The 70073-nt window shown below is 51.9% G+C and overlaps 2 protein-coding genes across 4 annotated transcripts; one reads left to right on the forward strand and one right to left on the reverse strand.

Annotated features, from left to right (window-relative positions):
* Positions 1 to 1219: 1219 nt before the first annotated feature.
* On the forward strand, positions 1220 to 18224 carry IGFBP5 (insulin like growth factor binding protein 5). 2 transcript variants are annotated; one of them, XM_057746015.1, is made up of 4 exons: positions 1220 to 2361; positions 16205 to 16434; positions 16680 to 16850; positions 17872 to 18224. In XM_057746015.1, exons 1-4 carry the CDS (start codon positions 2028 to 2030, stop codon positions 18001 to 18003), a joined length of 867 nt encoding a protein of 288 aa, XP_057601998.1. In that variant the 5' UTR covers positions 1220 to 2027; the 3' UTR covers positions 18004 to 18224. The 2 variants fall into 2 exon arrangements, with proteins under 2 accessions (XP_057601998.1, XP_057601999.1); XM_057746016.1 differs by having other exon boundaries at positions 1222 to 2361; positions 16731 to 16850.
* Positions 18225 to 28769: 10545 nt separating this feature from the next.
* Positions 28770 to 54084, reverse strand: IGFBP2 (insulin like growth factor binding protein 2). Of its 2 annotated transcripts, none has more exons than XM_057746817.1 (4): positions 53533 to 54084; positions 32036 to 32265; positions 31134 to 31274; positions 28770 to 29272 (listed from the first exon to the last, which is right to left on the reverse strand). In XM_057746817.1, exons 1-4 carry the CDS (start codon positions 53969 to 53971, stop codon positions 29108 to 29110), a joined length of 975 nt encoding a protein of 324 aa, XP_057602800.1. In that variant the 5' UTR covers positions 53972 to 54084; the 3' UTR covers positions 28770 to 29107. The 2 variants fall into 2 exon arrangements, with proteins under 2 accessions (XP_057602800.1, XP_057602801.1); XM_057746818.1 differs by lacking the exon at positions 53533 to 54084 and adding an exon at positions 52976 to 53069.
* Between the last annotated feature and the right edge of the window lie 15989 nt (positions 54085 to 70073).

Below are 70073 nucleotides of genomic sequence, written 5' to 3' on the forward strand. Positions count from 1 at the left end.
TCTTTGAAGATTTTAGGTTTGTTTCATTTTACTGAGGAAAGAAGGGTCCCTAGTGTCCCAATAGATGGCGTGAGATTCCAAAAGGGAAAAAACAGTGTTCCTGGTCTGGAGCAGCAAGTCCTGTGGCAACATCACCTCTGATTCCTGGGCTGTGCCTGCTGGCACCTGTGTCCCTCATAACAAGGGGTCCCTCGGGTCTGTCACCCATTCCCTCCAGGGATACGGCCCTGCCCAATGGAAATACCCCTTTCAAAGAACCTGGAGGGGAAGGACCACTCCACTCTGCCTTCCTTCCCTGACAACCCCACGCCAGGACACCTCAGGCCTCCAGGCAAGATTTTCGGACCTAGCATTTCCTCCACAGGGCCAGTGTCTATAAGTCACTGCTGCCTACAGTGCTGCTGCTATGAATTTCCCTTCATGTAACTACACACACACACACACACACACACACACACACAAACATACACACACATAGCCTCCCTGGGCTAACAGTGTAGCTGAAGGCAAGTGGCTACTTCTTCACCCTAGGAACGAAGACAGTCACTCCACCAGCAACAGAAACACTATATTAAATCCCCTTCCCCAGATTTTTAGGGGGGAAATTCAGTTTCTCTTTTCTTTCTTTCTCTCTTTTTATTTCCACTCACCACTCATGGCTGGCCATCCTACACTAACGCCCACCCCAGCGCGCACACACACACACACACACACACACACACACACACACACACACACACACACACACACATGCAAAACCCTTACTTGGTCACTCAGACATCAGCAGACAGCCATGTCCCAAAGTTAAAGAGAATTTCTTGGGGACTGTATATATCCAGTTGGCTAATAAGAAAACACTTCTCCCTCCAGCCTGGGTCTTGGCTAGTTAAGGGGTGGGAGGGACCGGGAGATGAGTTACTCCTTATTGTTATATACCGTGCTGCGAAGAACTCTCTTCCACTCGCCCCCCACCTCCTCCCCGCTCTGGGCAGCCCCAGCCCCGTCCCCCGTGCCCCTTTCTTGAATTCGGAGAGAGGAGGGCGCTGTGCAGGCAGCGAAGGGGAGCCCCCGTGTGTCTAGAAGGCCTCTCCCCACCCCCACCCCGTGTGAGTTTGTACTCCTTGGCATCCTTGCCTGGGTTGGGTGTTGGGGAGCTCAAATTGCAGCTACAAACTGGCTGGCAGCCAGGGGCCGTCTATTTAAAAGCGCCTGCTCAACCGGAGCCCGTAGTCTCTTTGGAAACTTCTGCCAGGGAAAAAGAGCTAGGAAAGAGCTGCAAAGCGGTGTGGGTTTTTTCCTTTTTTTTTTTCTTTTTTTTTTTTTTCTTCCCTCCTTTTCATTACCCCCTCCTCCGTTTGCACCCTTCTTCTGGCTTCACGCAGAATCTGCGAATTTCGAAGAGGTGCTGGCAGAGTGGGAGAAAAAAGGTGTTAGGGGTTTGGATTTGGCCTTTTTTTTTTTTTCCTTGATTTCCACATTTTCCCCCACCCTCGCGGCTGCAGCCGCCGCCTCTTACCTGTTCCGCGGCAGCCGCGCGCCGCTGGCAGCTGAGGCTTAGAAAGGAGCAGGGTTTACTTTGAGATTTTAAACAAAAATTTTGAAGACGAATCCATTTTTCTCCCCCCCACCCCTATCCCCTCTCCTCCACAGCCTCGGAGTTCATTATTCCGGTGGTTGTTTTGGGGTGAACAATTTTTGAATCCCCCCCACCCCACCCCAGCAGTTCTGACCAGGGCAGGCTGAGGTGTTTGTTTCTCCGGCCTCCGATCGCTCTGCGTGCACCTGGCGCTGCTCTCTTCCCCCCTACCTGTTGCAAGTCTGTAATCTTTGCAATTGAGACTTGCTTGAAGGCACCCCAGCCCTCTATCGCTCCCTACATTTTGCAGTTGTCTGGGGGAGGGCACCTGCTCTACCTGCCAGAAATTTAAAAAAGAAAAAAACAATTCTCCGCGCGCCCTCTTGGCCCCTTTCTCCTTGCACTCTCGCGCTCCTGCCCCGCCCCAGGTAAAGGGGGAGACTCGGAGAAGATGGTGCTCACCGCGGTCCTCCTGCTTCTGGCCGCCTGTGCGGGACCGGCCCACGGCCTGGGCTCCTTCGTGCACTGCGAGCCCTGCGACGAGAAAGCCCTCTCCATGTGCCCCCCCAGCCCCCTGGGCTGCGAGCTGGTCAAGGAGCCGGGCTGCGGCTGCTGCATGACCTGCGCCCTGGCCGAGGGGCAGTCGTGCGGCGTCTACACTGAGCGCTGCGCCCAGGGGCTGCGCTGCCTCCCCCGGCAGGACGAGGAGAAGCCGCTGCACGCCCTGCTGCACGGCCGCGGGCTTTGCCTCAACGAGAAGAGCTACCGCGAGCAAGCCAAGATCGGTGAGCGCGCTCAGTGTGCCAGGCGCTTCCACGGCGCACGGGCGGGGGACACGGGGCAGGCTGGCCCGGCGCGCTCTGCCCAGCAAGTGGCTTAGAGCCGGGTTGCAGCCCGGGAGGAGGGCGGGGAGGGTCCTTACACCTCGGAACTGGAACCCTGGCCGATCCAGCTCCCCGGGGTTGCTGTCTAGCCGAGCCTCTCCGGGGCTTTTCGCCCCTTCTCCTCGCCCCTGCCCCCACCTCTCCACCCCACCCCTCCCCCCTCGACTGAATACTGACTCTGAGCTCCTGTTCGGTCCCTAGGTCCAAATCCCCAGGTGTTCAATCTCCAGTCCGAAGGTGTGCACCTTACATTATCAACTCCCTCTCCACAACCCCATCTACCCCATGTGTTGTGTTGTGTGTTTTTTTCTGAACTTAAAAAAAAAAGTCTTTTGTTAAAATATTGCTTTAACTGGGGACCTGAAGAGATGTTACCGGCCTCCTGTGCTAATTCCACCTTTGTCCCTCCCAACCCCCCACCCCCCTACCCGTCCCTCCTTGACGTTTCTATTCTCCTACCCCGTCACGCGCGCGCGCGCGCGCACGCATACTCACATGCACACATAACACACACGCACGCACGCACCCTCGGTAGCTAAAGCCTTTTGGGTGGGGGCTTTGATGCCCCTCCCATGCGCACACCCGTTGCCCTGGACTTGATCTGTTTGACTGTGGAAGATTGTAAAACATATTGAAATGCAAAGCACCTTTTTTCCTCCCGAGAGGGGAAAGATTACTTTAGGCAGGCACAGAGGAGGTGGGGAGTGGGGGAGGGGGAGGGAGAACGTGGGGGTGGGAGAGTGAGGGCAAGGGATAGGAAGGAAGGGTTTGGTGTTCCTGGGCTGGGTGTGCGTCCATGAATCTAACTCCTTTTTCCGTGCTCCAATGCAGGTTTTACCTAGGTAGAAAGGTGGATATAGGGTTGGGAAGCCAGAAGAGATGTGAAATTCAGACATCACAGCTTCCCCGCCAGTGCTAATCCCCCACCCTCTCCCGTCGCCCCTCAAGCTCTCAAACCAGATCACAAGTGGGTGTGGTGTAAATGGAAGAGGGGCCCTGGAAACGCAGAATGCAAAATCAAGGGGGCGGAGACGGAAAAGCAAGGCACCAGAGCCTTCCCCCCGCCTCCAAGTAGCCCCGCCCCCAAATTCTCAGTGCCAGGAGTCTAGGGCTTAAAAGGTTGACAGAGCTACTTATTCAGTCAGAACAGCTCTGCGCCCCTTAGTCTGGGTTTCCTTTTGGAAAGTTACTTGATCTTAATCTTTTTTTGTTTAATGAACTATACACAAAACTCTGGGTTCGATATTGGTCCTCACCCAAAGGGGTTAAGACTTGGCTAAATAATGTTTATTCTGTGTGTATTTTCTTACTGGGGCAATGTCCTTCTTCCTTCCTATCCCCTTCCATTGCAAGCACTCCGACATGCGTTTTCTTAACTGCAAATTACACTATCATGTAGGAAAGGAGTGCACTGGCGCTTGAGAAGAGGTAGGAGAGCTTTCCTGAGTTCGACATGGATCCCCGAAAACCCTGCAGGTTTTGCCTTTCGCAGGCGGCCGTCTTTCCAACTTTGCAAGAGGTAGCCTTTTTCCAGACTGCAGCCTGCAAAAAGGCAGAGGGCAACGCACAGGCCTCGGAGGTGCCAGAGGCCGGATGGTGAAGTTATTTTTATTAAGAGCCACTTTTCAAAGGCGGTCCCGCCTGCATTCATCTTGTGGGATGTGGATTTGGAAAAGTTTAGCACCGGTGGGAAAAGGTATGAATCGATTTCCTGGCTTGCAAGCGAACGCTCTGGGTAACAAATCCGGTCCCATCGAAAGTATGCAAGGTATCGTTCAGCCACATTCTGGCCCCAATTTTATTTGCCCAACCGTGTGGTTGGTGTGATGTGGTTGGTGTGGAGGGTGCGCGCGCGCGCTCGCGCAGTTGCTGAGAGAACAAATGGGCGCATCCAATTTTCCAGTTCAACCCAACACACACACACACACACACACACACACACACACACACACGGGCTTTTGTCCCAAACAAGATGCCCTTTAGACTTTTCTGCAGCCCCTTCCTCAGCCCCCACCTTCAAGGTGCCTCTGGACCAACCCGGAGCAGCCTCCCTCCCCCTCCCCCACCCCACCCCAATCCCTTTGGGAGACCCCGCCCCGCCTAAAGCAGGTGCCTGACCCATTGCATTTGCTCGATGGCTGCCCCAGACCGGTGGCCGGAGCTGACACCTTCCTCCCAGACAGATGGGATGGGAGCAGGCTTTCGTGGCTACAGCTTTTCAGCTCGAAAACCGTTGGGTGCTTCCCCCAAAAGTTGGAGATGGTGCAGCAACAGTACTTAAAGAGAGGAAAAAGAACAGAGAGAGGGAGGAGAGTGTCAGCTCTTTTAGCCAACCTTGCTGCCCCCCGACACTCCACCACCACTCCTCCCTACCAGTATCGGCAGGGCAAACTTGATTTGCCCCTCCCGATATAGATTTAGATACGGACATAGATGATAATGTACATATACACGTATATCAAAAAACATGTATATAGAGAGACATATAGGTTTAGTAGTTTTTTTCCAACCCTTAAAAAAGTGCATTTCTAGAATCAGAAGTGGGGAGCTGAGGAGAGTGAGATGGCAGGCAGCCAGAGCTTCTGGAAGAGCGGAGGGCGGGCGAGGACTGGTGTTTTGCTAGGCGCGTTGCTGAGCAACGGTAGAGGGAGTCCGCCCCGCGAGCCTGGTGCTGGGAGCGCTCCCGGCCCTGCATTTTATTTTGGCCAGTTCGGGGGCAAAGATAGATATAAAAACAGAGAACAATGTGTGTGAGGGCTGGAGGAAGGCGGGAGACAGGAGTTATTTATTGGACTAAGCTCAATAAATATGGGTGAGCTGGGTCGAGTCAAGGAAGGACCGAGCTTTGTTCTGGGCATTGTTTGGAGAAGGAGCCTGGTGGCTTTACTGGTGCGCATACTTGCATAGATCTGGAAGATCTATCTTGTGCCTGTGAGACATTCAGTTTGGGATACAGGGAGAAGTGGGTTCTGGGTTTCAACTCTGTCATTGAGAAATAAGAGAGGAAGAACAGAAAATATGCTTCTGGGAAAAGAAGAAAAATTACCTAAATAAAAATGAATTCAGCCTTTGCTTCTCTGAGGGATTTGGCCCTCCATCACCCTGGCTTCCACTCCCAGCCTGGTCCAAATGCCATGTTGAAGTCAAGTTCCAGTGTTAGGTTTATTGGCCAAATTTGTGTCCGGGTTGAACAAGATCATGGAAAACTGAAGGAGACAGATTCCTTTCCCACCCGTATCCCCTCCCTTTGAAACAAGCCTTTGAGAGGCTGGCTGTGCCCTGAGCCAACCAAAATGGGAGCTGGGAAGACAAGAGAGGTTTAACTTGACTTTTCTTGCCTTCCCTTCCTGTCCCTTCCCCCCTCTTTCTGCTGTGTCAGCTCAGACTGGAAGAGCAAACACAGTTGGTCACAGTGAGAGCTCATTTTCTTTATTTTTCTCCACCCCCCCACCCCACCCTTACTTTCATATCCCTGCCTCCCACCCCCTTCTCCATCCTCCAACTCCAAGGGATCCCCTGAGGGCTTGAGTTTTAAATCAGAGCAGCTGTGCATTAGTCCGGGGGCTTGGGTTGGATTTGAGCAGGCAGGTGGGCTTGCAGCTGCAGAAGGAGGACGAGGCTGACCCAGGAGCCAGAGGTCATCATGAGAGTTATAGCAAAGGACATGGGAGCAGGCATCCCGGCAGAAGCCCTGGTCCCCTCAATGGGGAAGGGGGGGGCAGAGGAGGGGGAAGGAGCTAACAGGAAAAAAGGCGATTTTTGTCATCTAAAGTTTTTACTTTGCACCTGAGCAATGTCCTTTAAACTTTGAGTTATTTATATATGGAAAATAGAATTGTGGCGAAGAGACCACCACACTCCAGGCTTATTGCCTCCAGGAGCTGGAAGAACACTGTAAACAGATGAGGTACCAATGAGGTCCCACTGGAAGCTGAAGTGAAGAGGGTGGAGAATGGTTGGCATGATGTAGAGGCTGTTTGATGGGGTTTTGTTTAAGTTTTTCTCTTGCATTTTTACCACGGTAGGTCCAAAAGTTGCAACCCCCAGAGACCATCCTTCAATTGTCATCTGGATATATGTTTTCCAAAACAATAAGATTTATTACATATCTGCAAAACTAAATTAGCAAATAAACAAAAAAGCCAGTTCTAAGCTTCTGCTCCCCTCTCCCCATAGCCACAGAATCCCCTACTCTTGTTTCCAGCTACAATTCTTTCCATGATTTCTGTTATGATGTCTTTTCTTTCTTTCTTAAATATGAATCCAGAGAAGTGACTAGAAATCTCTATGAGAGTCTAAGTGGCCTTTCCTGCCTGGCCACTCAGCTTAGCTAAGTCTGAGAGTCTCTCCAGGAATTGCCTGGGTATTGGCCAAAGAATGCTACAGCTGGAAGGAACCCACAGTGATCATGGCATCGTGGCAGTCAACGCCCCCATTTTATAGATGAGGACGCTGAGGCCCAAAGTACAAGTCACCAGCACAGAATTAGGTGCAGGGTTAGAGGCAGAACCAGGGCTAGAACTCAGTCTTAGAATCCTGTTGAGCCTAGGCCTCCGTTCCACTCTCCCTGGCTTTCTTCCTTAAGTCACCAGGGCTTTGGCCTGAGTTGGGTCTGGTCTAACCTGCAATGAGGTCTTTGGCAAATATCACCCGATGCTGTCATCCCATAGCTGGAAGAGGGACTGGTGTGTGTGTGGCGGGGGGGGTGATGTGAAGATGAAATAAGAGCTCAGAACAGGGAGTGTTCCATTTGAGGGGCAGAAGTAAAGTGGCCCCAAAGTGAAGTCAGTACCCCTTTATTGTCAGTCCCTCCCTGTTCCATCCTTTTTTCTGCACAGTCTTATAAGCAAGGCTGGCTTAGGCCAGTAGTTTGGTGAGGGATGGGGGGCAAGGAGAGTGGAAAGGAGTGTGTTCAGCCCAGGCTTCAGGTCCATGTGCCAAACCTTATTTCCTGAATGACAGGGAGCTGTCCTGATGTGGGCAGGCAGGCAGGCCCTCGCTGCCCCTTGGCTGGGCAGCGATCCACAGTCTCCAAGGAGCCCACGGCATAGAAGTGGCCAGCTTCCCATGGCAACCAACCTCCACTGGCACAGGCTTCCATGGAGCCTGGCAGCAGGATGATGAGACCTGAGTTCGGATGGGGTGGGATAAGGGTGAGGGAGTGATTGGGGGATTTGCGCATCAGAAGAAAAGAGAGAAAACCATATGCCACAAAAGTGGATAAGGAAGAAAGAGAGAGAGTCACCGGGTTTCTGGACATAGTCAGGTATGTGGGAGCTCTTTCAGAAGAAGAGGAGAGGAAGGCTTTCAGAGTATAGCTGGGGGCCTCAGGTTGACCTGAGGAATTGCTGAGAGCTGTCCTCATACATCCTGGAGGCTGGGACAGCTCCTCCTTGGGGAGTTCCTAAGAAGGAGGCAGATAAGATAGGCTCTCTTCCCAATAGTTTAGACCACCAGGTGAGCCCTGGGCGGGGTGTTTTAAAATAAATAGGTTATCTTATTTTTAATCCCTCACCTAAACCATCAGAAATCAGCCCTTCTCTTTCCAAATCCTGAAGCAAATCCCAAATTGAATTCGCACTCAGAACCTGGCCTCATATGACCTCTGCGGATTTGCAGAGATGTTTCCCATGGGCACCTGCTGTCCCGAACTGTGTAGATTGTACCATTACAGCCATACTCCCCAGTCTCCCCGTCATCTCAGTGAGGATGACTCTCATTCCAGACCCTGCAGAACAGCACTGTCCCATTGAAATATAATGTGAGCCACGTACATATGTAATTTCAAACTTTCCAAAAGCCATATTTTTTAAAAAGGTAAAAAGAAACAGGTGAAATTAACTTTGTATATTCTAACTCAACGTACCCAAAATATTATAATTTCCATATATCCTCAAAAGGAGCAACTATAATGAGATATCTTACATTCTTTCTTTCATATTAAGTCTTCGAAATCTGAGGTGTGTTTTACATTTACAGCACATCTCAATTCAAATACCAAGTTTTCATTGGAAATACTTGATCTGTATTTTTAGGTTTCATGAGATTTACAGTTGAAAAAGTAGATTCATATACCCGAGTTGTCCCAAGTATACTCAAAATTTTCTAATAACCAAGGGTATTGGTTTTTTAATTTAAACTTATTTAAAGGAAATAAATCTTAAAATTCAGTCCCATTCACCACATTCAAGTGTTAAAAGCCACATGTGGCTAGTGGCCACCTACTTGGACAGGGGAGAGGCCACCAGCAAGCCCCTCCCACACCTGAGAAGGGAACTACTGCCTCTACTCCCCTCCTGCCCGGAAAAAGTCAAAAAGGACAAGAGTCTGAGCTTTAATTGTCTAACAGGACAGAGTCCCTTATTTGACCCTAGCAAGTCTCTCTTTTTAGGGGGACCAGGGTTGGGAGGGGGGAGAAAAGTGTTCCAACCATCTGCTCCCTTCTGCCCCCTTCTGGTCATGCAGGACTTTGGGGGGGGAATCTGGCTGCCTAATTGTGCAGTTCTGAATGGGCCGTGATGTGTCACAAGTGGAGTGTGGCCAGGTCAGAGAAGTGGTCCCTCCCTTCCTCCCTCCCCTCATCGGCCCTTCCCCCATTCAAGGCGGCCCCCCACCCCACCCCTCCATCACCTTCTGGAACAGATACAGACACTTCTACTGAGCATGCCCCACCTTCTCCAAGACTAGAGAGACCTGGCTGCAGGTGTTCATCTGGGGAGTTGAGCACAAGTGTGTATCTCTTATGTGTGTATTTATCACCAGCTGCTGCCCAGGGATCAAGAAATGTGTACCAGAGTCATGGCCCTGAATCCTAGTTTGTCCTCAGGGAAGAAAAAAAGAATCCTTCTTTTACAGTGGAGAATGTGTGAGTGGGACCCCAGCCTTTCATTCTGGGGAAGTGTCACCACCGTGACACCTGCCATATCTACACTGTGGAAAGGTGATGAGTCAGTCACCTTTTCTCTCTCCGTCTTTAGGGAAAGAGACCTAGTGCCTTAATGCAGCATGAAGGAATGGGATTAGACAAATGACGAACACCCAGGCTGAGTTCTTTAAGTGAGAACTGGTTCTCAGAAGTACTTGGGCAAAGTCTCTCTCACCTGGGGTTGGCAATCAGACTCCCCAGAGACAAGGGTAGAGCATCACTTCCCAGCAGAGCTTTCTGCAGTCCAAGGCGCCTGAGATCTTGTGATCTACATGTAGACACCTGTCAACCGTATATCGCAGCAAGCAGATTTTTAGTTGATGATGCGAACAAGTGAGGTGGGAGGCAGCAGAGTCCTACAAAGGCACAGACCTGTGCTGAGAGTTCGTTAGCACGTAATAACTCATAGAATCCTCATGACCGTGTGGAGAAGGGACTGTTGTCATCCTCCCCGTAACTCAGATGAGAAAACTAAGGCAAGCAGAGGAGAGAAAGCAACAAAGAGAGGTCAAAGTACACCTGCACCAGGATGTATTGAACCGTCTTCCCCCAAGAAGGGTGACTGAAGGTTAAGGGCTGGTAGTCCGGTCCCTGATTCTGTTTATTTGCTTTGCTCTATGGTGTCTTTATTTCTCTGCTCAGGATATAGATGCTACATACCCACGTTGGTCAACTTGGCTGTTGGTTTTCCTGGCCTGAATTGGGGTGGGGGCTGTGAAGGAGCTCAGCAGAGTAAGCCTCTTGCTCTCATTGTCCACTTCCTGACCCCGCCTCTGCCATGCACCCTAGGTCAGCAAGACTCCCCTCCAGTGTCTTTTCGCAGCTCCTCCCTTCTTGCAACTGGTTCCTTAAGATGACGGTTGTTTGGGTGTTTTTCCTCTTGGAAAGTCAGTGCTCCTTCCCTTCTCAGTCCATAATTCAGGTGAGGAAGAGCCCAGAACATGCATGTCTGTTGCTGACCGCAGAGAAAAAGAAAACAGTCTTCCAAGAGGGACTAGGGCAAGGCAGGCATGGGTCAGGGATGTTACGGGTAGGAGTGGGGATGGTGCAGCTCCCCTGGAAGGCTCTGCAGCCCTCCCTACCGTCCCTGTCCCCTTTTCCTTTATGCAGAGGCACACGCAGTGTAATTGAGTCTCTTGGCATCTGCAGCTGGGAAACGGTCAGACTTCAGGAGGCTGAGACATGTCTCACATTCTTTTAAACAGTGAGCAGCTTATCCATCATTTTCCCAGAAGCCTCATGTTGTAGCAAAAAGCAGGGGGCTGCAAGTTGGCTAGGAAACAGGGCAAAATGGGGAGGGGCACGGAGCATCCAGCCATACCCAGCCACGGATCAGTGCCCTCGGGCGAGCTGTCCAGGGGGATTTTCTGCAGTGATGGAAATGTTGTCGATCTGCGCCGTCCAATGCAGTGGCCACTGGCCACACGTGGCTATCGAGCACTTGAAATGTGGTTCGAGCAACTGAGAAGCTGAATTTGTAACTTGATTTAATATTTATTCATTTCAGTAGACACATGTGGCTACTGTACTAGACAGCACAGTCTTAGTCAAAGAAGCCCAGTAAATCCAAGGGACCCTACTTCTTTCCGCTCCTGTGAGGCTCACCTCCCTCCCTCCTTGTTCCCTCTGCAGCTGTTCCTGTGCTTAAAGGCAGGTGTGTGCACTGAGCTCTAACATGCCCTGGCTGGTATCACAGAACTGCTCCTAGACCTCCTGCGCTCTTTCTCGTGAGCAGATCATGCATCTCTCCACTTAGAGATGATTTATTGAAGACTATATGCTGGAGAGACCAAGATAAATGACAAAGTTCTTCCCTTAAGAATTTTACTGTTTGAATTCTGCAGAGGGAGCTAGAATGAGAGCCAGTGGAAACCCAGCTCCCCTTTTCATTCCTTGTAGAGAGATTCTGGGCACACCCCTCATCTTCTGACTAGAAAAAGAGACTCTTCCTCTCCCGGGTCCAGGTAGCCTGGCAAAGCCCCACATCCTTCCTGAGCTGCGAGTTCCAAGTACGCCTCAGCTTCTTCAGTTTCCGTAAGCAAAGTCGCAATATCTGGTCCACCCATTTTCTCTAAGTTTGATTATGAGGTCAGGATAGCGTGAGAAACAACCACCAGGCTGGACCCAGGCTGTTAATGGTGCCAAGGTAGGACTAAGAGCCCCAGGGTGGACGGATCAATTGCAGAAGGCAACAGGTCCCCCACTGGACCCACCCAGCACTAGGATGGGAGAGCAAGTGGCATGAGAATGCTTCTTAAGAGCATGTGCCTGGTTCTGCTGCTAAAGATTCCTGCCCCTGCAGGATAACAGCAGCAAGAGGGCAGGGTTGGAGACTGTGGTGGGGCTTGGGGAGAGAGCATGCATTGGCACTTGTGCTGTGAGGCGCAGTTCCCACCCTGGGATGCCTCTGGGTCCACAGTGGCTGGGCCTGCACCCAGACCCCCCTCAAGGGTCACTGGGGGAATTCCCTGGTGGTCCAGTGGTTAGACTCGGCACTTTCACTGCCAGGGCCCTGGTTCAATCCCTGGTCCAATCCCTGGTCAGAGAACTAAGATCCCACAAGCTGTAGGGCTCAGCCAAAAAAAAAAGGAGGGGGGGTTCACTGGGACATAAGGATGGCACAGTCCTCAAGCAGGGTTTCGTGTTGCCCTGGGGAGTGTGAATGGGCAGCGCCTTATGCATGAAGGAGAAACTGAGCTGGCCACCCTAACACGGCAGGGGCTGGGACCATCCGAGAGACGCCTGGCAGGACTCGGGGCAGAAAAGAGCAGAGAATCAGAACGCAGCCCAGAGATAAATGAGGACAACATGAGAGCCCTTGCTTCCTTGGTCATTGGCTAGATCACGGAATTAAAGGGCCCTGCCTCCACAGCTTCTCGGAGGAGGGAACAATGTGAACATTCCCTTGCCCACTCTATGCAGGATTCTTTCAAAATGACATGTGGAGATGGGAAGGGAGGTCCTAGATCTGGTTCCCTTCTTTCCTTGATCATGTTTCAGTTGCGGACTAAAGAAACAGCAGGGGGTTACACAGATAGCCTGGTCCCCCTCCCCCCACCCTGCCCCACACCTGCCTTCACCCGGCCTCACCTAGGTCCTTCTCAGTCCTCACTTGTCCATCTCCTTGACTATTTAAATGCATGCTGCAGACACACAGAGAGGGGAGGACGGGGGTGGTTGTCAGAGAAGTAGGAGAGGGAGGCACACAAATTCCAGCTTTTAAAATTGCTTACGGGTCCCTAAAAGGAAGCACCACAAACAAGTTCTGCAGCCACCGGTCTCCTCTGCCACCTACTGGCCATGTGGAGGTACTGACCTGCTGGTCGGCTGGGTTCCAGAACCTACTGTATTGTTAAGTGCCCTAGATGGCTATTCATGTTCAGGGCGACTTCACCAGGAAGTCCTCCCTCATATCCCACCTAAATCCCTTCTGCAACCTTACTCCATTTTCTTTTGATGAAACAGCTCAGGAGCTGCCAGTCTGCTTGTGCCTTCTTGTTTTATCTAAAACTTAAACCCTTCCAAACTTGCAAGCCTATTTATGACTCGGCCACAAAGCAGCTGAGTAGGGCTAGTTGGCTCTGGCATCCCAGCTCCAGTCTTACTTTCCAGCCCTTTAATCTTCATGGCTCTGCCCTGGCTCCACTCCAAGTTTCCGCTGTCTCTCTGGAGCCTACAGGTGACCACAAGACCCTGATTAGTATCTTTGATACTCGACTCTCCTGCTGCCTAAGTAATAGGTCCCATGGGGTTAAGTGGCACCAAAACCTGGGAGGCACATCAAAACTTTAAGCCTGCCCTTCAGAAGCCGCCAAAGAGCCTGCAAACTGGGGAGGGTATGCCCTCAGGAACCCTGCCTTGGTGAGGCCAGGGGAAGGACGGAGGGTTTGCAAAAGTATTTTGAGTTCCTTAGAGAAGGCACAGGAATCTACATTTTGTTCCCCAGTATCATCCTTGCTTAGTCCCAAGCCTAACCCTTTCAGAGCAAAGACTAAGAGAGGCCCGAGGAAATTGCCCCAAAGTTTCTCAAACCGCTGTTAACAGCCCCATTCTCCTCCCAGGAAGGATGACTCAAGGTTAAGGGAGACCCATAGCACTTCTCAAAGATCCTAAAATATGAAGAGTCTTGAGAAGAGCTGCTGATGTGGGGGGGGGGGGGGGGGGCATGTGCCAACGTACTTCCATGACCACCAAGGCCAGAGAGAGAAGCTCCGTAAGAGAAGATGAAACGGTACCTGGAGGATGACACCCTCTGACCAAAAGGACAGGGGGCTCCCAAAACAGATGGCCAGAAGAGGATGGGTGGCCCTCGCATCCCAGATATCTTTAAGAACTAGAAAGAGCACCACTGGGATAGGTGCCTGTACTTGTAAACACAGGGGATGGTCTATTGGAGGGACTCGGGGAGGTGGCACAGCCAGCCCCTGAAGGTAAGCAGCTTCTGGGGACCTCTCCCTTTGAAGAGCCCAGCTCCACAGGTGCCCATGACAGTTTGCTGGCCTTCGGGGCCAGACCAGAGCAGACCCCAAAAGAGATGCTCATCCTTCTTCCACATGCTGTAAGCACCCGGCCCTCTCACCCTCCTCCCCTCCCTTCATCTGGTTACAATCTTGACTGGGGAAGGGGTGTGGCCAGGCCCCCAGAATTTTAATGGCAACCATCTCTTGCCCTCTCCCCTCCCTCACTGCTCAGTTGAGAATCAGAATGCTTGGTGATACCCAAAGAGGCTGAGTGAAGTGTCAAGTCGCTCAGTAAGATGTGACCGGGCCATGGTTAGCTTTTCCCCTCCTCACCACCTCCTTCCAGACCTGGGCCTCAGGTGTGGGCCGAAGTTACTAGATAACAGAGCCTTAATGTTTCACTTTGTACAGAGTCCTGTCAAATCAGCTTGTTCTGCCCTGCATCCCACCCCATCCTAGCTCATCCCACAACCAAGGAAAGTCGGTTTGCGCCAAAATATCACCCTGTTAGCTAATTCCCAGAGGGCTCCTTTCCACCTACCAGGTGTATCACCACGTTGACTCACCATCCCAGCAGGTTTTGATACAGTAGAATCAGAGCCCAGGGCAGGACATGGTAGGAAGAGGGAGTAAAAGGCCCAAAGGGGAGAGGGCTCCTGGTGCCGAATTTTGTTCAGGGAGAAACTGCCCTCTGCTTTGCCCTTTGCTTTCTCCCACCTTCTGCTCCAGAAACGACTTGCCTTCCTCTCCTGTGGATAAATATGCAGATCCGCTAACCACCCAGAACACTGCAAACCTCTGGAGGCTTCTTTAGGGTGGGGAACTTCCCTGCCAGGGCCTTAAAGACTGGATACCTATTTGATTAAGTCTGACAAATCCTGAGCCAAGAGACAGACAGGTGACAGGTGCTCGGGTGCTTCCTGCCACCTGCCATCCTGACCAAGTTAGGCCAGGCCTCCAAATGCCTCCCTTAACACACACCTGGAACTTTCCCTGGGCTGAGAGCTTCAGCACCGGGGACACAAAACAGCGTCTTCTCACCAAACCACGTCCTCCCTGACCCTCTCATCATTCTCACCTCCTCGGATTCCTCTCCTTCTATTTCCCCTCCCAGTGCCTCGCCCGCTGGCTCCTGGGCAGCCAGTCAGAGCAGCAAGGGCGGAGAGCAGGATTTTCCTCCAGTCTATTTGAATTATTCGGGGTCACCCCCAAAGCCCTATTTTCTTTTTCTAGAGTTGAAAAGAGCAGTGAAGGCAGGCTCCCTGCCCCCACCTGCCCTGCCCTGCACCTGCCCTCGCCATGGGCATCCTGGCCATGCCCTGCCCACCTGGGAAGGGCAACCTGAGACCTCGCACCCAGGGTCTCCCTAGGCTGGTGGGGTCAGGGAGCCAAGAGGAGGGACAGGAACCCAGAGAAGGTGCCTGTGAGATGAGAATGTCATGGAAATCTGTGGACCAAGAGAAGGTCTGGGATGGGGGGAGAGGGGGCCGGGGGGTGGGGGAGGGGATTAACAGATCGACAAATAAATGAACAAAGTCCTAGTTCTTTAAAGGTCATAAGTCAGCTAAGTATAGACTGTCACCAAGTCACTGCTATATATAACCACTCCAGCCCCAGCCAGCTGTCTGCCTTTCTTGGCCTGGAGCTGAGTTATGTCCCAGGCTCCCAGGGCGCAGAGCACAGAGCCAGCTCTGAGCAGGGAGCAGGGCCTTGGGCTTCCAGGTCCCCCCAACCCGCCGGCACTGAGCCCCTCCAGATCCCACGTTTCTGGCTCTCCCAGGTCCCCTCCTCCTGTTCCTCCCAATGGTCCCCACCACCCTGCCGTCCAGACACCGCAGGACCCTCCTGCCCTCAGTTTCCCAAGTCCAAATGTCTCTCAACTCCAGCAGTTCCGAAAGCACCAAGATCGCACAAAGAATGGACTTGGTCTCTGGTCTTCTAGCTGGCTGTCGCCTATTTCTCTCCAACAGTCTAGTCTCCAGACCGTGTTCTTACATGGCAGCCCCACTTCCAGCCACCACCTCATCTATTTAGCCAGCACCCCCTAGCAAGCAAGCCCCTTCCCACAGCCCTCCCCGTCCCCCCGCCCCCCAGAACGTCCTCTCCCTCCTGTCCGACTGCCCCTCCTGTATCAGCTTGACTTTTCCAACGTTCTCCTACTCCATGAAGCCGCCCTAGATTAGCTCTACTGGACTTCCCACCACTTAGGCGAGTGTTGACTCCTGCGCTGGTTCTCATTTTCCTGCCTTCCGCAGTTTGGACAGCACCAGGAGGGCAGAGAGCCCGCCTCCTCATCCCAAACCTTGAAGCCTGGGGCTTCAGCCCACAAAGACTGATCCTCCTTGCCTTTTCCCCTCAGAGAGAGACTCCCGCGAGCACGAGGAGCCGACCACCTCCGAGATGGCGGAGGAGACTTACTCGCCCAAGATCTTCCGGCCCAAGCACACCCGCATCTCCGAGCTGAAAGCCGAGGCCGTGAAGAAGGACCGCAGAAAGAAGCTGACCCAGTCCAAGTTCGTGGGGGGAGCTGAGAACACCGCCCACCCCCGGGTCATCTCTGCACCCGAGATAAGACAGGAATCCGAGCAGGTGAGTCTCAAGGACTCGCTCCCCATCTCCCTCTGCATCCGCACCCCGCAGCCCCTGCCACCACCCCAGCCTCTAACCTTGCCCCACGTCTAAATGAGCATGCATGCAGCGCTTTATACACCCAGGGGCGCAGCGGGTGGGCCGCAGGAAGATCTTGGGTAGCAGCTAATCGCAGCAAAAGGTGGTGACTCTCGGTGCAGACCCTTTACCCGCCAACACCTCAGCCACGAATTCTGCACATCTAGGTTGTTCCTTTGGGTCTTGCCACGCCTCTCACCCCTCCGGTCCGCACACAGGGTCCCTGCCGCAGACACATGGAGGCTTCCCTGCAGGAGCTCAAAGCCAGCCCGCGCATGGTGCCTCGCGCCGTGTACCTGCCCAACTGTGACCGCAAAGGCTTCTACAAGAGAAAGCAGGTACGTCCCCATCCCACGCCCCAAGTTAATGATCCGCTTTATGTATTGCATGAATTCATCTGGAAAGGAAACTTTCTATCACTGTGTCCCATCCCGTGTTGTATGTGTTATTTTCTGATATAAACACATAAATATATATAATGACCCTAAAATGTATTTTTCACCACGTACCACCTGAAATCATTTAGTGTCCCATTCCCATCCAGGCTACCCTGCTGCTGGTTAACCAGTCATCTTAGCCCGTTAAGGAGTACACATTACCTTAGGGCAATGATTCTTAGACTTCCTAGGACATCGGCAACACCCCAGGGCTTGTTAAAACACTGATTGCTGGGCCCCACCCCAGTCTCTGATGCGTAGGTAGGTCTGGGGTGGCCTCTGAGAATTTGCATTTCAAACAAGTTCCCTCCCAGGTGCCTCTGATGAGGACACCCCTCATCTAAGTGAGGGGTCAAGAATCAGACAGCTTTGGGTGAGTCCTTGGCTCTCCTGCTTACTAGCTGTGTCCTCTTAACCCAGTTAGTTAATGTCTCTGCCTCCAGTTTCTCATGTAAAATGGAGAATAATTGTACCGACTACTCTCACATGATTACGCGGAATAATGGACTAATCTTTAGGAAGCACTTAGAACAGTACGTACGATATAGTAAGTGTTAAGTGGTGTCTTGTATATCATACAGCTGTACAAGGGATCCCTCCTGTTATTATTATTATTTAATAATTCATCATCATGACCGTTATTAGGTCGTGTCACTCTCTGGAGAATACCACGTTGGAGGACCCTGCACGGATGACATAAAACAAAGTTGTAGGAGCTAGTCCAGGGCAGGTTGCCTAAATGAGCCCTTTTCCCCAGGTCCTCCTCCCCTGCAGTGTGGACACCAGAACCCCAAGGGTTGGGTACAGCCCCTCAGCTCTCCGGGTGTGAGGGTCTGTCTTGGGGTCGGGAGGATGACGGGCCAGGCACGAGCAGAGCCTCAGGGTACAGCCATCCTCACTGCCTGTTGCTCTCCCACCCCAGTGCAAGCCTTCCCGTGGCCGCAAACGTGGCATCTGCTGGTGTGTGGACAAGTACGGGATGAAGCTGCCAGGCATGGAGTATGTGGACGGGGACTTTCAGTGCCACGCCTTCGACAGCAGCAATGTTGAGTGACGCCTCCCCTCCCCATCTTTCCCTCACCCCATCCCACCCCCAGCCCCGACTCCAGCCAGCGCCTCCCTCCACCCCAGGATGCCACTCATTTCATCTCATTTAAGGGAAAAAAAATACATATATCTATCTATTTGAGGAAACTGAGGACCTCGGAATCTCTGGCAAGGTCTCAACTTTGAAAACGGCAGCAACGGAGATGCACAAAGCTAAGGAGATCCACACCCCCCCCCCTTTTTTAAAAGATTTTCTTTTTGAGGCAAGTTGAATGAACAAGGAGGGCAGGAGAGGAAGAACAAGAGAAAGAGAAAGGAGGGAAGCAGATGTGGGTAAGAGAGGGGAAGATGAGTAGTCATGAGAAGGAAGAGCAGAGCGTGGCCAGAAGCATCCATCTTTCCGTCCAGCCCCGACCCGAGATGGGGAGCCATTTGGGCAGGAGCAGGTGCAGCTCCAGGTGTGGCCTCCGATCACACACTTGGAATTTGCCCAGTTTGGATGGGTCGCAGGGGGAGAAAGGAAAAGACAACAGGTGTCAGTGCCTCTCCTGGGTCAATCTCCTGCAGCCAGCAGCTTGCACGGCTCAAACCCTGTCCTTCCTCTCCTCCCACCCCAGCGCTGTGTTCTCTCTCCCTCAAATCTACAAAAACTAAAATGCATTCCATTCCTCTCCACACAAAGCAAATTCATAACGGAGTGATATTAAATAGCTAGGTGTTCTTAAGCGGATCCATGAATATGAAGTTTGTGTGTGTATTTCACTCCCCGTGCAGACTTTGAGAAGTCAGTCCACACCCCAGAAGTAGGAAGACAGGTTCTTCCAGGGCGGCTAAAACTCCACGCTAATGAAGCCTGTGGTTTCAGCCCTTCATTGCGTCCAATTTGCAACTAGCACAGCCTCTGTGAGGGAGGATAGGCTGAAAAAAAAGGAGGGGGCTTGTATTTATCTACAAGGCTCGATATAGTCATATATAGGCATATAAATCTATTTTCTTTATTTTTTTCTTTCTTCCTTCCTTTCTTTCAAAGATTTGCATTAACTTTTCCAAGTAGTTCCTCTGGGGGCATTGAAGAGCATCCTTATTCTGGGAAAACCAAGAAAACCCATCCTCTTGCAACACAGCCCATAGTACCAGTTTTGCCTGACCACCGTCAGCAGCAGCAAACTCAACCCTTTGTGGGACACAATGTTGGATTTTTTTCGTGATTTCCCACGTGCACTTGTGTTCATGTACCACCAAGCCAGGTGGGTGAGCGCACCCAGTGGTGCACCCACCAAGCTCCCCAGGACATCCCATTCACCTTTAGACCCTTGGGAGGTCACTGTCTCTGGACTCCACACCCACTGAACCCAGTAGGTCCAAGTTTCATCCCCTGGTCCTGCCCAGCCTTTTCATTTCATCTGGACAGAGCCTGCATTTGGAAAGCCTCTCTCAGCCTTCACGCTGGCAGAGCAGGAGAAAGACTGGAATCAGAGATGGCAAAGAGGGAGATGGAGGTGAAAAGCTTAAATACAGGGAAACAGTAAAAGTGATTGTTCAGGCCAGAGCAGATGGAGTGAGGGGCAGAGAGCTGGAGAGACAGGGGGCCGACTGCCCCGTTCTAGCTTTGGAGAAAAGCGACAGAAAAGGGGACAAAGCCAAGAGACACTTCCCTGGGTCCCCACCTGATAAGCCCTCTGGGATTAAAGAGGAAGGAGAGGGGAAGGTAGGGGAACAGGCCGTAAGAGAGAAATGAGCTTAATCCAAGCCTTGGAGCCGGGGAAGGTGGGTAACTTTCGGTGGGTTCTAGACTGTAGCAGCTGGACAGGAACAAGGATCAGTAGAGACCAGCCATGTTTTGGAAAGGACAAGCCTACATGCTCACCCGTGCCCCTTCACCCTGCAATAAGGGACTGAGGCCAGAGAGGCTTTCAAGCTCTTCGTCCACTCTGGCCAGTGCCGGCTTCCTTCCTGGGGTGGAGGATGGCAGAAAGGCCCAGGACAGGCGGGGAGTGGATGCTTTGGGGCTGCTGCCATTTGGCAGCCAGATTCTGAACCAAGAAAAATCCCGTCCTCCACTGACTCCCGCCAACAAATGGGCGGCTCTGGGGCTGTCCTCTGAGGACGGAGATCGCCGGCCAGGAGCAGGGGCTTGGACATGACAAAGGAGACCCTTTCTCGCAGTAAACGCAACTCCCTCCACTCTTTCCCGATGACATGACGCCGTGGAGAATTCTCCAGCGTCAACTTAGGGACGATGAAAAGGGACAGCTAAGAAGCAAAAACATCTCAGCTGGTGGAAGGCCTGCAGCTCTGGAACTTGGGGGGATGTCTCCTGCTCCCCCGGAAGGGATGGTTGGCTGGGATGGGAGAGGTCATCGGTCTTCGCAAGACAAAGGGCCTGATGGGGATGGCAGCCGCGAGAGCTTCCTTGACCTGCTGTGTCAGCGTGCCCGTCTCTCTGCACAACTCTCCCCAAACCCCCGACTCACATGTCAATGTCTCAGGCCAGTATTTTCAGCTTTTCCCACCGCACTCTTCTTTCCACCCATTCTTTCTTTGGATCTTGGATCGTCTACCTGGGATCTGCCGAGTGGATACTGGGGTGCCATTCCCCCTAAGAAAAGACTGAGCCAGGAATCTGCAGACCCCATCCCTTCCCCTAACTCCTGGACCTGGTTCCTGATTCCTGAGAAGGGACTGTCTTATCCTCCTGCTGTTTACTGGACTTTGAAGGGGCCTCTGCTCCTTCCATGGGCTCTCTGCTGTCAGCCATGAGGTAGGGGATTAGGGCCTGGTTTAACACCACCCATCTCTTTAGGCCTCCAAAGCTCACACCGACTAACCCAAACCTGTGAGTCTCTCTCTAGTGCCTGCAGCGGGGAGGAGGGGATCTGGTCAGCTGGCCACTCCATAGAGGATGCTGGCCCTTCAGACAGAGGGAGGTCCGGTCTGAGTGCAGGGTGGGAGCCCTTGGGGAGGGTGTCACTGAGGAAGATGAGCCCTCCCCTGGGCAGAGTGGTGGGAAGGCAGGTGTGGCGAGCCGCCAGCTGTGAAGTCCCGGAGCAGGGACCTTCTTGACCCCAGGCTGCCTTTTGGCCACTGTCTGCTCACCCAGAGGCCTTAGGCTCCGGGTTTTCTTTGGACTCCACTCTAAAGGTTGGCCTGCCACGCCAACAGGAGATCTCTTCCCATCCACCTTTGACTCGGGCCTCACTCTGGCAGTGGAGACCTGTGGTCCCCCACTGCTGCCAGGTGACTGAGGGAGGCCTCGCCAGGACTGACACCCCTGCCCCCAGAGCTGCCCCACCCACCGGGGCAAAGCAGGGCGTCTAGGACAGAGGAGACTCGAAAGTTTCTCAGACAGCCAGGCCTGGACAGACTGGCCTGGAGACACTCAGCCCCCGACATGGGAGGACGGGAGGCCCTGTGTGGTCCCACCTCCTGTCCCCTTGCTCATTTTCCCATCACCACCTCCGTGGTCTCCGTGATAACCCAGCAGGGCCAGCCTCCTCTGGGGGGGTGGGCTTGGACTACTGCTCTCCCACCTCCCGGCTCGCCAGCAGCAGCAAGGCTGCCACGCGACCGCCCAGCCCCCCTCCAGGGGGGGCAGTGCCCCGCCTCCATTCGCGCAGCCCCGAGAGGGCGCCAGCTCAGATGAGGACTGCAGGGAGGCGCGGGCCAAGGGGGAGAAACCCTCTGGTCTCGGAGAGGACCGATTTGGCTTCCAAGAGAAAGGAAGCTGTCTTTTGAGAAGTGGTGGGACAAGGGAACGGAGGTTACCAGCCAGCAACCTGGGCGTTGTACTGTCTTTATTTTTAAAACCACTAAAGTGCAAGACTTCGTTTGCACGTTTCTCCACTTTTTTTTTTTCTCGTAGGATGTTGATGTCTTTTTTTAAACATACTTTCTTGGTTTTCTAATGGAATATATAGTTTAGCTGTTTCCACCGACTCTGGCCTCCTCTCTTTAACTCTTTGTGGATGGGGGAAAGGGGAGGTGAAGGGGTCAGCCACCCTGCACCCATTCACCTCACCTCTCTGGTCCTCAGCCACCAGCCTGAGTCTTGGACCGTCCACTCCCACCACCACCACCACCATCACACAGTAGCCCACGTGGATAGACAGGTGTCAGACAAGATTCCTTCGGATTCCGAGTTGCCTACCGGTTTGTTTGTTTTTTAGACAGCAATAACCACAGCACATATTACTGTAGTTCTTTATAGTTTGACATACATACGTACCATAGCGCTAGTCTCTCTTTTTTTGTTTTCGATACTTCTTTTTAAATAAATGCTCATAATCTTTACTGGTGAAAAGATGAAAAAAATAAACCAACAAACGAAACCTGTTTGTGGAAAAAAAAAGAAAAAGCGGGGAAAAAAAAATCACCTGAATGTGGAAGAGCTCGTCTCCTGTTTAGCGTTTTGTACCTAAGGAAATAAAAACAAAACAAAACAAAAAAAGCCCTGAGGATCTCACGTTTTATTAAAAAAGTGAAGATTGCTGTATACTATTTATTCAACTTATAATTTATGTTACTCCTTGATCTTTGTCTTTTGTCGTGGCAAAGCATTTATTTAATAAAGTTATGCGTTCAGTTAGCCTGCGTCAGCTTCCTCCGAGGGCCCAGGGAAGGTAGGAGAAGGGAAAGAGAGGACAGAGGGAAGGAGAAAGGACCAGGTGAGGCAGGACCAGGGCCTGCTTCCGCCAGAGGGGCCCCCAGATCCATCCTCCCACCCAGAACTCAGGTGCCCCCTTCTCCATCTCTTCAAAACCCTTTCAGTGAGTTCACGTACACGAGGCACTTAGGAGGGTGGGTGGTCCTGCAGGTTCAGCTACTGTTATCACTAGGACTGTTATCGTTTTTACCATTTAATCGTGGCTCCTGCTGCAAATGATGGGTGTCTTCTCCTCAGAGAGGATTTAAGGAAGGCATTGCTAGAATGTCCCTTGCAAGCTCTTAATTCCTGGGAACCTCTGGCCAAGGTGAATCCTACCTCCCACTCCTGCCCAGCACCTCCTTGCCGTTTCCCCTCCGCCAGTGAAGAGGAAAGTTATGAAATGGTGGCTAGTGACTCTGATTTCAATCCGCCAGTGGCGTAAGGACCTTAATTCCTACACTGGCCTACCTACCATCCGCCCTTCCTTCCTCCGGCCCCTTCTCCTCATCTCCATGTCTGTGAACCCACAGCAGGGCACTGCCCTTCATGCGTCCCCCTGACCACCCCCAACAAGGACCTCTGTCCCTGGGCACAGCAGGGGCACAGGGTTGGGGGCTTCCCCACTCTGCCCAGCCCAGACCTGGCACCCTGCCCTGTCCGAGCCACGTGGCAAGCAGAGTCATTGGGAGTGCCCCTGTCTGGCAAGGGGCTGGCCTGTCACTGGGCACACGGCCTTCCGAAGCATCTCTGAAGCTCTCTTCCCTGAGACTGCTCAGCCTGTGCACAGCCTTGCAGATGTGAGGCTGTTAAGCCAGCACCTGGCAATGATGGCAGAGATGGAGGGTGTGACAGCTGCATTGGGAGACCAGAGAGGGACCGGCCTTCCCCACTTTCCTCGGCCAGGGTGCTGATAAGTGGGCGGACAGGAAGAGCAGCATGCAGGACAGCCATACTGGTCCAGGTCAGGCCACATGGCATCTCCTGCCCCGGGACTGCCTCCTGGCCTCTCCATGAGCAGCTGCTTACCCATGTACTGCCGGGGGGGCGGTGGGTGAGGCAAGAGTCTTCCCTGCTTCAATCCTCCTTCAGGGCTCATCCCACCCCCAGGCCTACTCCACCGTGCCCCCTGCCCCTACAACGCTCACCTACCAACGCCCTGATCACCTATCCACGTCATCTGGGATCTGGCTCAGCTGCTCTGCTCCGGGTCCCACCCCTCCCTGCACAGTTCATCAGGGGGACCCCAGCATCTCGCTGACCACACGCTCACCCGGGGGCCTTGTGATCCAGTAGGACTGGGCTGGGGTGGGGTCTGCTGTGTCCTACCCTCACACCCAGGCGTGGGGCTGGTTGGAGCCCATACCCTTAGAAACACTCTCCACTCCACCGTCTCACCTCCATCCACCAAAGCCACTCTCTGAGCCTGGGTACCCTCACGGGTTCCGCATGGAAAATCGGAAGATCCCACTCTCCCATTCCAAGCGCAGTCAGCTATTCCAGTGAGAGAAACGGGGTGAGCGCGCTGCAATGTCAGCGTTTTACTCAGTGGAGAACGAGAGCCCTTGGTCTCCCCCATTCTGTTTTTTGATTCATCAACCCTCCCTGGCTCTGTTTCCTTCCCGCAGGAGCCTGGAGCCCATGACTCCACTGTTAGCATCTCCTGGTCTGGGTGTTGCCTGCCCTGCAGCCCCTGGGCCCGGAATAAACCTTCCCTTGTCATTCCTGCACAGCCCTGCTGAGCCCTGCTGGAGAAAGTCCCAGCATCGAAAGCCCAGACACCACCACAGAATCCCCAAGCTCTAAATCCTACCGTGGAACCTCCTGTCTACAACACACTCTCCTGCTCTTCCTCACACCGCCTTCTTGCTATCAGAGAGAACCAAGACCCACCTCTGAGAACTGAGGACATCCTAACTTCCCATCCCAACTCCTATGGAGTCAGCCACAAAGCCAGTGTCATGTTTCCTCCCATTCCCTGCAACAGTCCTCCTCTGTTTCCAAGGGACTCTCCCTTCCCTCTCTCTCCCCACCTGCTGCTCCCCCAACCATCTCCTCCACCAACCATCCCCTCTCCCACTGTTTAGGCAACAGAGGAGAGGGGGAGAAGAGGATGGATAGGAATAGTATCTTGTATCTAGAGCCAATGGGACTTGTTCCTGAACTGGATGTCAAGTTGAGGATGAGGGGAAAGTCAAGGATATCTCCTCCATCCAAAGTCCCCCAGAAAACTCAAGTTCAATGTGTCCAAAACTGAACTTGTACCGCAAGCTCAGGCACTTTCCCTGTCTTTTTTTCATCTCATACCTTAAAAGCACAAGTTCAAAAACCACAAACAAAATTTTTACTTATTGTCTTTCCTCCTAAACTACCCCCTCTTCATCTCCCCTCTCCTCCTCCTCCCCGTCTCTCTCCTCCCTTTGCTCTCTCAGAGAATGGCACCACCATCCACCTGGTTGCCCAAACGCAACCTTCCTTTACCCCCGACATCTAATAAGGCCCCAGATCCCAGGAATAAGCTACCTTGTTGACAGCTCTCCGATCTGACCGTTCTCACCACCTGCCCTGCCCAGTTCAGACCACGCTCACGTCTCACCTGGATCACTGCAGTTTCTTCCTGCTGGGACCTTCCATCCCCACCTGTGTCCAGCATGCTAGACATTGCAGTCAGAGTTCACTTTCTAAAACAGAGATCCATCTTATACATAGCGGTGTATACGTGTCAATCCCACTGTATAGCCAAGGGAACTCTGCTCAGTGATCTGTGGTGTCCTAAAGGGAAAGGAAATCTTAAAAGGAGTGGATAAATGTATACGTGTAACAGATTCACTTTGCTGTACAGCAGAAACCAACACAATATTGTAAAGCAACTATACTCCAATAAAAATACACACACAAACAAATAAAACACAGGTCCAGTCACATCATCCTCTGCCTAAATTCCCTCCTTGACTCTTGAGAGCTCTCGGTCCAAAATCCTTCAGCAAGACACCCAAGGTCCTTCCTGGTGGGCCCTCCTCACCCTGCATCTCCCATACCACAGGCAGCCTCAAGCACCAGCAGGTCACCACGTTTATCGTTGTTGCTCATGCTGGTCCCTCTGTCTGAACCCCGCCACACACGCATGCACACACTCACACACATACCACTCCTCTCGCCAAATGCCTACTTCCTCCTTACAGCTCTGTCTTTGCACCCCCCGCCCCGAGACACACCTAATTGCACTGGACACTGGACACACCTCTGTTACATGGCTGGTTCCCTCCACTAGACTGTCAGCCCCTTCAGGACAGGGACTATAGTCTTTTTCATCTTCATATCCTAAAACCCTAACACTGAGCCCAGGATACAGTACTAACTGCATGTAGGCCGCACTTATTATACGACAGAAATTTTATATTCTCAAAGCAATTCTTTGAGAGAGAAATTATCTCAGCATTCAAAGTTTAAACAAATGGGGTTCAGAGGTTAAAAATGTGTCCAAAGTCACATAAGGCATAAGTAGTAGCATCCAAATTCTGTTCCAAGACTGCTTTACCTCCAAGCCCATGTGCTCAACTACCCCATCATATGTAGCTAGTGTTCCAGACACATCTGACAGATGCAGTCACTGCAGCGGTGATTCTCCAAATCTTGAGGGCATAAGAACAGGCAACCCAGGATAGGTCCCGTGGTTCACAAGTTCAACAAGCATCCTCAATTGACTGGTTCTGGACTCCTGGGACCACCTCTTAAGCAAACGACTCCTCAAGACAGTGTAAACTCAGGTGCAGTTTCCCACACTGCCACACAGTGGCAGTATAGCCTCAGTGTTTGTCAAATGCCCATCTTTTTTTTTTTTAATATTTATTTTTTGGCTGAGCCGGGTCATAGTTGCAGCACATGGGCTCTTTTAGCTGTGCGGTGCAGGCTCATAGTTGCAGCATACGGGATCTAGTTCCCTGATCAGGGACTGAACCTGGCCTCCTGCACTGGGAGCATAGAGTCTTAACCACTGGACCACCAGGAGAAGTCCCGACTGCCTTTCTTAAACTAAAACTTAAAGAGGCAGTTAATTCCAGAAGGTGAGCAATCAGCTTGACATCGTCAAGATTCCTGCCCAGCTCAGAGAAGGTATCTAGCTCACACTACACATCAGTCAGTGTGGTTCCTGTAGCTAGAGTCACAGCAGAAGTGCTGCTCACACACTGTAAAATCCACCTCTTCAGAGGGTTTAGAGTACAAGGAGGCTGTAGGCAAGTGACATGGAAATGGAGACTGTGGCATCCTCAGGAGTACACTGCAAAACTATTACAGAAAGGACCCAAGTCAGTTAGCAACCTTGGGGCACAGGGACTGGCATGAGGGCCCCAGCAATGGCCCAATGATAACCCCTTTCATTTGTTATACTCCTATCATTTTCAAAGCACATTCACATCAATTGTTTCACATTGATACCACCCTGTTATCAATTGGGTGATTTTAAAGATACCGACCCTGTTGAGACTGAAATCATCCCCATTAGACAGATGAGGAAAACTGAGGCTCAGAGAATAGTAAGTGGTAGGACAGAATTCAAACACAGGTGTTCTGACTTCAGTATTCACTGCTCTGCCCTTGGCTTTGCACTGGAACCTTAATTAATGTAAAAGAAAACAGAAAAAACAAATGAACCAAAAAAAAAAAAACAACCTTGCCTGCAGTCCACTCCAGACCAATCAGATCAGAATTCCTGATGGTGGGGCATCCGCATGAGACTTTTAGCACCCCAGTTGATTCAAATGCTAGCCAAGTTGAAAATCGCTGCCCATGCTGGGAGAACCAGCATGGCTGTCCCACCCAGGACAGCAGCCACTGACTGCTGACTACAGCTGAGGGGACAGGAGAGGGGTGGTGGGAGCACCCATCAGTGGATAAAAGACAATCCATGTGAGGACTGGTGACCCCCAAGTGTGCAGATCCAACCAGTGCCCAAAGCCCTGCAGGCTCTCCCTGAGCATCCCGCCTGCCTCCACCCACAGGGGGCAGTATAACTCAGGGCTAAGCAGCATCCCCACTCCGGACTTAGGGGCCCCAGCCCTGGGCGGTAGAGGTCAGGCACCTCTGGGGACCTTTTCCTCATCTATGAAGTGGAGCTAATAATAGCACCTCATTTGTGGATTCATGAGGATTAAATGAATTAATGTACTTCCGGGGCGGCCAGCCACTAGCTGGTGCAGCCTAGATGCTCTGGCTGGGGACCTGCCTGCTTTGGAGGAAAATGCTTGTCTTCTTCTCCAAGGAGTGAAGCTCATCTCACCCCAGGTCTAGGCCCAATTAGATGGACCATCAGAGGGAGATCAGGCAAAGCTGCCTCCCATCCCCTCCTCCACAGCAGGAAGGGGTCAGATGCCACAGAAGAGGGGGTACCATGAAAGATGGGGCCGGTGGGGCTGTGTACGGACAGTGGGCCTGCAAGCGCTGAACACTCCTTCCTCCATGGCACCCTGCAAAGTAGGGAGCCCCCTGGAATTGGCTGGGGCTGGAGAGGCCAACAGAACCAAGTGGGCAGAGCTCGCATACAGAGCTGTGCTTCAGAAAACAAGGCCCACACATGCGCCCGGTTCCCTAGTCCATCAGCCTCGGTCAACATGTGCTGTTCTGGGGCCAGACAGCTCCTGGGCCCCTCAGCGAGCAGGCCTGAATTCAGAGGTCACAACAGCCCCACTCCCTTTCCTTGGGGGCTGAGTAGATGTCTCCCCCTGGGCGAGGGAGCTCTCCTTGATTTCAGGGGCCAGAGGACCCCAATTCCACTGTTTCCTGGCTCCCTTTCTTCTTCTGCAGTATCATCTGAATGTGAGAGAGAGGAAGAGACACGGGCTCCAGCCCTCCTCCCCTAGGGTCCACTCAGGGGTGGTAAGGTGACCGGCGCCTCAGCTGGGAGTCCCAACTCCCAGGGCTGCCGTGGAGGCTTCCGCCTGATTCAGGGCTTCTGAGTTTCCATCAGCCCTCCCTCCTGCTCCACTCGTCTCATTCCTGTGTTACGAATGGGAAACCTAGACTGTGCCTGTCCCATTTCCCCCCAGTCCAGACAAAGCTGGAGGGAAGGAGGCTGGTGGGCCTTGGGATCTCTTTCCCAGGGGGCCCCCAAAGACTCAGGCGAAAGACACAGGCTTTTTTTCCTTCCTTTAATCTTAAGCAAAAGAGACACAGGGGTTCAAAAATAAAAATTTCTTTTTTCCCTCTCCCAAACCTTTACCCCAGCTCCGCCACTGCACCCACCCCCTTCCTGCCCAGCAGGGACTCGAGGAGGGAGGCTGCAGGCATCTCCAGCTGGGGAGGGGAAGGCAGGGGCTGGGCCAAGCTCGGTGCTGGTCTCTCTCCAAATATAAATACACGTGTCAGAACTCCCGGAAGCTCCTCCCCCACCCGCCATGCAAACACTCTCCTTGCCCTGCCCGCTTCGGAGAGGGGTGGAGGTGGGGGGTGCCAGGCACCGGCTGGCTGCGGCTTACTGCATCCGCTGGGTGCGCGCCCCGCGAGCCCCCTGCTGCTCGCTGTAGAAGAGATGGCACTCGGGGTCCCCCCGGATGGTGGGGGCTCCCTGGATCAGCTTGCCGGTGTTGGGGTTCACGCACCAGCACTCCCCACGCTGCCCGTTCAGAGACATCTTGCACTGAGGAGAGAGAAGAGGAGGACATGGAGGACACCCCGAGAAAATGGGGGTCTCGCTCAAATGCAGACTGTGAGCTCGGGGTGTGCCTGCAATTCTGCACGGCTAATAAGCTCCAACGTGACGCATGCTGCTGGTCCAGGGACCACGCTCCGGTGATGAGCAAGGCTGCCGGGGACGTCCCACGGTGCAAAGACTCAGCCCCCGCCCGCAGGGAAATCCCACCTGAAGGGGGACCCGGTGTACTGGAGTTCAGAGTGTAGGCGGAAAACCCATGCCATGGTAAAAGTCAGCACTAACTCAGGTCCTGCTACGTGCTGGGCATGGTGTAAGCAGTCCAACGCTGCTCATTTACATTTCATATCTAACATACGTATTCATTGAATCCTCACAGCCACCTTGTGAATTACATACCATTATTTTACCACGTTACAGAAGATCAGAAGGAATCACAGGTGGGTTCAGCAACTTCCCCAATGTCACAGAGCTAGTAAGAGCCACAGCTGAGATGCCAACCCAGGCATTCCCTTTGCAGGGTCCCTGCTCTTACCCATAAGCAAATTCATGTTCCAAATCCCTGTTTACCCGTAAGGTTCAGAAGAAATCACTATTGCCTTTTTTGAGCCCCAGACGAAGTAGCTGGCTTACATTTAGAGGGCAGGTGTACAAACAAATAGCTTTAACACTAGACTGATATTTCAAGGGGCAAGATGCCTAGGCTGTGAAGGAGATGAGGACGTGAGACCCCCCCCGGGGGATCAACAGAGAACCTTAGCCCACCTCCTGGCTCCACCCTTTAAGTCAGTTCTGACTTCCCACTAGGATCACCAGGGAAGCCTTTGAAAAGCCAGTGCCCAGAAAGCACCCCAGACTCACAAAACCTGGATCTCTGGGGGTGGGGCCCGGGCACCCGTATTCTTTAAAGCTTCCTAGAGGAGCCCTGTGTGCGGCTGGGCTCAGAACCACTGCTGGAAAACAGAATGGCCGGTGAAGCCCACACTCTCTCAATCCTTCTCTCTGCCTATGTGAAATGCACGTGGACTTTTTCTCCCTATACAGGGGGTGAGCTGGAGGAAGTGAGCAGTGCACTAGGTAAAAGGACAACTGACCATATCAAACAACCACTAAGAATCATCACTACAAACTCTATGTGGTTAGGTAAACAGTATTAATACTGTTAAGGGGAAAGACATGCACGTAGATCATTAGAAGGCATATGAACAGAGTGGAAGAGGGAGGAGAAAGGGCTCCTGGGTGTTTTACCTACACTTTCTAAATTTCCTCCAACGTACTGATAACACTGTTCTATTACTGTTTCTAGAAATATTTCTGGTTGCGTTTCCCCATCCCTGATTCTCCATTCCCTGAGATACTTGAAAACCAGAGAGGCTACCTGGTCAATGGTTTAAATCAGTGACTCTGGAAGCGTGGTCCTTGGACCATCAGCATCCCCTGAGTGCTGGCTGGAAATGCAAACTCTCAGACCCCACTTGACCTTCTGAATAGCAATCTCCGGGGACAAGGCCCAGGAATCACCTCCGGGTGATCTTAATGCTCAACAGACGTCGAGAAGCACTGGCAGGAGGCCCCCTTCTCTTCTCCAAGAGGCTCCCTCTTATCCTGAACAGGTAGCTGGGTAAGTGGAGCCAGCTTCTGACAGGCCTGAAGCCAAGAAGAGAAGCCCCGCCCCTGCCCTCCCTGGCCTGGCAGCTGGCATCCCTGCCCCCGTCTCGGCTAGCATCCCCACCCACCTCCTCACAGAAGACCTAGTCGCTGGCTCGGTGCTGAGACCTCAGAGGCTTACAGGTGGTGGGGCAGGAACAAGGCACACCCAAGGCCTGTAGCCGAGGAGATCCTCACTCACCTGTTTGAGGTTGTACAGGCCGTGCTTGTCACAGTTGGGGATGTGCAAGGAGTAGAGGTGCTCCAGGGGGCCCCGCTCGTCAGGAAGGCGCATGGTGGAGATCCGCTCCAGGACCTGGTCCAATTCCTGCTGGCAGGGGGTCTGTGGGCACAGGCGTGCAAAGAGGATGCTTAGAGTGAGAACAAGCGGATGAAACACTGGCCCCAGGTAGAGCTTCAGAAAGAAGCCCATGCACAGAATGGACTTTCCCCAGGGCCACACAGCTGGTTGGTGGACCAGGACCTTCTGACACCCAGCCCAGCAATCTCACTACCATACCACTGTGCCTCGCCCACCCCTAAAGAAAGTCACCTGCACATGAGTTTTCCCTCCTCTCCTCCATCTGTGTCAGTGGCTTTCAGGGCTCAAAATGGGATCTACTTGCAAATACTGAATTCAAGTGGCTGCCTCTAGAGTATCTCTACCCCCACGCAGTGGGGCCCAACCTCCATTCCCTTCCAGAAACCCAATCAGGGCCAAGACCAAGATAGCAGAGCTGAGCCAGAAAGAGGAAGAGGGCAGGGCACTGCAACAAGAGTAGGCAAGTTCAAGTGGATCCACCTTCATCTCTCGCATCCAGGTTTTGCTTGTGTCCCGAAGCTGAGCAGAAATGTGGAAATTCTAGAAGGGACTTCAAGAACCCAAATGCCCAGCCCATCTCACAGCCAAAGATACTGAAGTCCCCAGAAGAGATATTGATCAGCCCGAAGGTCCCTCAAGGTTACTGGCAGAACCAGAAAGGAAACTGCTCTGCCTGCAGGTGCACGGGACAGGGATCTCATTGGGGTACCCACGTCCCCACCTGCTGACACTCCCTTTGCACGCCCTCCCACCCCCTCCGACCAGACCCAACCCTCTCTGACCCTGGCAGGTGGCGGCCGCAGCTTCTTGGGCTCCTCCAGGCCAAGGTGATGTCTGCCACCCTTGCCCATCTGCCGGTGCTGCTCCGTGACCTTCTCCCGGAACACGGCCAGCTCCTTCATGCCCGACTTGAGGGGCTTCCGGCCAGCACCGCCTCCAGCTCCCAACACGTTCATGTTTCCATCCACGTGGTTCTCCACCAGACTGCCCTCAGAGTGGTCCTCGCCATTGTCTGCAGAGAGAGGAAGGGAGGAAGAGCTGCAGGTCCAGTTTCCAGAGAGGTGGTCCCTCCAGGGACTGTCTGGACCCCTGATAAAGATGAGGAAGGTGAAAATGAACATCTAAGCAGTGACAGTAAACGACTGAAGTGGATGATCAACTTCAGCTTCTCAGCAACGATGGACGCTGTTAGCACCATCCCCCAACTTCTACAGACAGAGAAGCAGAGGCTCGCGGAAGTCAATTTCTTGACCAAGATCACAATCTAGGATTTGAACGCAGGCTCTCTGACTGCAGAAAAACGCCTGGGTCGCCTACTCTGCTCTGCTTCCATCCCAGGAGCTCGAGGGGGAGGAGCAGAGGAGCACGGAAGGATGACCACGTGGGCACGGCCCTCATCAGGGAATGGGATTAAGTCCGTCACTCTTCCCTAGAAAGACCTCCCAGATTCACCCGCCACTAACCACCCCTCTGTTTAAAGTCTTCAGCATTTATGGTCTGAAAAGGCATGGACTGGATGAGTTTTTAAAACTCATGCTGCAGAGATCACTGGGCTGTGCTGTGCCTGGTGGGGGAGTGAGGTGGAGAGCCACGTCACCACCAGAACTCAGCGTCCAACACCCCTCCGCCGTTACCCTCCTTTTGCAGGTCCACTTCCTCCTCGTGTCGCCCTGACACACCGCTCTCACAGCTGCTACAGCGCTACCCAGGGACCCTGATTTGTTTCCTCGTCTGTCCGTGCGTGCTGCCCCACCCCCATCACATCGAGAGCCCCCAGAACAGGAACGATGACCACGCTGTAGTTTCATATTATCACAGGGCGTGAAGCCTCATCCAAAGGTCTGTCCAAGGACCATCCAATAAGTCTTTCGACTCTCTTAAACCTCCAGCCAGTCGGCAACAGCGAACGGCTCCTACCGTGCACACAGCTCAGGTGAAGGGGCCCTGAGAGCAGCCCCCCTCTGCTCCCACAGTCTTACAAAGGCTTAGGCACATCCAGCCAGAGAACAGAGTGAATACTACGGAAGGGTCCTAACCAGGGAGGCAATTTCTGGCGAGTTCTAGGTGGGCCGGGGTCGCAAACAGCACCTCGCAGACACAGCAGAGCTACAGGCCTCAGACCACACCGCCCAGCACGGCCCCCTGCAGGGCCCAGGGAGCGCAGGGGGTATTTCCAAACAAATCTTGCATATTTACTCTTCCCCTTTAATGCACCTCCAAAAAAAGTCTGGATAACATACCCTGATGGCTTTTACAATATTTCTACACAAGAATTTCAGGTGAGGTGCCTAGTACTTGGTGGTCCCTTCGGAATTCAGGCACAGCGTGGGGGGCTCAGAGGGTCGCTGTCCTGGGCAGTGCTATACGGAGGAAAGAGCTGGCCCTTACCTGTAAAAGGTGGGTTGTGATACCTCCCTGGGTTGTTGTGAGCTGCGGTGTTCACTCGCTCACCAGCTAAGGGGTGGGACCCTCTTCCGTGCATTGGGGAGCAGGTGCCTGCATCCTCAGAGCATGCACCAGCAGCCTCCAGGGGACCAGGCACCAGCAGGGTCCCTTCCAACGGCAGCGTCCAACAGAGGTTTGCTCCCATCCCATCCCTTCCCTTCACACTGAGAACCTGGTCGGTTCTCACTAGCTAGAGCATCCTTTAGAATCGGGAACATTATCTCCAGACTGGCAAGCACTGGTTAGGAGGGTGGACTTGAGCTGAATTCCAGCTCCTCCACTTTTTATACCAGCTGTATTTCTCCTGCATATATGCCTGCTCGGTGCCTCTGTTTTCTTAGCTGTAAATTATTGGATAATAACAATAGTTCCTACTTTACAGAACTGCTGAGAGTATAGTACAGGTAAAGCCGTTAAGATCCAGCGTAGAACGCAGAAATTCTACATCCCGTGGTGGTGACTTTGATGCTATGAGGATGATGATGACGGGATGCTGATGACAACTGCCTCAGTGATCTGCTACCCTGCCGTGTGGGACCCAAGAAGCAGGAAGCGGAGGAAGGATAAGCTTCTGAGCATCAGAACAGCGGTCACCACATCCATGCACTGTAAAGCTGTGATGCTTTCCTCACAAGTTCGGGAAAGTCAGTGCATAAAGAACCCTGACGGTTAGCAGTAGCACTGCTCGGATAAGCCTGGTTTCTGCATGTCTGGTCTCCAAGGCCACCGCAGAATAAAACCAACAAAATTAAAAGGGGAAAGAAGGAAGGCATGTGGACAGTGGCAAGAAGTATCAAATGGCAGGGAGGATAGAGGGCAGTAAAAAAAAACCAAACATAAGGACTCAGGGAACACTTAGTGCATGGCAAACAACTCCACAGCCATTGAAGACCCTGAAAACTTCCACGTGGTGTGGCCCAAAACAAGACTTGTGTTGATACTGATAATATGACCTTGGGGCATCCAAAAAGGAAATGGGTTAACATGTCAAGAATTCAGTATTTAAAAAAAAAAAAAAAAAAAAAAAGGTTTCTATCCAAAATTGTTAAACTTTAGAAAAATAAAAATCAAAATATTTAAATGAGTAAATATTCTCCTTTGAAACCCGGAGAATTTCTCTCTAGAATGGCTATTTCCCCAGGGGCTCCGGGTAGCCCAGATTTTACCGTAAATAAAACAAGCACAGATTAGATCCTGTTCCAGAAGCCCCAGCACCACCCTCCGGGGAAGGCTGATTTGAAGCTTGGCTGCCACCAAGCTGGGTAGGAGTCCTGATCCACCACCTTCTACATTTACCCACCCCAAACTTTCCTCGCCCACCCTGCCCTCCCCTTTCTGTACTTGAAGCTGAAACAGCAGAAACCCCCAAGAGAAGCACTCCTGGTCCCCCAGCTCAGCTACTGGCCGGGTTCCCCTGAATGGGGACTGGCTGCAGCTTCCCCTGGGACTGGTCAGGCAGCTGAGAGCACCCATGAAGAAGACCCCTGCCTCCCCACCTTCCTGCTTCAGATACCAGAGGTGGAGGGCAGGAGGCTGGAGGAAAGGGTTGTGAGAATCTGAGATAAACTTGGCAAATAAACAGGATGGTCTGATTCAGATCTGGTTCATCTCCTTAACATCAACCTTGAAGCCTAAGGCAGATGTTGGCACAAGTAGAAGAGAAGCCTCGTCCCCATCCTCACCATCAGTTCCGCCATTTCCATTTCTCCAGGCTTCTCTGCACCTAGACTTGGTGAGACCATTTCAGGCTCCCTGTTCCCATCCCTGCAGGCGCTGGCCCAGGGAACACAGGAGGAAGAGAGCAAGACATCTAGAAAAGTCCTGCTTCCCCGGCTGCCCAGGGAACCACGCAGGATCAAAGGGGAAAGACAAAATGGGGACCTCTGGGTTGCCCTCACCCAGCCCCTGATACCTGAGTTCACCCTGGGCACAACCCCATCCTCACCGCGCCCCACCCAGCCCGCTTCCTGCCCACAGTGGCAGAGAGAATTTCTAGAGACCTCAACATCACCTCTGGCACTCGACACCCTGCATTCTGCCCACAAAGTAATTAGACAAGGGCTCTGGGAATCTCCCACCATTTCTGGAACCATCCGCTCTGCTGTCATGAAGCCTGTGACTCTCAGAAGCTCATTTGGCTCCTATCTTTCGGGGGGGAGGCTTGCCCGCCCACCCCGAGGCTTAGATGAAGACAGCCTGTGGCTGCAATCACACGTCTCTCCGGCTGACGGAGGGCAGGGCAGCCCACGTTCAGTCCTCTCCAGGAGCTTCTGGGAAGGCTCCACTCACCAGAACCCAACGCCTGGAACATTCTCGGGATCAGGGTCTCCCAACCTCAGCACTACTGGCTTTGGGACGAGAAGATTCTTTGTTGGGAGCTGTCCTGTATAAGATGCCCAACACCATCCTGGGCCTCTACCCACCAGATGCCAGGAGCACCCTCCCCGAGTTACAACAATCGATAATGTCTTTGAATATTGCCAACTGGCCCCTGGGAAGCGAAACTGCCCCCAGTTGAAAACCACTGTTCAGGAGTTAGGATGTATCCAGAAGCCTGAAGTTCCCTGGCCCAGCGCTGAAGACTCCCAGCCTCACACAAAGTAGCTCTGAGTTCTACTACATCCCCTCACGCGGCTAAGACCCCTCCACCACTGTTCTGTCCCCAGGCACACGTCTGGCCTACGAGCCCACCTTCTTGGTGGTGGTGGTGGGGACCCTAGAGGACTCAGCCTGCTGACCCCTCTTCCCTAACTCGCCCGGGCACTCGTACCACGGACAGGGACCGAAGAAGGGTCCTTTGGCTGAGCCCTAGAGGTCAACCCACCGTTAATGCTCAGAACCAGGCCGTCTGCAAGCTCTGGAAACGCTGCATGGAAGAGAGGGGCACACAGATTAACGCACGCTCAGGGCTGCAGGCTCCAGGCAGGGCTGACCTGTTCATCAGGCACAAGGGGGCACAGTGCCCAGGGCCCTAGGAAATGTTTTCATTTCTTTTAAAAGCAGAAGAAAAAAATTAACGTGTAGGTCAAAGCAAACGTCTTCACGCAACACTGAAACAGCTGCAGTTATGAAATACGATTTTAGAATGTTTTTGTGTTTGCCCACAAAAGCAACCATGTCCAGGGCCCCCAAAAGTCATCATGCAGCCCCACTCCAGGTCCCAGAAGACAGGGCTTAAATGGGCCATCCTATCCCGGGAGGACAGAGGTGGCTTCCTGTCCTGAGATGTCCCCAACCGCTCTGAGCTGAAGGTCAGTTTGTCCACCCTCACGGAGGCCACCCGCGTTCAAGGGTATGTTTCGTTCCGTTCCTTTATTGATCTCATCATTGCCAATAAAAGTGCCAATAAGATGAGGAAATCCATAGGCCTGGTTTGCTGACGCAGGTGCTAACGCCCCACACCTTGAAGCAGAAGCCCAGGGCAGGGAAACGCAGTTGTTGGCTGGTAGAGATCACAAAGGTCTGTGGGCTGAGAACAGCCTTGATTCCTTGACCGTTCTATTCCCAGACGAAGAGGTTCAAGCATGCAGCCTCCAGAGTCTGATCGCCTGGCTGAACCCCAGCTTTACCACTGAGCTATGCAACCCTAGACAAGTGACTTAAGCTCTCTGTGCCTTCGCAGCTCATCTGTAAAACACGCACAAACAGGATCTACCTCCAACGGGCATCAGGGAGGATTCTGAGGGCTGCTGCATGCGTACACGGTGCCGGGCACAGGGGGCTAGCCCTCAGCTGCTGCCTGTGCCCCCCACGTTCAGGGAAGCACCCACACCGTATCCCCACCCTCTGTCGGACAAGGACGTGATCACACGTTTCCAAGTTCTGCCCATACGTTCTCTTACAGGTGACAGAGCAGTCCGCAGGAAAACATTCCACATGGAGAACTCCAGCTAGAGATGGAATTTGCCCTCAGAACAAAAATACCAAGTTGCATTTTTTTTTCCTGCCTAGGAGAGTTCGGTTCAGAATAATATTTATTAAGCAACCACTTATGTATTCAGCTTCAAGGGCTGCAGTGCAAAGGTCACCCTAAGAGACGGTTCTTAGCAACCCAAATCACATAACTGGAAAAGCCTGTGGGCTTAGAGACGACTGACAGGGACCTCCAAGACCTCTGAAGAGATGTCCCCCTAAGGATTAGTAAGCAGTAGCTGTTGTTCTCCTCTGCCTAGCGACCCAGGAAATGGGTCAACGCCAAAGCAGGGAGTTTCCCCATTATATACAGAAGGTCAAGCTTTTCCAAAGACAAGAGGGGGAGATGACAGAGGGAGAGTAGAGTCTCGGCCTCAACGCGGGAGGCTTGAAGGGCGGAGGCACTGCCACACCTTCCTGCCTTACACACCTGGAGGAGAGCTGAACGAGAGAGACAGATGGAATGAGAGGAAATGGACGATGTGTCCCATTTTACAGACAGCAAACCCAAGGCCCAGAAGGTCCAGCACCTGGGTCTCCAGGAGCACACACAACCTCTCTGCAGTCATCAGAGATGCTCCACCATTGGCCTGGGGTGCCCACAATGCCCTGTGACCCAGCCTTTCTAACCCAGCCAAGGAGGGCGGCTGGAGGGGGACACTCCAGAAGCAGAAAGGTGCCTACTTTTATGCATTAATACTCTGGTCTTAAAACTTACCTTTGCTGTGGCACAGCCCTTTCCCCCGCAGTGTCACCCTGTTTGACTGTAGCACTGACAACCTTACTCAATGAATGAAGACCCTTGTGTCTCACAGACCCTTAGTCTCATGAAACCTCACTTTCTCCTATTGCAATGCTCTGCTCTGCTCCACTTGACAGTTGACAATTCCTGATCTATGGGAGACCTTAGAGCACTCTGAGGAAAACAAGCCTTAAGGATCTAACAGCAACCCCCTACTCCTTCCTGTGAGGAATCTGTCCTCACGCAGGCCTGGTGAGAAAAGAACATCTTTTCCCAAAACCATCACACATCTTCATAACAGGTTAACACATCTCCTATCTTCTTTTCTTTATTCTGAAAAAAATCCTGGCCATCTTCCAACCTTCTCCTAAGTCTATCTCATGATTATTTGCAAATCTAAGAGCTGATTGCACCATGGAGATGATCTAACCCAACCCCAAATCCAGCACTCCCGCCGGTGGACCCACCTCCTTCCACAGGTAATAGCATCCCAGGCCCTTCGAGAATGGATTCCAAGTAACAGGTCAGGGGAACGCTGGCTGCTTTCCTGGTTCCACCCTGGCTGGGCACAGAACTCACAGGGCTCCTTCTTTGCTGCTTTCTCCCAAAATGCACTTAACCTTGACATATGTTGGGCAAAAGAATAAACACTAGCTACCATCTTCCTCTTCCCTCCCGGACAACTTCTGCATTAATACCCATGGGGCGGACAATTCATTCACAAACTTGAATGGGCAAGGAACTCCAGGGGTCAAGAGCTGTGAATGCCAATCCTGGCTTTGCCACCAACAATTCACCTGTGATTTTGGCCAAACCCTTTAACCTTTCTGTGCTCTAACTTCTTAAGTCTGAAAAAATGAGAATAATCACCCCGCTGAAGTGAAGGCTGCTACTTAAACAGGCTACAGCATTAGTACCACTCAGACTCCCAGTGTGGGCATAAGCGGGCTTTGGAAGAAATGTGCAGATGATCTAGTTCTTGACTGAGTAAGTGGAAGGTGCATTTGTTTGGTAGAGGGCAAGGGCGGGTGATATCTGGTCTGCAGAATGGCCAAATGCATGGGGGGGAAATGAGTTATAAGAGAGTTCTGCAATATTGTCTACATATTTCTTCTAAAGCTTGAGTCTGTTGACTATAAATTCTGCACGTTGCTAAACATCAAAGCTCTGCCATTTGATGAAGTCTTTGGGCAACGGTGGATTTGCTGAAATTAACTCTGCTTACAGAATTTAAGGGAAGGAAGGAAGGGAAGAAAGAAGGGAGAGAGGGAGGAAAGAGAGGTAGAGTCTCATAACCGCCGTGCGTGCACAGGTGAAGCAGGGCTCCCAGGTAACCTCACCAACACACAGGGGAAGCAGCTTCTGTTGGACACTCTGAAGCCAGTCCCTCCCTTTGTACAGTTGATCATACTCACCCATCTAGCACGTGGTCACTATGTTCAATAACACAAGCCACCCAGAGGCTGCAGTGCGTAGTTCAGGCCGTGCTGGGGAGGGCAGGGGCAGAAGTTAGAAATGGGTGGGGTGGAAAAGGGGCCTATTTACTAATTTTCAGCTAAAGTTGAACCTGAGGTCCTTAGTCTCTCTGGGTGAGAGACATCATGTGTCTTCCTCCACCTTTTTTCAGACAGTCACAGGCAGCAGGCGGCAGCAGCCTCTCACACTGGAATGGTGTGAGAGGTAGTACGTGTGTGACATTCCAGCTCATCTAATGACATTCTCTTGGGCGGGCCATCCACCCCCTGCTGACACCCCGCTTCATTCCAAACTCACTTTCCGCTCTTTCCCACCCTCTGGACCCCTGCTCCCTGCAAGTAAGCCAGCGAAAAGCAAACCTGACGTCTCTCAGATGCCACCACATTCTGGGAGAAATCCCTTCAGCAGCATACAAGTAGCATGGTTTTCGAACGAAAGAAGGTCTCCTCTCTGATGACCTCCTCCCCACCTCCCACTCCCCCATAAGGAAATGGCTGCAAACAAGCAGCCCCCTCTGATGTTCCAGATCTACAAGTCGCACAGGTGATCACGTCACACAAGTGCCGGAACTGGCCTTTCTCGCTTTGGGACCACCTCCCTGCACCGACAACTACCATGGGCCCATCACCCGGCTAAGGCCTGCTGAGGTGGGTAAAGTCTGTGGAGTGGGATGGCCAGTAGGCACCCAGCCCCATCCTCATACAGGGAAGGAACTGCTACTGGAGGCAACGGCGATGGGGTACAACAGGAGGGCAGAGGGCTGACTACCTGCCAAGCCACTCTGAGCCCTTTTGGGATTTCCTTTGGAACGTGCGCTCTTGGGCTCAAAGCCTTGGCCAACCAATTCCAGTATGGCAGGAGGGGCAGCGCTGGCTGGAAAGCCAGAGGCCTAAGGTTCTGATCCTGATGCTACCGCTGGGCCTGGGATCCTGACTGATGCCGGGCTGGGTGTTTCAGATGTGCAGGCCCCGCAGTGCTCAGCTGTAAATCCAGGGAGTTAGACCAGGCAAATGGTTCCCAACGGTAGCCGTTCCTCAGAAATCATCTGAAGAGCCAGAGGAAAGAGCCTACACTCCAGCCCCAGAGCTTCAGAGACAGCAAGCCTTGGGGCGGCCGGGGGGGGGCGGGGGTCCAAGGACTCTGTACTTGCAACAGCCCCCTGCCAGCTCAGGGCCCCATCTCTCTGATTCCTGCCTCAGTTTCCTGAAGAATGTCTTGGTGAGAGGAGAAACGTCTTCTATTCAACAGATACGGCTTCACGGGTACACTTTGCAAAGACGAAGCCTAGTAAGCTATTTGCACCCACTAACGTGGGTTCATAAACAAACACATGCACATGCTTGGATGCACCCAAAGGGGCCCTCCTCGGCCAGGCATCACAGAGGTTTCCAGAGCACCTCTCATCACCGTCTCCACCCCCAGAGTGAGCAGAAACAGCACAGGGCCTCCCTGCCTCTGCACTCTCCAAAGGGCTGCTTCATACACACCAGGGTCATTCCTGGAATTGCCAAGGCCTGGGGAGGGTCAGAGCTGAGGCAGACAGTTTGAGAAAACAAAAACATGCTCCAATTCAGCCACAGTCCTCTGGGGCTCTGCAAGCCAGGCTGTCCTTGAAGAGCCAGAGAAATTGATATCAAGACGGTCAACTGCATTATCAGCTTTCCCTCCTTTCCGTGAGTCCCAAACATTTCTTGTCTGGTTCAACTAAAGCCATCTGAGAACCTGGCAAGGGGACCTATCTGCTGAAGGCCCAAATGAGTGGAGAGTGTGCTTTGGTGCAAACTTGGACCAGAGGCTTACGGGAAGAATGTGTCTGACCCAGTAATTCTACTTCTCTCTGACATGTGCACAAAAACATTCATTACAGCATCACTGTACTTGCCAAAAACTATTAGCAACTGGATCCAAAAGCCTTTCAATAAGTGAATGGATAAATAAAAATCGGGAGGGGAACACGATGGAATAATATACAGCAGTTAAAAAGAATCGCTCTGGCCTGCGTCTGTCAACATCGGTAGATCCCAAAACCTAAAATGGACAGTGGAAAAAGATGCAGGGTGAAACCTTTTATGTACATTTTCCATTTATCTCAGAGAACGACTCTGAAATATTGGTCATCCATTAGCAAATCTGTTTAGGTAAGAAAGAGAAACACTAAATAATGCTAGTGGCTCTGGAGAGGAGGGACAGGTGGCTGGTGGGGAGAGCCATCAGAGGAAGCTTAAAAAAAAAAAAGACGAAGTAAACATGACAACAAAATATCAACCACTCCCAGCTGTGGGTGGTGGACTGGCGTTATGTCATTCTTAGTATTTCTCTGCATTTTTTAAATTTTCCTTTAAAAGAAACTCACTGGATCCACTCCTCACCCTCCTTGTCAAGCAGGGGCATCAGTAAATACGGGATGCCCCCGGAACTCCACTGGCTGGAAAAGGACCGAATCAGTGCTATGGCCAACTTCATTGTCACTCTCAGAGGCCACTGTCACCAGAACCACCCGCCTGCCAGTTGGAGACTGACCACGGGCTCCCGACCAGGTCTCTGCAGCATGAAGAACTGGGAAATGAGTCAGAGGGAAGACGTGAAGAGAGTGGAAGAGAGTCACAGGGTCAAGGAGGGGAAGATGAAGGAACTGACACTCGAGGGCCACTCATGCCCAGGGGAAGGGAGACAGCTGTTCTGGCTTCTTAAGGAAGCAGGGAGGTAGCAGCCTTAAACTGAAATGGGAGAGATCCAGGTTAGAAGCCACCTAAGAGTTTCATGGGAAGAACTAAAATGAGTGACAAATTGCACGTGGGAAAAAATTCCACATCTTCCTCTGGAAGGGTGGACGATATGGCCTCCAGGTGTCCAAAGGCCACTGGATTGAGTGGATGATGGGCATTCCTGGGCCAAGCACTCTTGTAATTGGAATCAGCTTCCTTCACAGCCCTGTAGCCTGAGTGCACTGGCACAAAGCCACGGGCCCATGCTTTTCCTTCTTCCTCCAAAGGAGGGAGCTTCTTGAAGACACAAACTTGGACTTAGCTTCCATAGAGCTTTAAATAAATGTATACATCATGAAAGGACGGCAGGAAGGGAGACCTTTTGTGTGCTCAATTTGCTTTTTTGGAAGAAAGAGACTGCGTCTTCGTCTTCCAAGACTGGAGATTCTTTTCCTTCTGTGACTTTATCCACTAGAGAGGGGCCATTATTTCACGTCAAGATCTTCCCAAGAACCTTGATCAAAAGGCTAAAACAGCCATCCGTTTCCTTACATCGCTACTAATGTAGTGTATACATCTCTATTGACTTGGTTTCTTCTCAGATAATATTCAGCTCTCTGAAATGCTTTTCTTGCTGCCCTCCAGGATCAAATAGCATGTGCTGTGGAGGAGGGACAGACTGGGAGTTTGGGATTGACATGCACACACTGCTATATTTAAAACAGATAACTAGATGTCCCTGGCGATCCAGTGGTTAAGACTCCATGCTTCCAATGTGGGGGGCATGGGTTAGATCCCTGGTTGGGGAACTAAGATCCCACGTGTTGCACGGCGTGGCCAAAAAATAAAATAAAATAGATAACCAACAAGGACCTACTGTATAGCACAGGAAACTCTGCTCAATACTCCGTAACAACCAAAATGCGAAAAGAATTTGAAAAGTAGATATGTGTACATGTGTAACTGAATCACTTTGCTGCACACCTGAAATTAATACAATATTGTTAATCAACTATACTCCAATACAAAGTAAAATTTTTTTTAAAAAAAGCACATGCTACAGTTGGTATGATACCTGAATTTGTATAGAGTCAGTCTCATACCTTGCACACCTGCTCAATCAGTGTTTAAACACTAGGAAAGATGACCATCCAAAGAGCATCCCACAGCTCTCTGGCCTAGAGTATCCTATTATATTACTTCTTTTTCTCATGTTTCTGGTCCCTCCCTCACCACCTAAGCCTGAGAGCAGCATGAGTGGTTAGGAGAGAAGAAAGGCAGTGAGCAAACAGAAGCATGAATTGGCGAGGAAGGCCACTTCCCTCTACCGGGACCCACACTCAAAACATCTGTCCCTACACCCAGCTGTGACGCCACCGCACAGACTGGCGCCCATGCAGCCATAAACACTGGGTCCCACCCGCCTCTCTCCTCCCCCCCCCCCCTTCTGCCACCTCTTCTCCATCCCCAGACTGCTCCCAGGCCTGACAAACTGAACCCAGGGGATGCAAAAAGAAACTAAAAACCTGTTCAGGTTTTTTTTTAAAAAGATGTTCAGGATTGCGGCCACACTCTCAAACCAGCACAAGAAGTGTCTTGAATATAAATAAGTGTCTTTAAATAGGTCACCATGCTTGCTTTTCCTTCAACTAAAAGTTCACTAATTTTGTCTGATATAATCCTGCAGCACCTCAGTTGTCCTCCTTGGTCATGCTCTCTTGGTTTTGAGGCAGCAAAGGAACCAGAGATAACTAGCAGGGCCTCAAGAAAGAATCCTCCCCTCTGGGGCATGAATGGGCCCTGGTCCACGGTCAGCCATTGGCAGAACCACGATGAGTAACAATGGCACCAAAGGCCATGACTGCCCTCTGGAAAACCCTCCACCAGTGACTCCATTCTGGACTTTCCAAAGCAAAGGGCAGCTGTCCAGGTAAGCCACACCCTGTGGAAGCAGCCACACTTCCTTGCAGGATTCCTAAGTGTCTCTTCTTAACAAACTTGGCCAATGAGAGAACATCTAAACACAGGCATTTACCCTCTCCTTCTGTTCTGTGTGTTGAGGTCAGAGAGGGAAGGGAGAGGGACCAGAATCTGTAAGACGCCATCTGATTATCTGAGTTTCTAACCTGGCGCTAAGTGGTTTGTGTGCACAGGACTTCAGTTTTATCCTCAAGCAACAACCTGAGGTTGATAATTTCTTATCTCCTCTCACACTTAACAAAGAAGCCATAGGGTGTGAGGCCAATGGCACAAAATCAGGTAGCAACAGCAGAGCCAAAAGCAAATCCCAGGCGCTTTAACCCCATAGCTCTTAACCAACCAGAATGGCATTCGGTCACTGCCATCGTGGAAGACTCTTGACGGAGACCCTGTAACCCCAGGGCTTTCTTTCTACTGTTCCCCATCTCCTCGTCCCTTCCCATCTCCATAGGACCCTCCCTCATCCTCCCAGGGAAGGAAGCCATCAGTCATAAGCCAGTGGCCCCCACCCAACCTCAAAAGCCCTTAGGATCCAGTAAACCCATTCCTCCCCACTCCCCCTTTATCTCGCCTGACACACCTCCTGCTATTGTTGCTATAGAAACCACCCAGCCTTATCAGGCAATTGCAAGGGCAGGGCCCAGGGGAACTGCCATTTTCATTTTATCTTGGCCTCAGGCACTTTAGAAAGTAAGCTCCCCATCCACAGGCAACTTGGCACCTCAATCCAGAAGTCAAGACAATGGACCTAAAAGAAACTTCCTGGGGAGTTGCATAAAGGAACATTTTTGAGAAGTTATGCCTTAATTACTACCTCCCAGGGAAAAGGAGCTTTTCCAAGCAGCAGTATATAATTCACTGCTTCTCTGCATGTGTGAGTCTGATGGAATGGAGCTCTGGAATGAGAATCTGGAGACCCAGACTCCGCTCTGGTCCGTCCACTCTGGTCTGTACTTGCCTTGGCATCTGAACCTGAACGTGGCCTTGATTTCTTCACCTGTCAAGTGGGGAGAATCCTAAGGCTCAAACGGCTAGAAAAAAAACAACAAAAAACAAAAACCTACAAGCATCTGGGTAAAAATGGACAAAGTCTAGAAAAAAGGCAATTTTACTTATGATTATTTTGTCAGAGACCCTTTGCTCACGGCATCCCTACAATCCAACTCAGATCACTCCAGTTGGAAGGCCCCCATCACCGCAAACCCTACTAGGAGGGAACCTCTGAACCTCTCCCACTCCCCCTTCCCCAACTTACCAAGGCCTTCCTGGGCTCAGCGCCCCACCCCTCGGGGCTTCCTCACCCCCAGAGCTCAGTTCCTTGAATGAACACAGGCTGACACACCTACACCCGTCCACTCATTAGAAACCTCCCCAGGCTCCGCTCGGGGCCAACTTAACCAGGGCCTGTGGGCCAACTCCCCAGCCCGGCAGCCTGCCAGGCCCTGCTCCCTTCTCCCCAGTCTTCACTGCTGCCCTGCTTCCCAACAGCCAGGAGGAGATGTGAGGCCGGTGGCCAGCAGCAGCCCCAAGGGCTGCCAAATACCCCCTCCCCCCTCCAAAAAAAAAAAGGGAAAGGAAACAATTCCTGACTACAGTCAACTCTGTATTTCTTTCCGGGGGAGCCGGCTTTCTGAGCAAGGTCTCCCTCTGCGTCCTGACTGACACCCGGGAGCTGAGCCAGCCCAGATCTTCCCTGGCTTTGTTGAGGAAGAGGAGTGGCCCAGGAGGGGGAGGGGAGGGTCGCGGATCCGGAGCCAAGTAGGGGGAGGGGCGAAGGGAGATGGTCCATTTTCCTCCAGGAAAGAAATCTCCTATAGTCCATCCACTCTATTCACAGTGGGGGTGAGGGGGAGGCAGGGGCAGTTACTCCGGAACCTGAATTCTCTGGACCCACCAGCCCATCTGTAAGGGGAGCTGGGACCCACCACCACCACTACCACGATCCTCAGAGTCTAACAAGACCGTCCACCCCAGATGCCCAGTGGCAAATGCTGTGCTTTGTCCCTACTGTCCTGGGACTCACCACAAGCATCTGCTGACCCCTCACACATGCAGCTCCTTGGCTCCCTGGGGCCTCAGCTCCATCAGATGCTTGACAACAGTCACAGTGTCGCGTCATCGTGGCCAGAAGGGCCATTCAGAGGGCTTTCCAGGACTCCAGGTGGAATCAGACATTAGGAAGAACCCCAGGGCCCAGCAAACACTTCCCCCTCCACCTGTTGAGAACCCCTCAGCCCCCACGCCATTCGGGAGTGAGGTCAATGCCGGAGACAGCGCGCGTAGTAAAGAAACATCACTTTTTTGGGTAGAACAACCAATTTCTTCGCCAGGATCACGTTCAACTTTCTGGCACCCTAGGCTCAGACAGGATGGACCTGAAAGCCCACTTTCCTGGAGCAGGAAACAGGCGTCATGGGGTCTTCACTGGCTGCACTGACAACACGAGATCGCTCACCCTACACACGCCCTACATACCAAACATGTCAGCACATGCTGGTTCTGACCCTCTTCTGCTAAAGCCTGGGTCCTAGCAGGTGTCCTGCGGAGGCCATCCGTGGAGGAAGGCACTGTCCAGCCCTGAAATGTGGCCTCAGGGACTCCCCAGTCCTCTGAACTCCAGCAATTGGAGGGCTGGGTCCTAGAGATCAGCTGGCAGGTGAAGGCAGGGCTCAGCTTCTGGGCACTGGGGTTCTTCCTAATGTCCGATTCCACCTGTCCCCTGCTTCTGAGCAGCAAGGCCAGCTAGAGTCACACTCTGGGGCCCCCTCTGCCCCCTACAGTCCCTCCACTCCCATTCTGGGCACTGCAGTGAAGCTGCCAGAAGAAGAATGGTCAGCCGCAGTTCCTAGTGCGCGAGCCCTAAAGAGCACCGCCTAACTCATCCATAAAACGGGCAAGCCTTGGACCTCAGGCCATCTGTTTACTGTCATCTGGGTTTATACTGCCTTGAAAGTGCGTTTCATTACCTTTTCTACAAACAGCTCCACTACAGTCTGTGAAAGTGGGTCAGAGGTATGGATGCTTCCACTTTTACAGATGCAGAGAGAGAAATCAAGTGGCTCATTACAGAAAACTAAAAAACACCCAAGTGCTTAGGCTTTACACGTACTATCTAGCTTTACACACACACACACACACACACACACGCAGATGTGACCCTATAGAGTTGGTGCTATCAGTTCCTCATTTACAGATAAGGAAACTGAGGCTCAGAGAGAATATATCTCTTGCCTTGGGTGATGAGTACCTGGTAGGAAACTGGGGTGTGAACCAAAGCCACTTCACACTAAGGTGAGGCCCCTCAACACCTGGTACAACCTTCAGAGACAGGTGGCCTGCCTGACACAGCCAGTTTGGCCTTCATTTTAACGGCCGGCTGACTAAGTGTCAGAGAAGAGACGTCACTTGCCAAGATTAAGGCAGCTAAGAGAACCTGCTATGTGCCAGGCATTCTGCATTATCATAGCTGACCTCACACATACTCCATCTGAGAAATACAATCATCCCCATATTTCACCGAAGGTCAAGACCCTGGCCCATCATCACTCAGGTTCTCAGAGACAGGCCTGCATTGGAACCCAGATCAACCTGTCAGCAAAGGCCAGGCTGCTTCCACCATCACCCGCTGCCCACCAGCTCTTCTCTCCAGAGGCTTGTCCTGGGACCCTTCCAACCCTCCTGACTGCTGCACGCTGGCCACTTCCATTTCTGAAGTCCCCAAGCTCTGGGACTTGAGCCTCTCAAAAGGGTCAAGGGAATGCAAATAACTGAATGGTGGCCCAAGCCTCACCTGCACGTGGCAGGTATCCAGGAACAAACCTTCTGGTTGATGGGGTCAAAGGCTTTTTCTGTCAACAGCCCCCACTCCCTTGCTTGGCCAAGGAGGCAGAGGGGTACAGAGGAAAGGCAGCCGGGTTAGCCTCTCACCTCATTACTTACCTGCTAAGGTAGCCCCTCCTCTGAGCCCCAGGGTCCACACCTGCAAAATGAAGGTAAAAAAGCCTCCCTCGCAGGGATGTTGTAAGACAGGAGACAAAGCAGGCAAAGAAGCTGGTTCATACCAGGATGAGGACAGATGGGAGGCTGCCTGCCATCTCAGCAAAATGCTGGCCAGAGACAGCAAGGAGAAACAGAGGGGCTCCGAACATCTGCCAACCAGATCGCCAGTGCCCTGGTGCATTAGAAGTATCAGTTCACTCTTCTGTGTCTTGGTTTTGGCAGAAGCAGCCCTAACAGGAACCCCCTTAGGGGATAAGGCCACTTCTCCACCTATAAAGCGCAGCCCCTGCACTACCAGTCAACCACCCTCCTCGTCTAGGAGTTAAACCTGATTCAAACATGCCAGTCCCCAGCCATCTAGGTGGTCGCCATCTACTTGGATCCCTGAGGAAGGCTGGGCCAATCTATTTCCCATGTCATTTTCTCAAGCCCTGTCTACCTGCTTAGCACCCAGCCAGGTGTTCTAGAGTCACAGCAGGAGACGCATGGGAGAGAGAGGAGAACGGTCCGGGGGGGTTGTGAAGACAGGATGGAGAAAGCAGAAGAGGAAAGGGGGAGCTGGGAATACAGAGAAGAGAGAGACTAAAACTAAATGTAGTCCCTGGATATGCAGTCTCTTTAAAAATAATAATGATGACCAAGCATTTTTTTCTTTTTTTTTAGTACAGTTTTGTAGTATATGAGGAGGACCAACAACAAAACCAAACGTGGGCCCAGCCTGTTCATTTTCTGCTTTTCCCTCATTCCCTTTAGCAGCCCCTGCCCTGCCCACCCCTCCCCACATCGGGTACTCCTGTCCTGCATCCTGCATTTCATTAGAACCAAGAATTTTTGGAACTTGCTCATATCAAAACTTAGCAATTGTGTGTCCCATTTTCTCCGGCAGAGAACAGCTAATCTGAGAACCGACTAGAAGCTAACCTGATAAATGGGCTAGAGAACAGTGATGCTCTCAGAGGCACTCTCAGTGTCTGACAGCTGGTGACTGAACACATCCCTACTCTCAGGCACCCTGCAGGCATTTCTATAGGAATAATTTCCCCCACAAGAATGATGTGCCTGAAACGTTTATTTTAAAGCTCAGTGCTAAGGTAAGCTAATAGTGAGAACCATCTAAGCCTCCCTTTTCCCTCTGCCTGCCAGGAAACTCAAGGGTCCAATTAAGCCAAGAACCGCTGCATAGGTGGACCCTTGTGTCCACAACAGATGGGTTCTTCTTTCCCCCTCTCCTCCAACACCTACTCTAATTCAGAGAACGCCTTACCTCTGGCTTTCTTTTTGTAAGATCTTTTGACACTGTTATATAGAATACTCCTTTCTTTAAAGCTTCCTCAAATATCTCGTCAAAGGAATGGATGGGGTCGTTATTACTATACCTAGGGAACGATCTCAGTGAACACTTTGGATGGGAGTGGAAAGTGAACAGGGAGACTGCAGGCATCGACTCCAACACTGCCTGCCTCTGCCTGGTTGGTTCAGAACCTGTGGAGTCACACCCTCCAAACCCACTCTGCCTCCAAGGCCACAGCGCACAGAGCCACACCCTGCTTGATCCCACAGTCAAGGAACTACAGGTCTCCTGTCTCCCCAGAGGGACCCAGGAGCAGCAGCCCTCCAGTCCCCCAACTCCCCCTCCAACACACTCAGGCGGAATGGCTTAGCAGAGCTGGTTCTGGGTGTTCTGTCCAAAAGGCAGGGAGGGGGGCCAGCGGAAGGCAGTGATGTTACCAATCGGTGACAGTGGGTCCCACTCATTCCCCAAGACTATTTTACGACTTTGAACTCAGTATGCAAATTTATGCAAGACAAGATGCAAAGCAGCACTCTGAGCCAGAAGTCCCGTTGCTTTTTCTCCCCCTTCTTTGAAGCTGCACTGAACCACGGTAAATCAGCCCTCGCCTCTGCCCCCCTTTATGCTCCCCCAGCAACTGCAGATGCAAAGCCTCCCCAGGCCCGCCCGCCAGCCCGCCGGGCCCGCCGGGCCTGGGACTTTGAATGACTGCACATTTCTATAGCACCTTTATAAGTGCAGCAGGCCAGACGGCCACTTGGGCGGCTCCGCCCCTCGGCATAATCCCAGGCATTGTACACGGAAGGGAAGGAGGCAGGGGAGATGCTTGAGGGAGCTAGTCCGGCCCGGCCGAGGCCCTGAATTCTGAAAGGGCCCGGACTGGCCCAGGCCTGCTTCCTTTTCTTTCCCTAACATTTCTAGGCACTTCTGCCCACTCCACCACCAAACACACCCACACATTTCTCAGGTCCAGACTTCATGCAGATCTCAGGGTCCCCCTCCTATTTTTCTCCCAGGCCCACCCACTCCAACTCCCCACCCCGCCTGACTTCTGGGTTTCTTTGAACCAACCAACCAGTCCCAGCCCATCACCCCCATGGGATGCAGGCTCAGCACCCGCTGATGTGCCCACCCCCACCCCCTGCATCCCAGCCATCCCCAGGAAGCCAGCAACACAGCCCCTGAGTCCAGGGAACAAAGACAAAAGAGCTAACAGCAAAGCCGGAACTGCTGGGGTTTGCTGCCTCGAAATAAGAGGGTATGTTTAAAATTCTCAAAAGCAACCTGCTCAAAGAGGAATGCAGGCTGGGATGGGGGGCGGCGGGGGTCATTCTTCGGAGGGGGGAGGAGAGATGGAAGATGGAGAAGAGGCAGCAGTATTCAGTGCTAAGGTCTCATCGGGGGCCACGTTCTGTCCGCACACCCCACCCAACTCGGACCCCCCCCCACATTCCCCACGCAGCACCCCAATCCCTGCCCTGGCCCAAGGCCCCCTCCTGCACAGGAACCCACTCTCTTCTCTGCACCCCCTCAAGCCCAGGCTTCTCCCCACAGAGCCCCCTTCCCCCCAGCCCTACTCACGCCTCAGACATCCTGATCTTGGCACTTCTTTCCAGGGCACCCACTCAGCTTCCACCCCACCCCCACCTTGGTGTCCCCTCTTCCCAGTCTGGAGCACAAGAGAAAAATGCGGAAGGCGGCTGTCTGGCCACTGGGAGCAGGCTGATGAGGCAGCTGGGGCTAGCTGGCGGAAAGGAGTCCCATAACCAGGCAGAAAATCCACAGTGACATTCTTCCCATGAACTCACCCCATTGTCCCCAAGCTCCCCTGACGACTCCAGGGAGGAGTGAATGGGAGAATTCCCCGCATCTGTTCCCTTCGGAAGACCTAACCTGCCTCTGGGGGTTGGGAGGCAGGAGAGTTGGTTTTCAGGCAGAGAGTGAGAGGAATGAAGAATGAAAAAAAAGTACTAAAACGTTTAGGAAGGACATGTGGCACGCATTTGGTTAAAACAGTCAAAATCCAAACGATTCTATGAACGTGGAGGCCTTCTGAACAAAAGTTCACCCTGCTGAGGGAGATGTTTAGTTTGTCAGAGTTCAGCTCAGAAACCACAGTACCTCCCCGGTGGACCACGGGGTGCTAGGGGGCGATGGAGGAGGAACGCAGGATTGGGGGGATGGGCGACCGAAGTGAAAGGACCTTTGCTGAGTCTTTTTCCTTCTATTATCACTTTCTAAGGGAAGTAGGAGGGAAGGGTTAACTTCGAGGCAGGCTGGGGAGGGAAGCAAGCCCAAGCGGGACGAGGGGTTCCGCTTGGAGGAAGCCCTAACTTGCCGTGCACTCAAGGTCAAAATGCGACAGAGGAAAGATTTCAACTCTGACCCTTAATTGTATTCCCAAGGAGGACAGGGAAAAAAAACAATAGCAGGCTAAAGGAAGGGGGGAGGGGGTGCGTGGGGCGGAGGGGGTCAAGGACCGCAGAAGCTGAGAAGCAAGAAAGAATTTCTCACTTTTTCATTTCTTCCTTTCCTTCTTCCCTCTTCTTTCCCCCCTCTAAGTTTGAGAAACTTGGTCAGACTCGCTTTTTAAACAACAGCAGCAGGCAGTGGACACATTTCTCCACTGTCTCCAAGAGGAAAGAAAATAATTACAGCTTCCTCCAGACCACTGGAGCAGGAGGCTTTTGTAATTTAAAAAGCAAAAACCCAACAAAACAACAACATAAAAACCAACACGCGAGATCTTGATAGCCTGGTTGTGCCCCTCAAAAAGCTTGTTTAGGGGGATGAGAGCTCCTTACAAAGAACCTCAGGGCCCCCATTCTACGGGATAGGAAGAGCTCCCTCGATCAGGATGGGGGGCCTGGGGGAAGGCAACACCTCGCTCCGGTAACAGTAGTGGCGTCCCGGCCCAGACACCCTCCTGCCAGATGCTAAACTGAGCGGAATGGCCGCCCCCGCCCCGGACCGCAGCCGGCGACCCGGCTTAAGTTACAGGGACTCAACGGCTGGGGTCTCTTCCTTGCCTCCCAAATGTCCCTCTTTCATCGTTCCACCCAACATAAAAGCAAGAGCCTTCTTCGTCCTCTCTGTAAAACAGCAGCGTTCCTTTTTATTTTTCCCCTAGGCAGCCCACCCTACAAAGTACCACTAAGTTCTTTCTTCTCACCTCACAATCCCAGAAGGAAGGGACCTCAAGGCGCCGCTGCCTTCTCCTAGCGCCCCCTTCTCACTAGAGGTCCCCGGTGTCACCGGCACCCGCCAACCTCCGCCCCCGGCGGCGTCCTCCACCAGGACCTCGCCTGGAACCTTCGGTCGGCGGTCACCGGCTCAAGCGGTGTCCCAAATAAGCCTCGAGCTCCTACTCCCACCGATACGACCAACACCCTCCTCCCCAGCAAATCCCCCCTCCAAAATAAAAGTCAGGGTGCATTCCACCGGGGAAGCCTATGGAAACAGGGATGCCTTCTCTCTCCCCATTACTCCCCAGCAAATTAGTAGCCTGGGATCTTCCGCACGCTCGAACTCCAGTTCCCCTCCCCCGGCCGGACTTTCGGGTCCCCCCTCCTTACAACCCCCCAGAGCCGGTCCAGGACTCCGCTCTTCCCCGGTTTAAAACGGTTTCCGAGATGCCGCCGCACACCCCTTCCCTCCAGAAGGGCCGCCAGCCAGGCTCCCCCGCTGCCCTCCAAGTTTCTCCGAACTAGCTGTCCCAGCCCGCGTTACCTGCAACCTGCTCGGGGCTGGCGCTGTACTCGGCATCGCCGTGCTTTTCGCAAGTGCCCTCGCCGTGGACCAGCGCCCGCAGGGGCAGCTCGGAGCCCGGGTTGGGATAGCAGCGCAGCCCCTGGCCGCAGCGCGGGGTGTACACGCCGCACCGCTCGCCCTCCAGCCGGGCGCACACGGAGCAGCAGCCGCAACCCGGCTCCCGGACCAGCTCGCAGGGCACGCGGGCGTCGCCGACCGGCCCGGCCCCGGCGGCGGGCTGCGCGGCGGGCGGGGGCTTGCAGGCGGCCAGGCTCTCGGACGTGCAGGGCGGGCAGCGGAACAGCACCTCGGCGTGCGCCCCGCGGCCGCCGCCACCGCCGCCGCCGCCCGCGCCCAGCAGCAGCAGCAGCAGAGGCGGCAGCAACGGCAGCGCGGGGCCGCCCAGTCTCGGCAGCATGTTGGCGGCGGTGAGCGCGACGGCGGCGAGCGAGCGGGCAGGTGGCACGGCCCTGCGAGCGCGGGAGCCGCCTCCTCCGCTTCTTTCTCCTCCCCCGCCGCCGCAGCCGGGTCCTAAAGGGCCCTGCTTCTCCCCGCCCCCTGCCTTCTCCCCTCCCCCTTTTGGAGACCACCCCCTTTCCCCGACACTCCCGCGCGCGGGCCGCTGCGTGCGCGCACGCCCACTCGCCCATTCCCACTTCCTTGCCTGCTGCGTGGGTCCCCTACACCCCCTGGCCTCTGTCCCTCCACACACTGCTACCCCGGGCTCCCTGACTCCGGGGAGATGAGAATAACTTGGGGGTTTGGGTAAGATTGGCGCGGGAGGGGACAAGAGTGGGTGCTTTTGTCTCCTGTTTTCAGTTCAATTCGGAAGGACCTCGTCTGCGCGCTTCCCATGTGGCCGGCGCTGGGCTCACTGCTGGAGGGAATGCAGAGGACGTGAGGCATGACCTTCAAGTAGGTTTCAGTCCACTCCCAGCAATTCCCTCCATCCTCGGGTGCTGACGTGCTGCTTGGGACAGTGACATCGGAGTCAGGAGGCTGTTCACATCCTCTAGATCAGCTTGCCCCAAACAGCCCCTCTTAGCGACCTTTGCCGTTTCTCAGCCCTGCGAGGATATGATAACATACAAGTACCTGAAATGAAATTTCCGGACACTAGGAAACCTACTCCCTTCTTCTCCCCGTACTCTGCTCCACCCCCTTCACCCCCCAAAATAATCCTTTGGATACCTGGGCCCCCACCAACAGATCTCGAGACATTTGCTGCAGGACAGAACACCCTGCTTCAGGGGTCTTAGAGAGGTCAGATCAGCTTTCCAGGTGTGGGAGAATGCCCTGGGGTAAGGTCATTTAGAGCTCCCGCCAATAAATGCAGATGGACAAGAATGGCCTCCCGTCATTGTTAGGGTCACAAGAGATGGGTGATAATTACAGTGGGGGTCAGCCTGGAATTTCTGGGAGTTGGGGATGACTCAGTAAGTCAAGCTGAACAAAGATCCTTGTCAGAGAGATTCTCTTGGTGGGGGATGGACCATTATGCTGCCTCCAGCCCAGGTATAATTTCTTAATACCTCCATGCCACCCGTCCCCTACCAGGGCCCTTCACTCCAGCTCTAACTTTAAAACTCAGAGCCATTTGATTCTACTGAACAGGTACTTACCGAGTGGCCACCTGGCCGTGAAGGTGAACTAGATGCCCCAGAAAGGCAAATTCCTGATCTTAAAGAACTAACAATGTTATGGGGGAGGGTTTGGTGAAAGGAACAAATAACTGGTTGTCAGAGGCTTTGGGGAGGAGAAATATTTAGATGGCGAGGTGATGGGGTTTGCAGGGGTGGATCAGAATAGAAACTGAAGCTTGGAATTCTACCAGGACAAATGCAGGCATAGCAAGGGCAGCCTGACAGAGGGATCAGCTAAAGCAAGGACCTGGAAATGGGAAAGCAAGGTTGGAGAAAGGAAGTCCACTTTGGCCAGCCGGAGTCTTGGGGGCAGGGGGAGGACTGGCAGGAAATCCAGCTAACTCGTGTGGAGGTTTGGCTTCATTTAACGGGCAGGGGCTGCAGCATCTGCGTTTGGGCAGAGAGTGAAATAGACAGAGCTGGACTTCTGGAAATCACCAGAGCTGTCTCTAGTGCAGATCTGACAGAGCCAAGAAGAGACAGGCATAAAGAGGCTGCTGGTCACTCCTCCTTGGTGTGCCCTGGAGTCTTGTGCCAGCCTGGTAACATTTGTTTCTGTTGCTCTCACCCACTAGAGTCTGAGCATCTTCAGAGTAGAGGCACTCTAGCATGATGCTGTCCAATAAAAATCTATGGCAAACCACAAACGTGAGCCACATGTGCGATTTTCAGTTTTCTAGTAGTCACGTTAAAATATAGTAAAAAGAAATAGATGAAACCCATTTTAATATATATTTTAACTTAATTTGTTCAAAGTATCATTTCAAGGCACAGTCAATATTAAAAGTTATTAGTGAGAGATTTAACATTCCTTTTTTCACACTAAATCCTCAAGCTCTGGGACATCCCTGGTGGCACAGTGGTTAAGAATCCGCCTGCCAGTGCAGGGGACACGGGTTCGAGCCCTGGTCCGGGAAGATCTCACATGCCGAGGAGCAACTAAGCCCATGTGCCACAACTACTGAGCCTGTGCTCTAGCTCTGTGAGCCCCAACTGTTGAGCCCATGTGCCACAACTACTGAAACCCGCGCACCTAGAGCCTGTGCTCCACAGCAAGAGAAGCCACTGCAATGAGACGCCTCTGCACCACAACGAAGGGTAGCCCCCGCTCGCCACAACTAGAGAAAGCCTGCACACAGCAACGAAGACCCAACGCAGCCAATAAATAAATAAGTAAACAAAATTTAAAAAAAAATCCTCAAGCTCTGAGGTGTATTTTATGCTTACAGCACATTTCAATTTGAACTAGCCATATACTATTGCATTCAAATACTCAATAGCCATATGTGGCAAGTAGCTGCCAGATTGGACAGGGAACAGGTCTAAAATATAGTGCCTGGCACTCAATAAATGTGCTGAATGAATGAATGAGTGAATGAATGAAAAGTACTATCTCTGGAAATTCTCCTCACAGGACCCTGATCTCAGTCACCATTTCAACGCCCTGCAGCTGAGGATGAAAGGTAGGGATGAATCATGAATCTATTGAGAGGATAGGAGAGGCATTCATTCATTAATTCCTTCAGCTCCTCACTTATCTTTTGAGATGCATTCTCCTTCCATCTCCTTTAAAGTTCTTGATCTCTTAGCCAAGAACCATGAAGATGAGCAGGCAAAGTGAGGCTAACTTGACAAATGCCAAGTGCTCAATGAGATTTTTCTTTCTAATGAGTCAGAAGATCCTACCAATTCTTTTCTCTTCGTTCCCTGGTTAAGAGTAACACTCCTTCTTGTGTACACACATCTACTCACCACCAAAAACCCCATCTTTTTTAATTCCTTTCCTAACCACCCTGAGGGTCACAGTTCTACTCCAGAAAGGTCACAGTTCTACTCCAGAAAGGATGTTCTGCGATTGCTGCTGAGGCTTCAATCACAGAACATCCAAAATGGACTGAAGTCTCAAGAAGAGAAGGAGATTGACCAAGACCCCATGTGGGTTACAGGTTAGCCTGAAATTCCACGGTTTTGTTCATCACTGCAGGCCCAGGGCCTACAACAGTGCCTGGTACACAGAGGCTGGATAAATCTTGAGTGAACCCAGGTTCTCAGCTCCTTGCCCCTGCTTTGCCCACTGTTTCTGGAGCATACCCTCCTTTACATTTCTCAAGAATTCCTCTGTGATGTCCTTAGGTCTGAGAGCCTGTCTGTGCCAGGCACTAAGCAGTGAGGACTCCTTGAGAGATGGGGACAGGCTGAAACTGGTTTTCTCCCCTCCCCCTAATCCCTGCCTTTTTGCATTTGAAAAGTGTTTCACAAACTCCACCCTCACAAGGTTTACTGTAACTAAGTACCACCTGTACTCTTATTTACACAATATTTTTTTAATGTAAGTCAATTTGCTTTTTTTTCCTTTTTTTACTTAAAGCTATTTTTTTTTTAACTTTATATCACTACCATAAATGGAAAAGCAGTATGGATGGCCATATATAGATAGCAACCATAAAAATAAACACAATGAAAACAAAACGTTATTCAATTCAAGTTGGATACTGTTGCTTACTGCAACCTCTGAGGCTGGCATACTCTTCTGGTTAACAAAGGATGAGTCGATCTGAGAAGAAGTATTAAAGGCAAACTAGACCCAAGCTGAAATTTTTCTTCATTAAGTCATCAGGAGATGAAGAAGAAGATTTTCTAATTTTATTGAAATATGACATACATGCAAAAAAATACACAGAGCAAAAACTCGAGGAATGTTCACAAATTGGAGATCCCATATAACCAGATGAAAGAGAGCCTTAACAGCACTCAGAAGACTTCCTTCCAGTGGTTACCTCCCCACCAAGGCTCACCGTTATACTTACCTCTACTAGCATGGATGAGTTTTGCCCGTTTTTGCATTTCACATAAATGAAAACATACAGCATGTAGTCTTTTTGTCTCTGGCTTCTTCTGCTTAACCTTACGCTCGTGAAATTTGTCCATAATCTTGCATGTAGTTGTTCGTTCCTTCTTCTTGTTAGGGAGTGTGTCATGGTATGACTGCACCACACTTGATTTCTCCGATCTACTAGTGATTTCTCCATTTGGCTCGTTTCCACCTTTTGACTCCTACGAACACAGCTGCTTCGAGTCTCCTAGAACATGTCATTTGTTGAGCATGTGCACACATTTCTGTGGCATCCCTACCTAGAGAGAATTTCTGGATCATGGAGTATCCCCGTGCTCAGCTTTAGGAGATCTAGCCAGAAAGCTGCGCTAAATAGATGTATGAATCTATATTCCTACTAACATTTTATGAGGGTTCCACTTGCTCCCCATCCTCGCCAACACCTGGCATTTCCCGTCATTTCTCAATGTACCCATTCGGGTGGTATGTAGTTGTGTCTGACTGTGGTTTTATTTTGGAGTTCCCTGATAACTGAAGAAGCTGAGCATCATTTGAATGATAGAATAGGGGGGATTTTCAAAAGGAATTGTGTCATATAATGTGATGTAATGTCATGCCCATGTATCATGATTAAACATCTTGAGTAGCACCTAAAATCATCTTGCATGCACAGGTTGCCACCTTTTTTATTATGGAGATTTTAGTTGTAGTTGTTGTTTCAGGAGGAAGGGAAGAGAGAAAAGGCAGGAGTATTGCTTGAGCAGAGGAAATGTCCTCTACTCTCTATCAATACCCCTGGGGATTGCGGCAGACCAGCACCAGCCACCACCTCATTGGTACATCCTGAAACAAAATAAACAGGCAAGAGCACCTCTGGCTTCTCTGATCCAGAGCTTGGAAATTCCACCAAGAATTTGGTACTCTAAGAGGCCAAGGCTGCATGCTTTGTGGTGATTTCCCACATGAGTCTCAGGTACCAGGGCAAAAACTTGATCAAATCACCACTATCAGTTTTGTCTTCAGAAGGTCTTTGGGACTTCCCTTGTGGCGCAGTGGTCAGAAATCCACCTGTCAATGCAGGTTTGATCCCTGGCCATGAAAGATTCCACATGCCACGGAGCAACTAAGCCTATGAGCCACAACTACTGAGTCCACGTGCCTCAACTATTGAAGCCCACAAGCCTAGAGCCCGTGCCCCTCAACGAGAAGCCACCGCAATGAGAAGCCCGCAGGCAGTAGCGAAGACCCAATGCAGCCAATAAATAAATAAACAAACTTATTAAGAAAAAAAAAAAGAACATCTTTACCAAATATCTCTCTCCAGGTGCTGGCTTAGGCTTTTGTGCAGCCCTGTCCTTTAGAAGTTACTGCATCGGGTTGGATGACTCTAAAGTGACCAAATGCAGAGGACACAAAGGAAAAGAATTAGATGACAATGTGAGCACTGGAAGCTTGCGGAGTTGTTAAGAGAAGGCTCTGCAGCCAGACTATCTGGACTCATGTCCATCTCCTCCCCTCACTGGCTCTGTCGTTTGGGGCAAGTTACTTCCCTTCTCTGAGCCTCAGTTTCCTCATCTGTAATAAGGAGGTGACAGTAAAAGTACCTATTTCAGAGAGTCGCTGCAAGGAGTGAATGAAATAATCAAGATGAAGTCCTTAGCCCTCTGCCTGGCATGCAGCCCTCATCAACAGATAGTTGTGCTGTTATTATTACCCAATACGCAAGAGGAGCGGCCATGCCCTTTGGTGCAGTGCAGGAGAGGAGCCTGAGGCCGGGAGTATCCCCAGTGTGAGGTCAGGAAAGTGCCCCGTCCCTTACTCTAACACAGCTGGGAAGATGCCTGCAAGGGTAGGAATTCACCGAGTTCACAGGAAGGGGTGAGGTGGTTCCCTGGTGTATAGTGAGGTGGGACTGGGAGTAACTGGATGCACAGAGCTTCCAGGAAGTGCACTGAAGAGTGATAAGAAAGAAAGAGAAGAAGACACCAGAGCACAGATGCCTCAGAAGCCTGGAAGAAGGCAGAGATCCAAAATCTTCTCCATCCTGTAAGTAGGAAGTCCAGCTGATCTTCACAGCCAAAGCAACAGGCAACAAGGTGCACTGACAAGAGGAAGAAAAGAACAAAACTAAGAGCAGTAAATCTGTGCAGATACTTTCACAGGTGTTACTTCATTTCATTCTCATTCCTATGACATCATAGGAAGCCCAGAGAGGTTAAGTGACTATGGTCACCCAAATAGGTGTATAATAGAGCCAGATGTCAAACCCTTACCTTCCCACAACCCCAGGGGAGCCAAGAAACCAGAACTCAATTGAAAATCAGCTTCTGACTTCTGACTTCAAGGTGTGTGGCCCCAGTTGTCCCCTCTGCCCGTCATGGCCCATGCTACCTTTGTCCTGGTCTGCTTACCTCTCATTGTGGAACCAACCATCCCAAAGCTTAAGTCTTAAAACAGCCATGTGTACCATCAGTCATGCTTCTGTGGATTGGCCGGGCTCAGCTGCGTCATTGTCACGTGAACCCTTTCATGAGGCTATAGTAGACAGAGTCTGGGACTTGGGTCAGCCTGACTGAGCTGGGTGTCCAAGGACAGTGGCTGAGCCGAGTGGTCAGCACCCTTTCTATGGCTTCTCCATGTGGTTTGGGCTTCTCAGTACAAACTCAGAGTGGCTGGGTTTCAAGGGGGAGTGTTTCAAGAGTACATGTTTCAAGAGACCAGATGGAAGCTGCAAGGCTTCGTAGCATCCAGAGGTCCCACAGTATCACTTCCCCTGCCTTCTACTGGTCAGTCACTGGACCAGCCCATCTTCAAGGAGGGTGAGAGACGGTGGGTGGGACAGAAGATATCATTCCAGCCCCACTGGAAAGCATGATGGACACAGCCTCCACGGCTTCTCACTGATGAGAACATCTGTATGTAAGCCAGGCTGTCACTTCAGTATCCTCTGCTTCTCAAACTCCTGGTCTTTTCCTGGGGAGCAAAGGGCACTGCTGCTCTCCAGAGGCATACTGATGGAGATAAAATGAATCAATGCCTTGACGTCCACTGGGTGACCCACTCCCTCCCAGCCTCCGAGGCTCACAGTTTTACAAAGAGCACAGCGGAGCTCCAAGCCTCAGGTAGAGGTGCTGTTAAACAAGTAGTAATTTTTTCCTCCTTTTTTGTGAGGTTGTTGAGGTCAAAGTGTTGTGGCAATCTCTGATGGGTTCGGGATCTCACGACCCACTGCATGTGAAGGAGTGCTGAGCAGAGCATCCCTCAGCCTTCGTATCAGTGCTCAGGAAACTTTTTTAGTTCAAACACACAAACAACAAAAACCTTTGGTAAATATGTTAGGCGTTGCAGTCTTCATATGGTCTCTGTCACAGCGACTCCTTTCTGCCATCCCAGCCCCAAAGCAGCCAAGGATGATATTCAAATAAACGAGCATAACTGTGTTCCAATTACATGCACTTACAAGAACAGATGGAGGCCAGGAGTGGGCCGAGGTCTGTAGGATGCGGACCCCTGCTCTGGGGCCTCCTTGATCCCAGAGAGCACGTTTTCAAAGACTGCCAGGCCCAGGAGACAATACAGACCCTGGAGTATTGCTTCTCACCCTGCATCCAACTGACCGCCCATTGGAACATACCTACAGGTGACCTCAGGGGAGCAACCAGGTCCATCCCCTCTCCAGGGGTCCCCCTCCCTCCCAGAATCCCACACTGAAGTGTCCAGAATCGCTAGGAGATCATTTCAATCCGGCATCTGGCCAGGCTCAGGGAGACAGCCCCACTGGGTCCCCCCCATCCCACCCCCCACCCCCCCCCACCCCCCGTTATCTAGGACAAGACTCAGAGCTGGACAGGGCTCTCCCTGAGACGTCTCAGAGGAGGAAGGTGGGACAGGCGGCACCAGGAGGCAAGGCAGATGCCACGGACCCGCGCGAGAGAGAACTGGTTTCCCTGAAAAGGTTTCAAGCAGGGTGCAGCATCTGTGAAAAATTTGAGCGGGGCTGCTGCCTCCATTCGATGGGCCTGCCCCCCTCCTCCCGGCTGCAGCTTTTCTTTCGAGGAACAAGACTACATCTGTTTGGCGATACTCTATCTGGAATCGTTAAATAAACCTTTCAGGCCCTGGCAAACAACAGCCCATCTTATTCCAATGGGGGAGCTCCTGAAACACAGCAGACCTCTTAAGCCTAAATCTGTCTGCAGGCCCCCCGCCCCTCCCAGCAGATCCTGCCGCCCCCACTCCGTGGCCCTCCCCTGGGAGAAAGATTGCTCACCCTTGCCACCTTTGGCCCCTCTCGAGGCGAACAGATTCTTGGCCTGGACTCTTCACGTTTACTTTTAGCATTGTTGGCCTTGGTTTTTCTCTCCCTCCCCCACTCTTCCCAGGGGGTCTCTCTCCCTCACCCCCTCGCTCAGTGGGTCGCAGTCACACAATACTGTCTGAGCAAACTTGCTCAGGGCCCCGCAATTATCTCATCTTCCCATTACCTCCACCCTCACCCCCTTGGGGCCACTGAGAAGCAGGCAGAGCTAAACACATAAAGGATGGGAGGGATCCAAGCAGCTTTTCCAAGGCCCTGGCCGTGTGGAATCGCAGGCTCGCAGGCCCAGGCTCCGCTTGCCTTCTGCTCCCCAAGGGCACCCGTGTCCCCATCATCACACACACACACACACACACACACACACACACACACACACAAACCCCCAAAAAACTGGGCCCCTCCTGCAGCTGAAACCCAAGTCCACCGCAAAGGCGTGTTGCAATGCGGGCTAAGGCATCTATGTGTCCAGCTGAGCACACAGACCTCCCCGCCCGTCCTCTCTGGCTTCCCACACCATCGCACACACTTCATCACCCTCACTCCCCTTTCCAGGAAATCTCTTGCCTCCGGAGAGAGTCAGGGAAAGCATGAAGTTGCTGTGGGCACATTTGGGCTCTTACAAAATTGCTGCCTGGTGGTGGTGACACGGGGGTTTGAATGTGCCCTTCTGCCGGCCCTCCACTTTCCCGCCTGGGAGAGGACAGTGCGGAGGAGACACTACAATCTGATGGGCAGGCCTGGTTTCTCCTTGGCTCTGTAGTTAAAGCGCGGCCTCTCCCCTCCAATCAGAAGCCAGCTGGTGAGAGGGCCACTGCTTGGCTGAGGCTGAGGGGGAAGGGAGGGAGATTTGAGCAGGGGAGGCTGTGAAGTAATCAGCCAGTCTTGAAACTAAGCCATGAGGGGGTTGGTGGTAACAAAGAATCATTCCCTGGGGGAGGAGGATGACCCTCAATTTGGAGAGGCTACACAGGCCAGTGTGAGGATGTGGGAAGTTTCCTAGGGGAGGAGGCCTCTCTTCTAATATGATTCTCACTTCACTCCTGATAGAGCGCCTTCCTGAAGGCAAGGCCAACGTCATCGGACTCCATCCACTGGTCCGAACACCACCATTCATGAGTGGAGCTTGGTCTGAGTTTTCCGAAGATCTGAGTTTACATTACTTTGTGGTTTTGTGTCTTCCATCCATCTCCTCCACCTCCCCATGATACTGCCAGCTCTGATTCCTGGGCATCCCTCTTCTCCCATTACACCTACACACCCCTTCTGCCTGGCTTTGCCCACCGTGCACAGGGATTATCCCACCCTCCCTACATGCTGGCATGTGGGCAGCCTCAGCGGGTCCTTTTTGCATAAATGGAAGACCTGCCGCCTGAAAACACGAAGCTCCTCCTCGTTCAAGGTCATTGGACCAATGTGCGGTTTCACTCGCTGAGCACTGGTCACTCCACTTGGCACTCCTATCTCCTCATCTTGCCTGTGAGCAGGCGATAAAACTCCACTGATGGGGTGAGCTGAGGCCAAGCCGGGTTTCCCAAACATCAATCCTTCGGGAAACTGCTTCTCATTTTTGCCCTATCTTTGAACGACCCTGATTATTATTTCTTTAATGCTTATCTTTAAATCAACTCACTTATTTAATTTAAATAAAATACTGCAAGTAATAACATTTCTAAACATGCAGGTTTCATATGCTACTTTACCAGTGAAAACAAAACACATAACTTAAATAAAAGGTGTTCCTTGAAATACACCTAAAATCAGCTTGTGTACCATACATTGGTACAAAATGTAGACTGTATTTTAATCTTTAGGCCAGGTTAAGTATTTTTTTAAATAACTTTTTATGGTTTCTTTATGTATTTTTTTATCTATTTATTTAGGCTGCGTTGGGTCTTCATTGCTGCATGCGGGCTTTCTCTAGTTGTGGTGAGTAGCCCTCTTCGTTTCGGAGCACGGGTTCTAGGCATGCAGGCTTCCCCAGTGGCAGCACGCAGATTCAGTAGTTGTTGCACAAGGACCCTAGAGCGTGTGGGCTTCAGTAGTTGTAGCCTACAGACTCCAGAGCACAGGCTCAGTAGTTGTGGCACGCAGGCTTAGTTGCTCCAAGGCATGTGGGATCTTCCTGAACCAGGGTTCGAACCCATGTCCCTTGCATTGGCAGGCAGATTCTTAACCATTGCACCACCAAGGAAGTCCCAAGTATTTTTTTCTAATTTTGTTTATTAATTTATTTATTTTTGGTTCAGTTGGGTCTTCATTGCTGTGCGCGGGGTTTCTCTAGTTGGTGAGCACGGGCTTCCCATTGCGGTGGCCTCTCTTGTTGCAGAGCATGGGCTCTAGGCTCACAGGCTTCAGTAGTTGCAGCTCACAGGCTCTAGAGCACAGGCTCAGTAGTTGTGGAGCATGGATTTAGCTGCTGTGCAGCATGTGGGATCTTCCCAGACCAGGGATTGAATCCGTGTCCCCTGCATTAGCAGGTAGATTCTTAACCACTGTGCCACCAGGGAAGTCCCCAGGTTAAGTATTTTAGGCAACTCTCTGAAGTTCAGTTCCCTCACCTATAAAATGGGAATGAAAGTGCCTTACTCTGCCTTCACGAGGATTTCAATACCCCAGGAAAGACAGTGGGCAGTATAAAAAGCTATCAAGTAGGAAGGGAATTTTTAATAGAAGCCAGCCAGGAGAATACCCCCAAATTTAATAAGCACGGGAATTTTTTAAAGTATAAGTTGCTAAAAGAGGAAGGAGTAGAGAGTGTTGTACATACTCAAAAGAATAGGAGCCCTGCACCAGATCCTGTGAAGGAGATATAACAGAAATAGTAGAGAAATGTACAGGCTATTAAAAGAAACAATACACTCCCACATGAAAAACACAAATAAAAGAGCCTATAGAGAATTATAACCCTGATTAGAATCTACTGAGCCACGAATGTGAAACAAGGGGGACGATGAGCCTCTGGACGACTCGTTGGGAGCCCCACACCCTAAACAGTGGGCTGGGAAGGCTTCCTGGAGATGGTCTTAGAAGTCAGAGGTCTGGCTCCTTGGTTGTGAGGGTGAAATCCTTTTTCCCTCCCCCACATCTCAACTCCACATGCCGCTTGGGTTTCTGCTGTGGACAGCAGGTGCATGTTGGAAACTACTTTTCTGGGGGCTGGTGGTGGTTGGCAGGACATCAGAGGCAGCAGTGCTGTCTCTCTGGGGTGTTTCCTAGTGCTCAGCACCCTCTGCTGCTGCGGCCCCTGCACAGCCCCACACACACCCCCTCACCCAGAGCCTCCTGGGTGCACCTTTTTCCCATTGGAAATCTTTCTGGCTGCTGCCTTCAGGGAAACTTGTCTTCCTCACTTTCTGTCGTGTTTCTCTCTCCTCTGTGCAACTCTCAGAGTGCAACTGTTTCTATTTCCTCTGCTGTGCTCGCCACTACTCTGTAGCCTATCTTGGGGTTGGTCTCTTTCTCTCTGCATCCTCTGCCCCTTTCCCCCATCCTTGTTATCTTCATTAATGGTTTCATTTTCATCCCCATGCCTACCCCCAGCTAGACACCTCTTTCTTAGACCCAGCCCTTTCCTTCTATAGAAAAAAGTCCTGGGGACTCTGCTCTATTGTAATGATTATCAGTGGTATGGACTTCTGGGATTTGGGCAGAAGGGAAAGTTTAGAGTCACAGGTTTAGTATCCCCTACCACCATTACACACACACACACACACACACACACGCTGCTGGGCTGCGGTGTAGCACTGGGCGTTTTGCCAATACTTTCCAAATTGTGCCTTCTGCCCACAAGCCAGAATCAAAAATCAATAGTTATTTCCATCCACATCTTTACAAAACAGTAAACAACCCAGAGGCTCAGCCAGATGACCTCAGCTCCAGCTTTTGGTCCAGAATCCTAGTCTCTGGACCCTCAGTGTGTCAAGGGGCATTTGAGTTGTAACACCAAGGATTTCATAGCTTGAAACAGCCAGAACAAGCACACCTACTAGAGCCACTTCTCTGGGGTCCCAGTGCCAGCTCTGCCTGGTAACCCGCAGGATGACTTTTTATAAGTCACTGAACTGCTTGGAGCCTCAGTTTCCTCATCTGCTGAATGGGGTAAGAACACCAAGCCCCCGGGGCTTCTGTAAGGACTGCGTGGAATCACTCATGACAGCCTCTGGCAGGACGTCTAATCCAAAGAGCAGGTTCAATTTAATGTCTGCTGAACCTGAGCGGGGTCTTGACTGTTGGGGTCTTGCCTCTTGGAACAATCCCCTGACTGTGAAAACTCTGATCCGGAAGCATGGGGTGCCCTGTATCCTTCACGGCCACCTGGGGGCACCTGAACCCCCTCCCTCCTTCCCTCCTGGCTGTGGCGATTCTGAAGGCTCCACCTGCCGGAACAGCCCCTTCTGAAGACCTTCACCTTGCAGGTGTGCCATCCGCTGCTGCCTGTCCACCCTGCCTGGTCCTGGCCATCTGGAACAGGACCTTCTCTCTGGGGGAAAATATTATTGTTTTTTCTGGCCACTTGTTTGATCCTCCAGAGTCAATATTTGTGGAGATGAGCACAGCACCCTGTCGCAGTGCGGTTGTTTATGACTCTGCTCCCATCCCAGTAGATTCCAGTCCCTTCTGGGCCATCGTGGGAGGTGAGGGTGCATTTCAACAGCAGTAGGTCCTATTAGTCACCCTAACTACCTCAGCAAGGATGCGGAAGAGGGGGCTGACGCTAGTCCTCTCCTGCTCCTGAAGGGGTGCTCTCAGCCCCACCAGCCAAGAGCTGGACCGGCATCTCATGCCACCTTCCAGGAAGCTGGCAGCCTGGACTTCTGCGCCTCCAGGCCTTTCCTGTCACACACATCCTAGACCGACTGCGACCTTCACCGCTAGATTATGAGGTCCCGGACTGGTCTTTTCTATAAAAAAAAAAAATGAGATTTTCTGTTTCCACTTCACATAAAAATGCCTAGTGAGATTTTCCACCCAGATTGGAGGGCTTATTTCAAAGGATGTGACTTACACTATAGGCTGTGAGGGGTATGCTAAATTCCCTTTGAAGTGGCCTGGAGGGGAGGGCACCCCTGAGGGCTCGGTGGGCAGCCGTTCTCTTGTGCAGCCACACATGAGATGCCACAGGAGGCCGGGACGACGTACAGTGAGGACAGACAGGCTACACATATTAAGCCATTAAGGACAGAGAAAGCAAACATGATTTAAAACAAAGCCCCAGACCAAGAGACATGAGGACATGCGAAGTTGCAATTGAGCTGCTTCTCAGGTGGGCAACTCTATATAATTATAAGGGAGTAGAAGCAGGGATTGATTAATTAACCACGCTTAATCGTTTTCTGGAGAGACACCGGGGAGGCTGGCTAGCTAATAATAGTAATAACAACAGCAACAGGAGAGGAGGAAGAACAGGAAGGGGAAGGAGAAAGGAGGAAGAGGAGGAGGAAGAAGAGGGGCAGGAGGAGGAAGGGGAGGAGGAGAGCAGTGGCATAGCTGGGTGGTCTGCTTTGTACCAGTCACTTAGCAGAGTGACTTACAGAAATAATCTCATTTAGTTATCTTATTTAATTCTCACAGCAACCCCACAAAGCAGTTCTTATTATCCTCATTTTTCAGGTATGGAAAGTGAGACTCTAAGAGGTTAAAGTGATCTGTCCAATGTCGTATAGCTTGCAGAAAGCAGGTACCAAATGAGATTTTGCTGACCTTGATCAAGGAACCTCCCAAAGATCCTTTTTTTAAAAAAAAAATTAATTTATTTATTTATTGGATGCTTTGGGTTTTCATTGCTGCTCGCAGACTTTCTCTAGTTTCAGCGAGCAGGGGCTACTCTTTGTTGTGGTGCCTGGGCTTCTCATTGCGGTGGCTTCTCTTTTTGTGGAGCACGGGCTCTAGGCATGCAGACTTCAGTAGTTGTGATGCACGGGCTTTGTTGCTCTGCGGCACGTGGGATCTTCCCGGACCAGGGATCGAACCGGTGTTTCCTGCATTGGCAGGTGGATTCTTAACCACTGCGTCACCAGGGAAGCCCCCCAAAGATGCATTTTTGATAAACTAATCACTCTGTACTAAGACAGCTGGCCCTTACTATCCTGCCTCAGCCATTTCCTTGAGTATTCCTCTTTCTCCCCTTTGAGACAATGGGGTCCTTTGAATCCTTGACCTGAGCCCATGCTAGGCTCCAGAATGAGCTGGTCAAGGGAGTCAAGGTGATGGATGCCTTTCTTAGTCATCGACAGATCTGAGATTGACATAAAACTGCCCTGAAGCACTTGGGAAGTTTGGAGACATTCAGGAATTTGGGGGCACTTGCTATGCACCAGGCACAGTTTTCGTTGTTTGGGGTAAATCAGTGAGCAGGGCAGACCACTCTCCCTGCCCTGGAGGAGCTTCTGTGGGGAGGCCGCACAAGCGTGCGTGGCAGACTCGGTACCGGGTTCTCCCCACGACCTTCCTTCTAAGAAAGCTCGACCCAGCTCCAATCTGCTCGCCACACTGCAGCCAGGGAGGATTCTGCCCCAAACACAAATATCAGCACCTCAAAACTCTACTCTGAAAGTGGTCTCCCTTTGCTCTTAGGATAAAGACCCAAAGGCTTAGACCTGATGTCAAGGCCTTACACAGAGTCTCCGCTCACGTCCTGCCTCACTGCACACCGAGAACCCCTCCTCTCTAACGGGCTCCTCCAGGCCCTTTCCTTTTTACCAGCTAGCTACTCCTTCAACTGTCTCCTCTGTCATCTCAGCCTCGCGGAAGGCCTGTGCCCCCTTGGTCAAACCCCTCCTTGCAGATTCCCCGAGTACCCTGGACCTCTCTGTGGCACTTCCCAGTGTGACAGCTTCACCTTGAGTTGGACAAGTATCTGATGACTGTCTGTCCCCACACTGGACCCTAAGCTCCTTGCACACAGGACTGACCATTGCACTCACCACTGTGTGCCCAGAACCTAGCCAGGGCCTGGTCCGACACAGTCTGCTGAATAAATGACCATTCCCTGCACCCCACACTCCTAATCATCTTCTCATCTGATCGGGGCAAACCTCCCTTTCCTAAAGAGCGAATGCGCAGGGGATCAAGAGCTGTGGGCAGGGTGCCCATGACAAGTCAACCTCCAATTGGGATCTGTGGTCTCAGAGTATAGGTGCATATATTAGGACAAAGACAGAATGTTCAACTTCAGACATTCCAGGTCACATGGTCACGGCACCTGTGATGGAAAACAGATGCCTCTACAATGTGAAATCCTGGAGAAAGTGCAGGGTGAAATGAGTCACTAGCCAAGCCTATCTCTAGAAAAATGCTGAGCAGAAACCCTCCAGCCTCACAAAGGCAGTTAGAAAGCTGTGGCCACGTCCACAAAGAAAAGACAAGAGTATAGTCTTGGGTCGTAGGGGAGGAATGGGGAGAGGGCTTCAAGAAAGGTTTAGAAATCTATACGCAGAAGAACTAGGGTGTAATAAAAACAATAACCACACTATCCACTTCCTGAGTTCTTTCTACATGTTGGCCACTCTGGAGAGATTTTTGTACATTTTGTAAGTTTTAATATTTATCCCAGTAGGTAGGGGACCCGGGATAAGTAAAGGCCTGAGGCTTTGGGACCTTCTACATAGGGTCTAAATAGCTTCAAAATGCTGTGCAGGTGCTAACGCCAACTGAGCTGAGATTAGGGGAGAGGAATGAAGTAGAAAATGAAGTATAGAGTAGAAATGAAGAAAAGTGTGTCCCAACA

Source organism: Hippopotamus amphibius, chromosome 8 (assembly GCF_030028045.1).
Source record: "Hippopotamus amphibius kiboko isolate mHipAmp2 chromosome 8, mHipAmp2.hap2, whole genome shotgun sequence".
Taxonomy (NCBI): Eukaryota; Metazoa; Chordata; class Mammalia; order Artiodactyla; family Hippopotamidae; genus Hippopotamus; species Hippopotamus amphibius.

Bases quoted from the DNA above. Each gene is read 5' to 3' on its own strand.
- IGFBP5 (XM_057746015.1), top strand. From the start codon at position 2,028: ATGGTGCTCACCGCGGTCCTCCTGCTTCTGGCCGCCTGTGCGGGACCG. The intron at 2,362-16,204 runs GTGAGCGCGCTC...TTTTCCCCTCAG, and splicing joins CCGCGAGCAAGCCAAGATCG to AGAGAGACTCCCGCGAGCAC. The intron at 16,435-16,679 runs GTGAGTCTCAAG...CTGCACATCTAG, and splicing joins TAAGACAGGAATCCGAGCAG to GTTGTTCCTTTGGGTCTTGC.
- IGFBP2 (XM_057746817.1), bottom strand. From the start codon at position 53,971: ATGCTGCCGAGACTGGGCGGCCCCGCGCTGCCGTTGCTGCCGCCTCTG. The intron at 32,266-53,532 runs GTAACGCGGGCT...CTCTCTCTGCAG, and splicing joins CAGCCCCGAGCAGGTTGCAG to ACAATGGCGAGGACCACTCT. The intron at 29,273-31,133 runs GTGAGTGAGGAT...CTCTCTCCTCAG, and splicing joins GCCTGTACAACCTCAAACAG to TGCAAGATGTCTCTGAACGG.